At 39.7% G+C, this 72089-nt stretch overlaps 2 protein-coding genes across 2 annotated transcripts; both read right to left on the reverse strand.

The window, feature by feature from the left end:
• Positions 1-12856: 12856 nt before the first annotated feature.
• On the reverse strand, positions 12857-21240 carry LOC137498907 (uncharacterized). Its single transcript, XM_068226689.1, has 2 exons — positions 21156-21240; positions 12857-13535 (listed from the first exon to the last, which is right to left on the reverse strand). The coding sequence occupies exons 1-2, from the start codon at positions 21207-21209 to the stop codon at positions 12894-12896; spliced, it is 696 nt and encodes a 231-aa protein (XP_068082790.1). The 5' UTR covers positions 21210-21240; the 3' UTR covers positions 12857-12893.
• Positions 21241-38599: 17359 nt separating this feature from the next.
• LOC136866300 (uncharacterized) lies at positions 38600-56738 on the reverse strand. The gene is made up of 2 exons (XM_068226688.1): positions 56636-56738; positions 38600-39287 (listed from the first exon to the last, which is right to left on the reverse strand). The coding sequence occupies exons 1-2, from the start codon at positions 56687-56689 to the stop codon at positions 38646-38648; spliced, it is 696 nt and encodes a 231-aa protein (XP_068082789.1). The 5' UTR covers positions 56690-56738; the 3' UTR covers positions 38600-38645.
• Positions 56739-72089: the final 15351 nt, after the last annotated feature.

The raw sequence follows: 72089 nt of genomic DNA on the forward strand, positions 1-72089 counted from the left end.
CGTAAAAATTCAATGACACAGGTGCGTACGTAACCTGATCAAATTCACGGCAGCTGTGTTACTATTTAATGAACATATGTAAACTACTGTACTTTCTCATTGATCGGATCCACAGATAGCAATGGAACTTGTTCAGCGTATTGATTTTTATCGTCACGTGCACATCTTGGGTGCCCACCTGGTGGCCGTGATCATTAAGGCGTCAAGACTATATGGACACACACCGTGGTGATCCGGTTCGAGTCCCGTTGGTCGAAACAATTTCACCCTCAGTATGTTGGCTGGCAGAATAGGAGAGATGGACTAGATTGCGTGGCAAGAGCCTGGATTCTATTCCAGACCTCTCAGCAGGTTACATATGGAGGTAAGGACATAATGACGCTGTTGATGGTGATCCGCCCGTCGGATGGAGACGTTAAGCCTTAGGCAGACATTCTCTCAATTTCACTCTCTCCCTTCCAACTATCATTATATCACGTCCTTCATTTCATCTCATTAACTCCTCTGATGAGGTTGACGTCAGGAAGGGTAGCAGTTGTAAAATCTCGGCACGAAGGTTAATCTCACCTCATACACGACCCTATAGAGAAACAGTCAAGAGTTGGACATACACACTAGCAAACACCTATTACACAGGATGCCATAATGATGTATTCAAACAGGGTTCAATTAGTTATCTAGTTTATTCACAGCACTAAAAACCTGACGTACATCTACCGAAACAATTGCTGGCCAGGCAGAGGCCTACATATATCGGAGTGTCTCGTGCTCAGCATTACAAACTCCTCCTCTATCGTATCAGTGAGCTTTCCTGACTGCATACGCTAACAACGCCGGTTCAGTCTGCAATCCAGGACTAAAATGTATACATAGGCCGAGGTTCGAACACGGGGCTATCTGGTACAAGGTAGAAGACACGTTACCTCTTCGTAACTGGGGTAACATTATTTATATCTATATAAATAGAGTTTTAGGGGGCCCGCTGTCTGTAATTTCGTTTGTTTGGCTAATTTCTAACATATTTGTCCACTAGCAAATGCACCGGTGCTTCGCTACGGTACTCTACATTGTATACGGATATCGAAGTAAATTACTGCACAATAAGATTTTTAAATTGGATGTGTCTTGGCTTTATCCGAGAAACAGCATTGTGAAATCCACAGACGTTGTTTCCAATGTAAGTGTGATTTGCAGAATTGCGATGATAACGGCAAGTTCACTTGTCTACTGCAATTCACAAAGAAGTTGGTAATTTTCATTTAACGGCAGGCCACATTGCCTAGTGCGCGGCCACAATCGATTTGGGGAGGTTTCATTACAATGGCAGACCCCATTTCCTACTTTCAGATAGATTAGAGTTGAGGAACTTTTATTATATTTGCAAGGACCTTCCCTACTGCCAGTCAAAAGTGAGTTGCGTTCTTATCATTATAATTTTCTGATGCCAGTCAGCTTACTGCCAGTCACACCGAGTTGGTGAGTTTCCATTATAATAGAAGGCCACTATGCCTAACGTCAGTCACATTTTAGATGGGTAAATTTGTTTACAATGGAAGACACCCGTGCCTACTGACAAACAGGATCGGGTAAAAGAGTTTTGAAAAATATTGCACGCTCCCTTGTCTTCTGCTAGTCGAATCTAGAAGGGAATTATGCATTAAAATAGTGCAGAGGAGACGGAGGACCACCCCATTCTTACTGCCTGTCAAAGTCGATGTGGGGAGGACTGATTACAATAGCAGACGCCCTCCTTCTGACAGTCACTATCGATTTGCAAAGTATTTAATAACAATGGCAGACAAGCCCTTTCTAGATCGCTACAAATCGACGTCATTGAAAGAATATAGTCGTCATACGAAAGTATATGGATGTTTACATTCATTTACAGAATAACTCTTGCTAAACAGTACATAAAATTGAAACGAATTGTACGATAAGACGCACTTTCTGGCCACATTTAGCGATCTAAATGGATGGTCCTATGATATGTTCAAGTATCTCACCTATTTAAAGGTAAGGTTGTTTTAGAAAAGTTGAATAGGGTGAAATTGGTGTAAGCTTTTCACATATAGAATTATTTTCAGTTAAATGACAGCTTAAAACATACTAATACGGTTTCTGGGAGGGCCAATATTCGTGTATAAATTGATGATACTATATTCCCTATAAGTGTGTCACACAATGAAAAATACAAACAATCCAGAAATCCGGCCAAATCTAACGTATAAGGGAGAGAGATACGACAAAATGTCATAGGACCAAAGTTGTAGATCACTCCGAATTTAAGGGAGATTGTGCCATCCATTTTGTGATACGACTTACCGTTTAGCCAACAAATAGCTCGAAAGGAATGTCTGCACAGTCATTAAAATTGCCTCCATATTTTGATATCTTTGGGGTAAGAAGTTAAAAATTTGAACATCTTGGAATTTTTCCGTCGACTAGGGGCCGAAAGCTAACATTTTACCCAATTTCAATTTTCTACCTCGTCTGGCAGGTTGTGCCGCCATCTTGATTAGGGGGGACGGGGGATAAAAATGAAGAAATTCCTGAATATTTTTAAGCCCACGAAACCTATAGGTTGTCACTTTGGACAAATTATACAACTGCGTTCTTATGCTGAGCCCAAAATTTGAGGCCCCAGCGTGCCCCCTCAGGGAATTATGAGAATTTTCCATTTTCCTAGGGATCCTAGGGTCATCACCTTCTCCCGTACCAAGTTTCAAATTTCTGAGATTTCTGGAAGTGCCTCATTAATTCACGTTGTTTTTTTTTTTTTTCATTTTTAAATATTTATATATATATCGCTCCAGACCAAATTGCTTTTATATATAGATGACGGATAAGCATGAGCGCGTTGAAAAGTGCAGACCTCCACTTCGACATTGATAACTCCTAAAAGTTGCATGATATTAACAAACGGTTTGCGGTATCAGACGCCCCATTTATCGCTCTACATGTTTGTTTTTAAACCATTACCTCGTATCTCCTATATTTAGGGGGTATATTGAGTTCAAAAATTTGAATAAGGTGAAATTTGGGTACATTTGTAACGTTTTACATTACATTTTGCCTAATGTATAAGCTAGAATCATGAAATTTGTTCCACATATGGCCCTTGATCGTGTAAAGATGCGCACCCTACTTGATGATCCTATAATTCTTATAAGTGTGTCAAACGATGAAAAATACTTGTAAAAGTCATCAAATTTACGAACAACCCAGAAATACGGCCAAATCTAACGTACTGTATAAGGGAGAGAGATACGACAAAATGTCATAGGACCAAAGTTGTAGATCACTCCAAATTTAAGGGAGACTGTGCCATCCATTTTGTGATGCGACTTACCGTTTAGCCAACAAATAGCTCAAAAGGAATGTCTGCACAGTCATTAAAATTGCTTCCATATTTCGATACCTTTGGGTTAAAAAGTGAAAAATTTGATCATCTTGGAATTTTTTCGTCCATTAAGGACAAAAGCTATCATTTCACCAAATTTCAATTTTCTACCTCGTCTGGCAGGTTGTGCCGCCATCTTGATTTGGGGTACGGGGGATGAAAATGAGGAAATTCCTGAATATTTTTAAGCCCACGAAACCTATAGGTTGTCGCTTTGGACAAATTATACGACTGCGTTCTTATGCTGAGCCCACAGTTTGAGGATCCCTAGTGTGCCTCCTCCAGGGAATTATGAGAATTTTCGATTTTTCTAGGGATCCTGGGGTCATCAGCTTCTCCCGTACCAAGTTTCAAATTTCTGAGATTTCTAGAAGTGCCTCATTAATTCACTTTTTTTTTTGTTTTAAATATTTATATATTACATCACTCCAGACCGACTTGTTTTATATATATATTTAGGTCAACTCAAGATCGTATCAGTGGTTTTTAGCTTTCGTGTCTGTCTGTTTGTTTGTCTGTTCCACCACCATGACGAAACGGTTGGATAGATCTCAACCAAACTTCACATTTAGAGTATACTCCTCCAGAGCAAGGTTTAGATAGCCTCATTAATTCACGTTTTATTTAGTTTTAAATATTTATATATTACATCGCTCCAGACCGACTTGCTTTCATATATATATTTAGGTCAACTCAAGATCGTATAAGTGGTTTTTAGCTTTCGTGTCTGTCTGTCTGTTTGTTTGTCTGTTCCACCACCATGGCGAAACGGTTGGATAGATCTCGACCAAACTTCATATTTAGAGTATACTCCTCCAGAGCAAGGTTTAGATATACGCATGATTTAAAAATCACTGATTAGACTCGGTTTTTATAGGAAAATCAGAACAGTATTCTTCATTTGTCTCTTATACTATTGATTTTCTGTAAACTCCGCGCTTATATGTGAAACACTCCTTCATTTTAAACAACACTTGTTATGACGTAATTTCTCTTACTCTTCTTTTTTTTTTTTTTTTTTTTTTGCTATTGGCTTAACGTCGCACCGACACAGATATGTCTTATGGCGACGATGGGACAGGAAAGGGCTAGGACTGGGAAGGAAGCGGCCGTGGCCTTAATTAAGGTACAGCCCCAGCATTTGCCTGGTGTGAAAATGGGAAACCACGGAAAACCATATTCAGGGCTGCCGACAGTGGGGTTCGAACCTACTATCTCCCGAATACTGGATACCGGCCGCACTAAAGCGACTGCAGCTATCGAGCTCGGTCCTCTTACTCTTCAAATGACGGAGAAAATTACTATTTTCCGCGGGTTTCATGCTCTGCACTGACAATGAGTGACCGACAGACCGACAACGAACCTACTGGTTACCATGGCAACGACTGTGGCTGCTTACCAACAGGGAAGTAACGTAATGCCATTTTCGCAATCATTCCTGTAAACTCGTGGTTGTTCCTTAGGTAGTAGGCGAGAGACACATCAAGCTGCCAGTCTGCGGGATATTTGCTGAAGACCGCTGTAGGTTACAGACGTCCTCACATAGCACTAAGCGTGGCTGTTAATATTTCAACAGTGCCGTGGAGTGTAGCCCAATATTTCACACCGTAAGGTTTCTTTCTGGCATATGCTCTAATTTTTACCGTATTTCTCTTCTACATCTGTTTTCTGCTTTAATTTCTTGCCTCTGCTTTGCCTCATTAGTCTTAAGTAATAACACCATAAGAATTATCTTATATGTTTACCTAAGAATCCCTGCGGATAAATTTCTCCTCTGTTACCGCTTTCTTAAATCCGTAACTTATATCATCACAATTTAGTGAGTGATATTTCATCCTTCCAATACATCCACTTGGTATTTACGTATGTGTCCTATATAGCTGTTCTCAATTATTACCCTATTGTCAATTACTGTCTACATTCTTAACTGTATTATTTTCTTCGTATATATGAGAGTGCTAATACAATATCCTGAGCACTCTTTCCATTGAGAAAAAATTCCAAGCTGTTCAAATGTGTAACTTTTGGCCCCGAAAAATGTCGAAATATCGAGACAGTTACTAATGATGGTGCAGATCCTCGTTTCGGGGTAATTGGTGTTTGAACGGTAAGTCGTATCACAAAACAACTAGCACAATCGGTGGTGAATTCGGAGAGATGTACAACTTTGGTCCTGTGACTTTGTCGTATCCTGATCCCTTATTCGTTAGACTGAACTGCATTTTTCGATCTTACATTGATTTTGCAATTTTTTACGCGTACATGTTATAGCTTGACACACTTATAGGAAATATAGAATCATCAAATTTTACTATTCCAGCTGCTACATAAGAATCCGGAAAAAGAATATAATATGTGAAAGCTGTACCCTAATTTCACCGTATTCAGTGTTTCTAACTCAATCTAACCAATAAATATAGGACATACGAGAAAATGTCATGGGACCAACCATGTAGAGCACTCAAAGAGGCATCTGTTGGCGCAATCCCTTTGTCGGTATGACGTACCACTTAAAAGCACTAAATCTCGAAGTAAAGAACTGCACTTATAAACGTGTCCATGCTTATCTATCCATCTGTATAAATACAGTTGTAAGAGCCCCGCAGTTTGTAATTTCGTTTGTTTTACCAATTTTTGATATATATATCCGTTTTAGGTCAAATCAAGACCTTAATAGTGGATTTTAACTTTCGTGCCTGTACGTCTGTTTGTTTGTTTGTCCGTTCCACCATCACGGCGAAATGGCAGGAGAGATCTCGGCCGAAGTTCATATTTAGAGGATACTCATCCAGAGGAAGGTTTAGATATGCATATGATTTTAAAATCACAGAATAGACTGGGGTTTATACGAAAAGCTGAACAGTTTCCTTCAATTTTCTCTTATATTATTGATTTTCTATAAAATCCTTAGACTATATGTGAAACATCACTTCACATTAAACAGCTTTTCTTATGTACATAATTTCGCTTACTATTCAAATGACGGAGAAATTTGCTATTTTTTGCCTTGAATGACGGACGCCCTCACAGACCGACAACGTACACTGCCGGCCAAAACTTTCCCGACAAAATATATGTACCCGCACGAATATGTTTAATGATTGTTTAATGACAGAATATATAATTATAAAAGGAGGTGTCTGTCTGTCTGTCTGTCTGTCTGTCTGTCTGTCTGTCTGTCTGTCTGTCTGTCTGTCTGTCTGTCTGTCTGTCTGTCTGTCTGTCTGTGCACGATGCCCAGCAATGTCTACAGCACGCAGAGATCTGAATTTTTGAACACATGTAGACGGAAAGGGGTCCGAATGCACCTCGAAGCCGTAATTTTCATTTTCCCTTTCGTTGGTGAGTTATGAACGAAAAACCATCGGAAAACGTGCATTGGGATATGACAATCCAACGTGCTGTCACCAAGATTGAATGCAGAGTCACTGTCGCTAGGCAACGTACATAAGATAGGTAGAGAACACAATATTCAAGGAGCCATTTTACGTCTAGGACGTAGGAAGCCATTTTGGTCTTATATGGTGTGAGGGCATATGACGGTGTTGATGGTGATTCATCCGTCGGATCGGGACGTAAAGTCTTGAGCTATTCGAGAGGAGTGGGCTATGTGCCGGCGCCGGCTTTCATCCTCTTCATTCTTACTATCGTATAAAAACTCGCTACGAAGATTCATCTCACTTCACACCCGAACCCCGTAGAGAAAGGGGACAAGGGTTGGACACGCATACATTTACAGGAAACATATGGCACAAGATAGACGACACTAATAAAGAAGGAATAATACATGTATCAGTCAAGATGCAATTTTAAGACCGTGGAATAGGAAGCCATTTTAATGTTTGCCATAGGTGGGCGTAGGTTTTCACCTAAGACACATAGTTGTGTCTAAAAGCAATTCTTACACCAAGACATGAAGCTGTCAACGTCATCAACAAGCAACACTCAGAAGAATCGTCCGGTTTTCTCTAAACTGATAAGTCTATTGACACGACGTGTCATACAGATGAGGCTGTCAACTACACGACAGGGATTTTGCAAAATTTGGAGTCACCTGGAGTACCCTCGAACATCTTGGGGTGGACGATTGTGGCACCAATTATCCTTCCCTGGAATATGAATCCTTCCCTCTACAATGAATACGGCTCTGAAACTGATGACGAATATTATTGAAGCCACCATCATGATTGAGCATGTCGCGGGCGAAGTAGAATTCCTCGGACCGTAAGTCCAATGAGTAGGAAGCCATTTTCGGTGGTCCACGACACGAGGAGCCAGTCAAATCTACGACACACAGAGATCTGAAATTTTGACATAGGACAATCGCTTAAAGTTGTAGGACTCCATCTTCCAAAACGGTGCTTTTGCCATTGTCAGCTATTCGTGGATTGTTCAAGAGTTCGAAAGACAAACAGAATACAGTATACATCTTACCTCCAAATGTAAGGACATTAATATAGTATATTCCGAAGCTCTAAGGAAACAATATATTTTGTATTATATAACATGGTCTTTTACATGGTTTTAATATTATTTGTACCATCCATCAACCCAGTATCTTAAGCAATTAAAAAGTAACAAAATAAAAATAAAATAATGTATTTCATGGAATTTACGTCAAACATATGTGAGTTAATAAATATAATGTTTTAATTTGTTTTTAAATAAAGAGTTTAGAACATCTAACGGTTGAATTAATAAACGCGGGCAAAGCCGCAGTCACATGCTAGTGTATTACTGTAACCAAGTTTCGAAGGGTTTCACGCAACGGCGACGAGGTTATGTTCGACGTTCAGCATCGGATAAAAATGCACCCTACTGTATAACTCCTACAGTTAAATATGGAAGTGGGCTATGTGGTGGTTTGGGGTTGTTTCACATTCACTGGAGTTGGTAGACTGCACCGAATACAAGGAACGCTGGACAAAAACGGCTACCATTCCATCCTATCTCGTTATGCTCTTCCGCCTGGCCAGTAACGTGAATTTGTCCTGCAACGAATCAATGACCCCTAGACACACACCTCGCTATTCCATGAATTATCTGCCAAACAAACAAAACTCTGGGGAATTGTTTTTGTGGAATTCCCCCCCACCCTCAATCCCCGGACTTAAATCCAATTGAGCTGCTGTGGGAGGAGATGGGTCGGCAAGTCTGATAAAGAGTGTCCTTCTTCAGCGGAAAAGCTGTTGGACTTTTTGCAGAATGCCTGGAAAAGTATACCTGCATCAGTGTTAGAAGAACTTTTCTGATAATGCCGATGATAATATTAAAAGTGTACTTGCAGCAATGCGGGGATTCGTTGATGAGAAGAGAGTTTGATGTGTTCTGGTAGTCTGTGGCAGTATACGCGTACATATTGTCTATTTCTTGCTCAGATGCAATGTAAAAACGTAATTTTATTGTAAAATATTAGTTGTAGAATATATATTTGTCAATTCCTTGCATAGGTATGTTGGTTTCTTTTAATCTTTGCCCATTCTTCAATTCAATGCTTGTCCGGAAACTTTTGACCGGCAGTGTACCTACCGGTTACCATGGAAAGGTCTGTGGCTGTTTGCCAGCAGAGACGTAACGTTATGCCATTTTCATCGTCATTCCTGTAAACTCGTGGTTGTTCCTTAGGTAGAAGGCGAGAGAGACTTCAAGCTGCCATCCTGCGGGATATATGCAGAATACCGTAGGAGGTAACAATCGTCCTCAAATAACAACAGTACAGCGGAGTTTAGTCCATTATTTCATACCGTATGGTGTTTTCTGGCATATGCTATAATTGTTACATTATTTCTCTTCTACTTCTGTCTTCTTTAATTTCTTGACTCTGCCTTGCCTCTTTATGCTTAAGTAATAACACCATATGTCATCTTCTTACCTGTTTACCTAAGAATCCCTGCGGGTAAATTTCTCTTGTTACCGTATTCTTAAATCCGTATCATCAGAATTTAGTGAAGGTTATTTCATTCTTCCAATACATCCGCTTGATCTATATATATAAAATAACATATACTGACTGACTGACTGACTGACTGACTGACTGACTGACTGACTGACTGATTCATCATCCCCGAGCCAAAACTACTCGACATAAAGAAATGAAACTTTGGGGATACATTTGTAATAGAGTGCAGGTGCTCACTAAGGGACGATTTGTGGATATTCCGTCACTAACAGGGTGGAAAGTGGGGGGTGAATTGTTTTAATGAGTACATCTATAACTCAAAGACGTAAAAGTTTACAGACGTAAAAATTGGTATTTGGAACCTCCTTTAAAAATAAAGAAACACGTATTATTTTGTTTCCGCAAAACCCATTAAGGGGGCGGGGGTGAGAAAAGGTTAAAATATGGTTGAATACCTTTTATGAGGATACATATATCTCAAAAACAGAAGATGTTAAAGACATGGACATTGGTATTGGAATCTCGTTTAAAAATAAAGAAGCACTTTTTTTCGTTTTCGAAAAATCCAATTAATGTCGGGTGAACAGGAGTGACAAGGGGAGTGAATTTTTAAAAAGACTATAGATACAGTATATCTCAGAAACGTAATATGTTACAGGTGTGAAAATTGGATTCTCCTGTAAAGGTAAATATTCACAGATAATTTGTTTTCGGAAAATCCACTTCATGGACATTAAAATATGAGCGTATTTAAAGTATATCTCAAAAATGTAATCTGTTATAGGCGTGAAAATCTTTTAAAAATAAAGAAACCTGTACTTTTCCGAAAGGGCACTTTAAGGGTGGGGTAAACATGACTGAAAAGGGGGTTGAATTATTTTAATTAGGTTACTGATATCTCGAAAACTGAAGATGTTTCTGACGTGAAAATTGGTACTTGGAGTCTCCTTTAAAAATAAAGAAACGCGTATTCTTTTGTTTTCGGAAAATTCATTTAAGGAGGGGGTGAAAGAATTGAAAAACTAGTCGAATTATTTGTATGAAGATACTTATATCCATAAATGTAAATATGTTACAGGCATGAAAATTGGTATTTAGAATCTCCTTTAGAATTAAAGAAATGTGCATTTTTGGTGGAAAATCTTCTTGGGGGAAGGGGTTAAAATGGAGTTCAATTCTTTTTATGAGGATACATATGTTTCAAAAACTGTAGACGTTACAGTCGCGATAATTGGTATTTTGAAGCTCCTTTATAAATAAAGAAGTAGATATTTTTTGTTTTCGGAAAATTCATTTAAGGGGGAGGATGAAAGAAGGTGAAAAATTTGAATTCTTTTTACGGGGATACTTATATCTCAAACACTGAAGATGTTACGGACGTGAAAATTGGTTGTTTTGCGCTTGGCTGCCGGAAGACAAACAACGGTGGACATCCATCAGAGAATGCAGACTGTGTATGGGGTAGCATATATGTCCAAATCCACCATTGTAGAATGTTGCAAGTTTCGTGCAGGACGCATTTCGACATAAGACGCTGTTCGAGTTGGGATGCCAACCTCATCTACTACAGACAACGACAAGGGGACGGTGGACGAGTCCTACAGTCCTGATCTCTCCCCATGGGATCATCACGCCCTCTGTCCTCTCAAACGGACCTTGAAGGGTCGACGCTTCTTGTCGGACGAGGATGTGCAGCAGACGGTTTTGGACTTCACGCAGCAGGGCACGGTGTTCTACCTCACGGGAATCTTCAACCTGGTGAGTCGGTGCGGTGAGTGCCTCAGTGTTCACGGCGGTTTTGCCTTATTGGCATCCGATTCACTACTGTACGGCCGTCGAATGGTAAATTTTTGATCGCCCATTATATGTCGCGCATGTAGACTCAGTCCTGCTTTACGATAGGGTAAGTTTCCTGGCGCCAGACATATGTGGGGTGATATATTCACTATTGCGTGTATCTGTGGTTGTTGGTGGTGTTGGTACACAAACAAATACAAAGACACAGAGAGGCCAAGCTACAGGAATTAACTATACACGGCTAAAATCACTCGCCCGGGATGAAATCGAGTCCAGGAATTTCTGAACTGATGGTTAGTTCACAACACATTCATTCAAGATGCCGGTCAATTCCAATGGCGGTTCCTTGAATGGTTTAAAACTTATGTTCACCCGTAGCCATATTTCTTCTAGAATTGCGGGGTAACCAATTGTGATACTCGGCCGATTAATTTCAGTAGACAGATGCGAACGACTACAGATGTAAGGATTTCGCATCTGTGTACGTACGAATTACTTCTTTATACGTGCCGACCAACGAAACGGCGTAAATTTATCATGAAATTTCTCAGAAGAATTCTATCGTCATTCACTGTTTAAATGGTGTTGAGTCGTGGACATATGGTTAAAACTCCAGCGTCCTGAGTATACTCAGTCACAACTTGCGATACATTTATTGATTCTGTCTTAATAGTAATCATACATGTACCCGATTAGTGAAAATAGTGCTAGTGCTTCAAGTACTACCACCATCACCAGCACCACTACTAATACTATTAACAAAAAAAATTATCTTCTTTTTGAGCTTTTCCCAATTATTTGATTTCAGTACTATTACGTGACTTTGGCCCATTGTTATCACCCTTTCTGATGTCAGAACCACATTGTCAAGGGATGTATTCACTATTTTTTGTTTGTGTGGCTCTTTTTGTAGTGTAATTTCGTGTGTTCGTATATGAGGATGTGAACCATAGAAATTACATAGATGAGGCTAGAACGCCTGACTCGTTCGAGAATCGAAGCGAGGAATATCCGAACTGAAAGCCACTTCGCTGAACATTTAGCCAAGTAGATGGACAATAGGCCAACTACTACTGATGCTGCTGCTACTACTACTGCTCCAACTACTACTACTACTATTAATAATAATAATAATGGACTGGCGGTCTCCGTGGCTTGGCCTTCGGATCTCAAACCATGTGTTCGATTCCCGGCTGGGCCATGGAATTTTCATCGTGAACGGTTAATTCCTGGGTATTGGTAGTTTGTTCTGTCCTCAACGTCCCCGGAAATCCCACACCATACACAACACTATCCTTCACTGCAACTACACGCACATTCACACCACAACCGATGACGCCCACTCTCACTGGATGGTCCAACATTACAAGGGATGCATCCAGCATAAATAATCACACTAACTTATTATTGTCATTAATGAATTGAGAAGAAATTATACTCGTTACTCCTAGTACGTGAAAGAAGCCATCTTCGTCATTTCTTGTACGCATAATTTATAATTTGGATTGTTGAGACATGTAGTCCTCAGAGATTATTTGGAACTGGAGAAAATAGAGATAAGGGAGACTGAAACTATTCGACGATGTGAAGGATGACACGTTTTAAGCACTAATTATCATTATCTCAAAATTATGTCATTTAGAAAGTTGAGATTGCCTCGATTCGCTCCCATGACCGTCCCATGCATTTCAAACTTTGGGGGGTGATGTAGAGAAATAAAGGAATTTTTTTTTGCAAAGCAGTTAAAGGAAAATTCTTGTAATAGTTAGCTCACTTTATTAAAGTTGTATTTACATATTACTGTGAAGAGGCAGCACTGATCTTCTCCTGGATGCATTTGTACTCCTCTTGGTAAGCTGCCTCCACTGCAGCCTTGGTGATGGCCTCTTGCTCCTGAGAACAGGCGGTGAAATTCCTCCGAACAACAGCGAAATCTTTACCGAACTGCACGCCATCGGCAACTACTCTGGAGATTATTTCACTCGCTGGCTTTCCTGCTTTAAACCAAACATTGAATTGACAGACCATATCCAAAAAGCCACACTTAGAAGCGTTCTTTTCTATTTCTTTGCCGAATGTCGTCGCTTGCTGTATATCATTATTCAAGAGATCCATATCTGGCTGGATGGCCTCGCGGGCAGTTTCCCAACAGGCCTTAATTTTGCTGTCGCTGGCGTTCCTGGCAGTCTGAATTTCCTGTTGAGCAGCGTCGATACATACTGTGATGTTGGCTCCAAGCACTTCGGCCTCCTTGACACCCTGTTTGATAGCATCGCCGACGTCGTGAGCCACCTCGGCAATCTTCTCCTGGATCGTCGCCCGTATGTCTTCTGCTGCGTCGTGCATCTTGGCGAAGTCCTGCTTCATGGTGTTGACGGTTTCGTTGACGACGGAAGAAATCTTGTCCACCAAATCCGTAAACGCATTGGCCTCTGTGCCCTGAAACATTCAATATATTAATCTGAAATATATATCACAGCGAACGAAATGCAAATTGTACTCAATCTCTACTACACTCGCAGTATTTGACCAGTGATTTCCCTTCCTATACATGATGTGTAGGGCATCTGTCGTTAAGTGTGCTATAAAGTCTGCATTATGTTCAGTGATTTGCCCTCAGAAACGACTACGTTCGGTGGTAATCTTGACTGTGACGTTTACGTGATATTTTGCACTCACTGCATAAAATTAAGACCACTGAGACCTATTTAAAGGCGTTGTCAGTTCAGCCGGTAGGACGTGGGTTATATTGCCTGTCAGGACGTCACAGAATATAGAAATGAGGTTTCCACTTTTGGAGAGGCACCAGAGCCTGAGATTCACTCAGTCTACACCAAACGTTAATCCCTGGGAGCAGACATGGCCAGATAAAGGGAAAACTACTCCATCCCATTTCGTTTCAACGTTATGGAGAGTAGTTGCCTCCGCTCCTGAAATGGCCTTCATAGTAAATGGGAAAACCGGAGATTTAGCTTTACCTGAAGCTCCCTGCGTGGATCAGTCGTAGAGTCTCTAGTTCGCGGATTCAAATATGACAGAGTCGGATTTCTAAAGGGTAAAAATGAAATTCATTTTCCACTCCATTTCGTACGATATCGACATTTAATAGACAGAACGTTGACGAAACTGACATGCAGGCAGGCTAAGTGTAATCAAATTAACCGCACGCGATACAGTTCTAACGCAATGCAAGAAGGAAAGAATGCGTGGTAAGCTGTACTAGGTAGAGTCGCTAGAGCTGCAATTTCTATCGGGTATGGTAATTATTAAGAAAAAGTAAATACTTTAAAATGTTCACATAAATTTAATTATTCATTTAAAAAGTTTAAATTTGCATGAATTTTATTGAACAATGGCGAATGATATAAAAAAATACTTACTTACTTACTTACTTCCTCTTCATGGATTAGGCTAATAGCCTGTTCCGACCTCAGATTTCATTCCATCTCTTCATAGGACGACCAATATCTCTTCTTCCTGTAGGATGGTATTCCAGGGCAAGTTTTGGGATTCTGTCGTTATCCATCCTCAGAACGTGGTTTTTCCAATTTATCCTGTTTTGGAATATTCTTTCATTCATTGAGAATATATTTAATTTTTGTCTTATCTCTTCATTTCGTATTTTATCTTTTAGGGAGTATCCTTTCACTGATCTTAGGAATCTCATTTCAGATGATATTACAAGATGTCAGCAATGCAAGCTCAGGTTTGTAGCGCTCCTGAAGATGTCTCATTCTTTCTACAGATGTATTTTTGGTCTTACTCGATTCAATATTGTCTCCATACGTTTTCTACAGAATTTCACCCGATAATTAGTGATATATTTGGAAATTTTTGTAAAGAATGCCAAAATATCCATTTTCAGTCACAAAATCATATTTTAATTTTTCTTGTGGTTTTATGATCAATCTGATCGACATAAATAGGCATAAATCAACACATACACGCCAAGCTTAACAATGCGGTAACTGATTTACGACCACCAAAAACATTCCTTAAATGGACGGCCATCTTGTGATGACGTCATGCGCTTTGTATCAGCTGCCGTAGTCACATCTTGGGCACGCTTCCTTCTAAAAATGTATGAACCATTTCCGTATTCGTAATATGTTTTGCGTTTGAAAAATATCACACAAAGTTTTCGCTGGAGATTATCGACCTAAGTTTGATTGACTTTTCACGTCAAAAACGACTTTTGTTATATTCTTTGTAGATGATGCATCTAAATAATCGTAGCTCATTTCGTTTTTAAACAGTAATAAAAATTATTTTACTTGGGTAGCTTTATTAGACGAAAAAAAATGAGCTACTCCTTTCCACGTTCATTGTTCTACAAACCACCACTGAGCAAAGCTTTTTTTTTAAGTAGGAGTCCGGTGAAAACAAATTACTGTATATACATTTACGAACTATTATTATTATTATTATTATTATTATTATTATTATTATTATTATTATCATTATAAGAGTGAAAATTGAGATGTATTCCGTTTATGTGGAGGTGTTGTGATAGTGAACTACCGTATAATCACACCTGATAGCCGCTGTTATGTTGGTAGTTTTAGTTCGTGTACTGTGACTGAGGGATTAGGGTACTCCCTTGAGTTGAAATGCGGTACTATCTTAATATTTAATTGAAGAATGTTTCATGCCCTGTAAATAAATCACTCGGTACACCCAGATTATTAAAAACTTGTACGTAAGCCTGTCTTCGAGAGTAAAATTTAATGAAAATTAATTAGAAATTTGAAATTTGAAACGAACATGTTAATATATCGTATGGATAAAACTTACACAGGATCGACGGTCGTAATTACTATTTAAGAAGTAATTGAAATCTGAAATGGGCATTTTAATATATCTTATGATTCATTCCAGTCCTGAGCCGGTCGAATAACTGGAAACAGGCTGTGGATTTTCATTTTCAGTCGGTATTGTATTATTTCCTTATTAACCCTGTTGACTGTAGTTGTACAGGGTGGGGCAGAGTGGGCTCCCTGATTTGATGGGTTAACTGTACAAAAACCGTACAAGATTATTACAAAAGCTTTTTATTTCTGAAATCTACATACAATGCTATTTTGTTTTCATTTGGTTCTAAAAATTATATCGTCCAGGTGACGACCTTGACGAGCGACGCGCATATTCAGCCGTTCAATAAAGTTTTCAAAAACTCTGCGCAGCATATCTGGCGTTATTCCAGCGATGACATCAGCAATTGCTTCCTTAAGGGCTTCCACGGTCCTTGGTCGAACTTTATAAACCTCAGATTTGAGGTAACCCCAAAGAAAATAATCGCATGGGCTCAAATCGGGGATTGAGGGGGCCATGAAACATCCTCTCGTAATGAGATCACGCGGCCGGGAAACTGTTCTTGCAGAAGTTGGCGAGAGCGACGGGCGGTATGAGCCGTGGCACCATCCTGTTGAAACCAAAAGGCTTCCATTTCCATTTCCTCACCATACTCTTCCATTTTGGGGAAGAAAAAGTTCTCCAACATCTCACAATAGCGCACAGCGTTCACAGTAACGGTTGCATCTTCCGATTCAAAAACGTAGGGGCCAATAATGCCTATGGAGGACACAGCACACCACACAGTCACTTTTGGTGAATGAAGAGGTCTTTGGTGAAGACTGCGTGGGTATTCAGCTACCCAGTAACGAAAATTTTGCTACCAAACCGCCTACGAAATGCCCTCTGCGTCGCAACCACACTATCGTTATTTTTAAAAACGTTTCGACTACAAAACCACGATGCTCGCCAGTCCACGGCATAGTGACTACTAAAATGGCGTCTTTCCCCCCACCAAATACTACTACTCCCACTCCGCTTACTCACGTGCACGCTCTTCAGTGATTTATTGAAACTAGGGAGTCCACTCTGCCCCACCCTGTAGATGGGAGTTGTGCATTGATGTCTATAGATCTGCGTACTCTTTAGACAGCTGCATACAGCTGCCCACGTCCAAAACCGCTGAGAAGAGATTTATCCTAGCTTTATTCAAAAGTTTGATCTTTGACTAACTGGTTATGAAGGAGGAGGCTACATTTAGAGGAAATTGCCCCCGTTTAAGAACGAATAGTATATCGGGTTAAACAGGTGCAATATAAATTTTAAATTTACTGGAAAACAGCTGCTCTTTGACTCTACTATTGTTTGTTTCATTTTAGGTCGCAACAACACAGCGCTCTTACGGAGATATGACAGGGCTAGGATTAGGAAGGAAGCAACTGTCGCCTAAATTAATATACCTACCCTGCATTTACCTGCTTTGAAAATGGAGAACCATGGAAAATCATCTTCAGGGATGCCAACAGCGGGGGTTCGATCCCACCATCTCCCGAATGCAAGCTAACAACTGCATAACACCAACCGTGTAGCCAAGTCGCCCGGCACTGTTCTGTGACCGTGAAGAATTACTGGCAGACACATGTAGGCCACCACAGCTCAGTTGGTAGAATTGGTACTGGCAGACATTGTCGGAAGCATCATTCAAGCAGGATACTTATCTGCCGAAAGGTGATTTTTATTCATTTTATTTTGCTGTGGTGTATTTATCTGCTGCTGTAAATGCGTAAACCGAAACTCTGGTTGCTCTGTCCCACGTGCTAATTTTTCCTATCTCATGTACTCTGAATCTTCTGACGACATTCTTACATTAGACGTAATAGTTTCTACCAGATGCACAGGCAACCTAAACAAACAGCTATCTTCCATTAAATTAGAAGCTATAACAGTTGACACAGATGCTAGAACTATTGCCCTCTTACCTCTAATGACATGAATGAAATACCCAAATATGTTTTTCCACCTACTCCAGGCTCATCAACGAAGAAAGAGATGTATTCGTTATCTGTATCTATACTAATTATATTAGAGAAAAAATGTGTATGTATATTTGTTTGTAATGGATAAACTCAAAATTGACTGAACAGATTCATAAAATGCTTTCACATATAAAAATCTACATTACCAGTGAGTAACATGAGTTGTTTATTTTCAAATCAATTATGGATCCGTACGAAAATTGAAATAATGTAGCCCAAGGTATCAAAAAATTGTCTACAGAAGTCATTATAGGCCAATATAGACGAAATATGGAATTTGTCGCACAAGGACGAGACAAAGCTCATTTTAAGCCTCACGACGCGAAGAACAAAACTCGGTGAGATCCTACGGGCCGCGAAAATCATGTTTTAATGGCCTAATACCAACCGTTATGGAGATATTTTCATCACACTACCCCGCTCTAGGAATCGGATGAAGAAATGACCAGCCGTAACTACGGCAACGTCAGATCAAGAATTCTACAGTAGAATACAGGCCTGCGGTTCGAAGTAGCACGTGCGTAATGTAGGCTAGACCAAGGAGAGATATTGCTACACATATGAGTATGAAAAAAAAAAAAAAACATTGTGGGGACAAGCCACCCCTATGAGCGGAGGTGGAGAGGGGGTGGCATATAATAATAATCGAAAATTTTGTCGAATCCATAGGTTTTGGAGTCGCTGAGGTGAACAGTGACACTCCGCAAGTCGTTAAAATCCAAGTTCAGCCACATCAGCCAGTGAGGGGGTGGGGGGAGTGAGAAGGGGTGAAAAAAGTCAAAAATGGCCTAGATTATGGATTTATGTGTGTGTGCACCCCTCTGGGCGCGGGTGGAAAAAGGATGAAGTGTCAGTCAACTTCATAATAACGAAATCTACGAAAATTCGCTTCACAATGCCTAATAAAATGCCTAAAAGTAAGCAATCACTGGAGTGCCCGGACAGTCCCGGTAATAGGCTATAGCTAGTTTTATATATCACACAAAACGCATTCAACGGCTTCTTTCTGTTCCAGGTTCAATTATTAGGCCAATTCTTAACCTATATTTCTTTCTGCCTTGCAGTCGTAACTGAGATTTTGATTCAGACACATACTTTTTCTTTTTACTGTGCATATTCAAAGTGATTTCTACTTTCTTTAATGCGAATATTTCACAGTGATTACATCCAGAAGTTCTATCACGTTCTCGGAACTTGTCTCATAAACTAAATCCATTTAGCAGACATCCGAAAATACAATTAAAAGCGAACACTTCTCGAAAATTTTATGGCTGTTTGACCGAACTAACCCCTTTCAAAGTACTTTCCCAAACTGTACTGTCTTTAGTCAGTCATATAAATGAATATTATCCACAGTTTTTTCCTCTTTAATTCCAACTTTATCTTATATTATGAGCTTTCCTACTTTTAAAAGCTCCACTCAAACTTCGTCTATTAATGTCATTCCACACCATGTCCCCACTCACAGCACGAACTAGAAAATGTCCCATAAACATCAATCGCAAAGCTGGTTAATTGTACAGGTTAAAGAGGCCACCTCATGCGTAAAGACATAGTTATTAAATATGATTACTCTTTGGTTCTCAAACTATCAATTCAACTTATAGGGGTGTCCAAGATAAATGGGTATGACTTTTTCTTCTCATATCAGTACTGACAGCAGTGCTGTAGATACATTCTGAGATGATAAAATTACTCACTAAACGCAAGATACTATCTGGGTCTGACGGGAAGTCGCGGCAGCTTGTAAATGAAATGTCGTATGGCTTTTACTGCCGGGATATCCCATGACGGGTTCGGCTCGCCAGGTGCAGGTCTTTTTATTTGACACCCGTAGGTAGACAACACCTACACCCAGCTCCCGTGCCAGGGAAATGAACCAATGATGGTTAAAATTCCAGACCCTGCCGGGAATCGAACTCAGGACCCCTGTGGCCAAAGGCCAGCACGCTAACCATTTAGCCATGAAGCCGGATGTTATATACGTTTATTTGAAATTATTGTATTATAATAATCTTTATGTACTGAAAATCTATATTTGAAATAGTCCGGCTCTTTGGCTGAATGGTCAGCGCACTGATGTTCAGTTTAGAGGTCCCCGGGTTCGAATCCCGGCCGGATCGAGGATTTCAGCTGCGTGTGGTTAATTCCTCTGGGCCGATGACAGGATGTTTGTGGTCGTCTCAGTGCATTTCTCTTCATATGCATACAACATACCACACTACTAAGCACCGCACAAACACGTAATAGCGAGTACATCCTTTCACATAGGATGAGTCGACGGACATCCGGCCGTAAAACTTGGCCAATTACATATGAAGTGCTGTCCCAAATAAATTGTGATTAAGGTCAGGAAGAAAATAAAGTATATTGTTAATTAACTGTTTGACGTTCGTCTAAAGAATCGCACTGAGGAAGACCCTAAAGAATATGAAACATATAGCGTTATGAAATCATTTAAAAAAAACAACAAAGAATTGACAGGCGGATTAACTGTTTAACTTATTAGGAGTAAGTAGTCAATAAGGATTAATATAGGCCCTAATCTTTTCTTTCTTAAGTTCTTTTGATGATCCTGATGACGATAATGATTATGATGATATCGAGCGAGCTGACTGCACGGAACATATCGCAAATCTTGCATTCGGGAGAAGGTGGATTTTAAACACGCCGGCGGCAGCCTTAAAGATGGTTTTCCGTGGTTTCCAATGTTTTCACCAGGCATGTGTCGAGACTGAACCTTAATTATATTCACGATCGCTACCTTGAAGCCTCCGTGGCTCAGGCGGCAGTGGGCCGGCCTCTCACCGCTGGGTTCCGTGGTTCAAATCCCGGTCACTCCATGTGAGAATTGTGCGGACAAAGCAGAAGCGGGACAGGTTTTTCTTCGGACACTCCGGTTTTCCCTGTCATCTTTCATTCCAGCAACACACTCCAATCTCATTTCATTTAATTAATCATTCATTAATCATTGCCCCAGAGGAGTACGACAGGCCTCGGCAGCCGGCACAATTCCCATTCTGGCCGCTAGAAGGAGGCCTCATTCATTCCATTCCTGACCCGGTCAAATGAGTGGAAACAGGCTGTGGATTTTCATTTTCATCGCTACCTTGCCAGACCTACACCTGTCCCATTATCACCGAAAATTATATTATATATACATAGCAAAAATGACGATGATGATGATAATGATGATGATGGAAGTGGCAAGTAACCCTAATCCGTTACTCACCTGGAAGGCAGACAGAGCCACGAGGAGGAATACAGCGACGCTCTTCGAGACCATGTTTGAGTGATGTAGAAGGTGAAGGACTGAAGCTAAAGTTGCCTTTATATACTCCCAATTGTTGACATTCGTTTAAATCTAGCGTAAAAATTCAATGACACAGGTGCGTACGTAACCTGATCAAATTCACGGCAGCTGTGTTACTATTTAATGAACATATGTAAACTACTGTACTTTCTCATTGATCGGATCCACAGATAGCAATGGAACTTGTTCAGCGTATTGATTTTTATCGTCACTTGCACATCTTGGGTGCCCACCTGGTGGCCGTGATCATTAAGGCGTCAAGACTATACGGACACACACCGTGGTGATCCGGTTCGAGTCCCGTTGGTCGAAACAATTTCACCCTCAGTATGTTGGCTGGCAGAATAGGAGAGATGGACTAGATTGCGTGGCAAGAGCCTGGATTCTATTCCAGACCTCTCAGCAGGTTACATATGGAGGTAAGGACATAATGACGCTGTTGATGGTGATCCGCCCGTCGGATGGAGACGTTAAGCCTTAGGCAGACATTCTCTCAATTTCACTCTCTCCCTTCCAACTATCATTATATCACGTCCTTCATTTCATCTCATTAACTCCTCTGATGAGGTTGACGTCAGGAAGGGTAGCAGTTGTAAAATCTCGGCACGAAGGTTAATCTCACCTGATACACGACCCTATAGAGAAACAGTCAAGAGTTGGACATACACACTAGCAAACACCTATTACACAGGATGCCATACTGATGTATTCAAACAGGGTTCAATTAGTTATCTAGTTTATTCACAGCACTAAAAACCTGACGTACATCTACCGAAACAATTGCTGGCCAGGCAGAGGCCTACATATATCGGAGTGTCTCGTGCTCAGCATTACAAACTCCTCCTCTATCGTATCAGTGAGCTTTCCTGACTGCATACGCTAACAACGCCGGTTCAGTCTGCAATCCAGGACTAAAATGTATACATGGGCCGAGGTTCGAACACGGGGCTATCTGGTACAAGGTAGAAGACACGTTACCTCTTCGTAACTGGGGTATCATTATTTATATCTATATAAATAGAGTTTTAGGGGGCCCGCTGTCTGTAATTTCGTTTGTTTGGCTAATTTCTAACATATTTGTCCACTAGCAAATGCACCGGTGCTTCGCTACGGTACTCTACATTGTATACGGATATCGAAGTAAATTACTGCACAATAAGATTTTTAAATTGGATGTGTCTTGGCTTTATCCGAGAAACAGCATTGTGAAATCCACAGACGTTGTTTCCAATGTAAGTGTGATTTGCAGAATTGCGATGATAACGGCAAGTTCACTTGTCTACTGCAATTCACAAAGAAGTTGGTAATTTTCATTTAACGGCAGGCCACATTGCCTAGTGCGTGGCCACAATCGATTTGGGGAGGTTTCATTACAATGGCAGACCCCATTTCCTACTTTCAGATAGATTAGAGTTGAGGAACTTTTATTATATTTGCAAGGACCTTCCCTACTGCCAGTCAAAAGTGAGTTGCGTTCCTATCATTATAATTTTCTGATGCCAGTCAGCTTACTGCCAGTCACACCGAGTTGGTGAGTTTCCATTATAATAGAAGGCCACTATGCCTAACGTCAGTCACATATTAGATGGGTAAATTTGTTTACAATGGAAGACACCCGTGCCTACTGACAAACAGGATCGGGTAAAAGAGTTTTGAAAAATATTGCACGCTCCCTTGTCTTCTGCTAGTCGAATCTAGAAGGGAATTATGCATTAAAATAGTGCAGAGGAGACGGAGGACCACCCCATTCTTACTGCCTGTCAAAGTCGATGTGGGGAGGACTGATTACAATAGCAGACGCCCTCCTTCTGACAGTCACTATCGATTTGCAAAGTATTTAATAACAATGGCAGACAAACCCTTTCTAGATCGCTACAAATCGACGTCATTGAAAGAATATAGTCGTCATACGAAAGTATATGGATGTTTACATTCATTTACAGAATAACTCTTGCTAAACAGTACATAAAATTGAAACGAATTGTACGATAAGACGCACTTTCTGGCCACATTTAGCGATCTAAATGGATGGTCCTATGATATGTTCAAGTATCTCACCTATTTAAAGGTAAGGTTGTTTTAGAAAAGTTGAATAGGGTGAAACTGGTGTAAGCTTTTCACATATAGAATTATTTTGAGTTAAATGACAGCTTAAAACATACTAATACGGTTTCTGGGAGGGCCAATATTCGTGTATAAATTGATGATACTATATTCCCTATAAGTGTGCCACACAATGAAATATACAAACAATCCAGAAATCCGGCCAAATCTAACGTATAAGGGAGAGAGATACGACAAAATGTCATAGGACCAAAGTTGTACATCACTCCGAATTTAAGGGAGATTGTGCCATCCATTTTGTGATACGACTTACCGTTTAGCCAACAAATAGCTCGAAAGGAATGTCTGCACAGTCATTAAAATTGCCTCCATATTTCGATATCTTTGGGGTAAGAAGTTAAAAATTTGAACATCTTGGAATTTTTCCGTCGACTAGGGGCCAAAAGCTATCATTTTACCCAATTTCAATTTTCTACCTCGTCTGGCAGGTTGTGCCGCCATCTTGATTTGGGGGGACGGGGGATAAAAATGAAGAAATTCCTGAATATTTTTAAGCCCACGAAACCTATAGGTTGTCACTTTGGACAAATTATACAACTGCGTTCTTATGCTGAGCCCAAAATTTGAGGCCACAGCGTGCCCCCTCAGGGAATTATGAGAATTTTCCATTTTCCTAGGGATCCTAGAGTCATCACCTACTCCCGTACCAAGTTTCAAATTTCTGAGATTTCTGGAAGTGCCTCATTAATTCACGTTTTTTTTTTCATTTTTAAATATTTATATATATATCGCTCCCGACCAAATTGCTTTTATATATAGATGACGGATAAGCATGAGCGCGTTGAAAAGTGCAGACCTCCACTTCGACATTCATAACTCCTAAAAGTTGCATGATATTAACAAACGGTTTGCGGTATCAGACGCCCCATTTATCGCTCTACATGTTTGTTTTTAAACCATTACCTCGTATCTCCTATATTTAGGGGGTATATGGAGTTCATAAATTTGAATAAGGTGAAATTTGGGTACATTTGTAACGTTTTACATTACATTTTGCCTAATGTATAAGCTAGAATCATGAAATTTGTTCCACATATGGCCCTTGATCGTGTAAAGATGCGCACCATACTTGATGATCCTATAATTCTTATAAGTGTGTCAAACGATGAAAAATACTTGTAAAAATCATCAAATTTACGAACAACCCAGAAATACGGCCAAATCTAACGTACTGTATAAGGGAGAGAGATACGACAAAATGTCATAGGACCAAAGTTGTAGATCACTCCAAATTTAAGGGAGATTGTGCCATCCATTTTGTGATACGACTTACCGTTTAGCCAACAAATAGCTCGAAAGGAATGTCTGCACAGTCATTAAAATTGCCTCCATATTTCGATATCTTCGGGATAAGAAGTTAAAAATTTGAACATCTTGGAATTTTTCCGTCGACTAGGGGCCAAAAGCTATCATTTTACCCAATTTCAATTTTCTACCTCGTCTGGCAGGTTGTGCCGCCATCTTGATTTGGGGGGACGGGGGATAAAAATGAAGAAATTCCTGAATATTTTTAAGCCCACGAAACCTATAGGTTGTCACTTTGGACAAATTATACAACTGCGTTCTTATGCTGAGCCCAAAATTTGAGGCCCCAGCGTGCCCCCTCAGGGAATTATGAGAATTTTCCATTTTCCTAGGGATCCTAGGGTCATCACCTTCTCCCGTACCAAGTTTCAAATTTCTGAGATTTCTGGAAGTGCCTCATTAATTCACGTTTTTTTTTTCATTTTTAAATATTTATATATATATATCGCTCCAGACCAAATTGCTTTTATATATATAGATGACGGATAAGCATGAGCGCGTTGAAAAGTGCAGACCTCCACTTCGACATTCATAACTCCTAAAAGTTGCATGATATTAACAAACGGTTTGCGGTATCAGACGCCCCATTTATCGCTCTACATGTTTGTTTTTAAACCATTACCTCGTATCTCCTATATTTAGGGGGTATATTGAGTTCATAAAATTGAATAAGGTGAAATTTGGGTACATTTGTAACGTTTTACATTACATTTTGCCTAATGTATAAGCTAGAATCATGAAATTTGTTCCACATATGGCCCTTGATCGTGTAAAGATGCGCACCCTACTTGATGATCCTATAATTCTTATAAGTGTGTCAAACGATGAAAAATACTTGTAAAAATCATCAAATTTACGAACAACCCAGAAATACGGCCAAATCTAACGTACTGTATAAGGGAGAGAGATACGACAAAATGTCATAGGACCAAAGTTGTAGATCACTCCAAATTTAAGGGAGATTGTGCCATCCATTTTGTGATACGACTTACCGTTTAGCCAACAAATAGCTCGAAAGGAATGTCTGCACAGTCATTAAAATTGCCTCCATATTTCGATATCTTTGGGATAAGAAGTTAAAAATTTGAACATCTTGGAATTTTTCCGTCGACTAGGGGCCAAAAGCTATCATTTTACCCAATTTCAATTTTCTACCTCGTCCGGCAGGTTGTGCCGCCATCTTGATTTGGGGGGACGGGGGATAAAAATGAAGAAATTCCTGAATATTTTTAAGCCCACGAAACCTATAGGTTGTCACTTTGGACAAATTATACAACTGCGTTCTTATGCTGAGCCCAAAATTTGAGGCCACAGCGTGCCCCCTCAGGGAATTATGAGAATTTTCCATTTTCCTAGGGATCCTAGGGTCATCACCTTCTCCCGTACCAAGTTTCAAATTTCTGAGATTTCTGGAAGTGCCTCATTAATTCACGTTTTTTTTTTTCATTTTTAAATATTTATATATATATCGCTCCAGACCAAATTGCTTTTATATATAGATGACGGATAAGCATGAGCGCGTTGAAAAGTGCAGACCTCCACTTCGACATTCATAACTCCTAAAAGTTGCATGATATTAACAAACGGTTTGCGGTATCAGACGCCCCATTTATCGCTCTACATGTTTGTTTTAAAACCATTACCTCGTATCTCCTATATTTAGGGGGTATATTGAGTTCAAAAATTTGAATAAGGTGAAATTTGGGTACATTTGTAACGTTTTACATTACATTTTGCCTAATGTATAAGCTAGAATCATAAAATTTGTTCCACATATGGCCCTTGATCGTGTAAAGATGCGCACCCTACTTGATGATCCTATAATTCTTATAAGTGTGTCAAACGATGAAAAATACTTGTAAAAATCATCAAATTTACGAACAACCCAGAAATACAGCCAAATCTAACGTACTGTATAAGGGAGAGAGATACGACAAAATGTCATAGGACCAAAGTTGTAGATCACTCCAAATTTAAGGGAGATTGTGCCATCCATTTTGTGATACGACTTACCGTTTAGCCAACAAATAGCTCGAAAGGAATGTCTGCACAGTCATTAAAATTGCCTCCATATTTCGATATCTTTGGGGTAAGAAGTTAAAAATTTGAACATCTTGGAATTTTTCCGTCGACTAGGGGCCAAAAGCTATCATTTTACCCAATTTCAATTTTCTACCTCGTCTGGCAGGTTGTGCCGCCATCTTGATTTGGGGGGACGGGGGATAAAAATGAAGAAATTCCTGAATATTTTTAAGCCCACGAAACCTATAGGTTGTCACTTTGGACAAATTATACAACTGCGTTCTTATGCTGAGCCCAAAATTTGAGGCCACAGCGTGCCCCCTCAGGGAATTATGAGAATTTTCCATTTTCCTAGGGATCCTAGGGTCATCACCTACTCCCGTACCAAGTTTCAAATTTCTGAGATTTCTGGAAGTGCCTCATTAATTCACGTTTTTTTTTTTTTTCATTTTTAAATATTTATATATATATCGCTCCAGACCAAATTGCTTTTATATATAGATGACGGATAAGCATGAGCGCGTTGAAAAGTGCAGACCTCCACTTCGACATTCATAACTCCTAAAAGTTGCATGATATTAACAAACGGTTTGCGGTATCAGACGCCCCATTTATCGCTCTACATGTTTGTTTTTAAACCATTACCTCGTATCTCCTATATTTAGGGGGTATATTGAGTTCAAAAATTTGAATAAGGTGAAATTTGGGTACATTTGTAACGTTTTACATTACATTTTGCCTAATGTATAAGCTAGAATCATGAAATTTGTTCCACATATGGCCCTTGATCGTGTAAAGATGCGCACCCTACTTGATGATCCTATAATTCTTATAAGTGTGTCAAACGATGAAAAATACTTGTAAAAATCATCAAATTTACGAACAACCCAGAAATACGGCCAAATCTAACGTACTGTATAAGGGAGAGAGATACGACAAAATGTCATAGGACCAAAGTTGTAGATCACTCCAAATTTAAGGGAGATTGTGCCATCCATTTTGTGATACGACTTACCGTTTAGCCAACAAATAGCTCGAAAGGAATGTCTGCACAGTCATTAAAATTGCCTCCATATTTCGATATCTTTGGGGTAAGAAGTTAAAAATTTGAACATCTTGGAATTTTTCCGTCGACTAGGGGCCAAAAGCTATCATTTTACCCAATTTCAATTTTCTACCTCGTCTGGCAGGTTGTGCCGCCATCTTGATTTGGGGGGACGGGGGATAAAAATGAAGAAATTCCTGAATATTTTTAAGCCCACGAAACCTATAGGTTGTCACTTTGGACAAATTATACAACTGCGTTCTTATGCTGAGCCCAAAATTTGAGGCCCCAGCGTGCCCCCTCAGGGAATTATGAGAATTTTCCATTTTCCTAGGGATCCTAGGGTCATCACCTTCTCCCGTACCAAGTTTCAAATTTCTGAGATTTCTGGAAGTGCCTCATTAATTCACGTTTTTTTTTTTTTCATTTTTAAATATTTATATATATATCGCTCCAGACCAAATTGCTTTTATATATAGATGACGGATAAGCATGAGCGCGTTGAAAAGTGCAGACCTCCACTTCGACATTCATAACTCCTAAAAGTTGCATGATATTAACAAACGGTTTGCGGTATCAGACGCCCCATTTATCGCTCTACATGTTTGTTTTTAAACCATTACCTCGTATCTCCTATATTTAGGGGGTATATTGAGTTCAAAAATTTGAATAAGGTGAAATTTGGGTACATTTGTAACGTTTTACATTACATTTTGCCTAATGTATAAAATAGAATCATAAAATTTGTTCCACATATGGCCCTTGATCGTGTAAAGATGCGCACCCTACTTGATGATCCTATAATTCTTATAAGTGTGTCAAACGATGAAAAATACTTGTAAAAATCATCAAATTTACGAACAACCCAGAAATACGGCCAAATCTAACGTACTGTATAAGGGAGAGAGATACGACAAAATGTCATAGGACCAAAGTTGTAGATCACTCCAAATTTAAGGGAGACTGTGCCATCCATTTTGTGATGCGACTTACCGTTTAGCCAACAAATAGCTCAAAAGGAATGTCTGCACAGTCATTAAAATTGCTTCCATATTTCGATACCTTTGGGTTAAAAAGTGAAAAATTTGATCATCTTGGAATTTTTTCGTCCATTAAGGACAAAAGCTATCATTTCACCAAATTTCAATTTTCTACCTCGTCTGGCAGGTTGTGCCGCCATCTTGATTTGGGGGACGGGGGATGAAAATGAGGAAATTCCTGAATATTTTTAAGCCCACGAAACCTATAGGTTGTCGCTTTGGACAAATTATACGACTGCGTTCTTATGCTGAGCCCACACTTTGAGGGAAGTGGAGAGTGGCCGAGTGGTAATAGTACTTGTCTACGAATCGCGACGATGAGAGTTCGAGTCCCACAATAGCCACACTTTGAGGGCCCCTAGTGTGCCTCCTCCAGGGAATTATGAGAATTTTCGATTTTTCTAGGGATGCTGGGGTCATCAGCTTCTCCCGTACCAAGTTTCAAATTTCTGAGATTTCTAGAAGTGCCTCATTAATTCACTTTTTTTTTTGTTTTAAATATTTATATATTACATCGCTCCAGACCGACTTGTTTTATATATATATTTAGGTCAACTCAAGATCGTATCAGTGGTTTTTAGCTTTCGTGTCTGTCTGTTTGTTTGTCTGTTCCACCACCATGACGAAACGGTTGGATAGATCTCAACCAAACTTCACATTTAGAGTATACTCCTCCAGAGCAAGGTTTAGATAGCCTCATTAATTCACGTTTTATTTAGTTTTAAATATTTATATATTACATCGCTCCAGACCGACTTGCTTTCATATATATATTTAGGTCAACTCAAGATCGTATCAGTGGTTTTTAGCTTTCGTGTCTGTCTGTTTGTTTGTCTGTTCCACCACCATGACGAAACGGTTGGATAGATCTCAACCAAACTTCACATTTAGAGTATACTCCTCCAGAGCAAGGTTTAGATAGCCTCATTAATTCACGTTTTATTTAGTTTTAAATATTTATATATTACATCGCTCCAGACCGACTTGCTTTCATATATATATTTAGGTCAACTCAAGATCGTATAAGTGGTTTTTAGCTTTCGTGTCTGTCTGTTTGTTTGTCTGTTCCACCACCATGACGAAACGGTTGGATAGATCTCGACCAAACTTCATATTTAGAGTATACTCCTCCAGAGCAAGGTTTAGATATACGCATGATTTAAAAATCACTGATTAGACTCGGTTTTTATAGGAAAATCAGAACAGTATTCTTCATTTTTCTCTTATACTATTGATTTTCTGTAAACTCCGCGCTTATATGTGAAACACTCCTTCATTTTAAACAACACTTGTTATGACGTAATTTCTCTTACTCTTCTTTTTTTTTTTTTTTTTTGCTATTGGCTTAACGTCGCACCGACACAGATATGTCTTATGGCGACGATGGGACAGGAAAGGGCTAGGACTGGGAAGGAAGCGGCCGTGGCCTTAATTAAGGTACAGCCCCAGCATTTGCCTGGTGTGAAAATGGGAAACCACGGAAAACCATATTCAGGGCTGCCGACAGTGGAGTTCGAACCTACTATCTCCCGAATACTGGATACCGGCCGCACTAAAGCGACTGCAGCTATCGAGCTCGGCCCTCTTACTCTTCAAATGACGGAGAAAATTACTATTTTCCGCGGGTTTCATGCTCTGCACTGACAATGAGTGACCGACAGACCGACAACGAACCTACTGGTTACCATGGCAACGACTGTGGCTGCTTACCAACAGGGAAGTAACGTAATGCCATTTTCGCAATCATTCCTGTAAACTCGTGGTTGTTCCTTAGGTAGGAGGCGAGAGACACATCAAGCTGCCAGTATGCGGGATATTTGCTGAAGACCGCTGTAGGTTACAGACGTCCTCACATAGCACTAAGCGGGGCTGTTAATATTTCAACAGTACCGTGGAGTGTAGCCCAATATTTCACACCGTAGGTTTCTTTCTGGCATATGCTCTAATTTTTACCGTATTTCTCTTCTACATCTGTTTTCTGCTTTAATTTCTTGCCTCTGCCTTGCCTCATTAGTCTTAAGTAATAACACCATAAGAATTATCTTATCTGTTTACCTAAGAATCCCTGCGGATAAATTTCTCCTCTGTTACCGCTTTCTTAAATCCGTAACTTATATCATCACAATTTAGTGAGTGATATTTCATCCTTCCAATACATCCACTTGGTATTTACGTATGTGTCCTATATAGCTGTTCTCAGTTATTATTTTATTGTCAATTACTCTCTACATTTTCAACTGTATTATTTTCTTCGTATATATGAGAGTGCTAATACAATATCCTGAGCACTCTTTCCATTGAGGAAAAATTCCAAGCTGTTCAAATGTGTAACTTTTGGCCTCGAAAAATGTCGAAATATGGAGACAATTACTAATGACGGCGCAGATCCTCGTTTCGGGGTAATTGGTGTTTGAACGGTAAGTCGTATCACAAAACAGCTAGCACAATCGGTGGTGAATTCGGAGAGATGTACAACTTTGGTCCTATAACTTTGTCGTATCTTGATCCCTTATTCGTTAGATTGAACTGCATTTCTCGATCTTACATTGATTTTGCAATTTTTTACGCGTACATGTTATAGCTTGACACACTTACAGGAAATATAGAATCATCAAATTTTATGATTCCAGCTGCTACATAAGAATCCGGAAAAAGAATATAATATGTGAAAGCTGTACCCTAATTTCACCGTATTCAATGTTTCTAACTCAATCTAACCAATAAATATAGGACATACGAGAAAATCTCATGGGACCAACCATGTAGAGCACTCAAAGAGGCGTCTGTTGGCGCAATCCCTTTGTCGGTATGACGTACCACTTAAAAGCAGTAAATCTCGAAGTAAAGAACTGCACTTATAAACGTGTCCATGCTTATCTATCCATCTGTATAAATACAGCTGTAAGGGCCCCGCAGTTTGTAATTTCGTTTGTTTTACCAATTTTTGATATATGTATCTGTTTTAGGTCAAATCAAGACCTTAACAGTGGATTTTAACTTTCGTGCCTGTACGTCTGTTTGTTTGTTTGTTTGTCTGTTCCACCATCACGGCGAAATGGCAGGAGAGATCTCGACCGAAGTTCATATTTAGAGGATACTCACCCAGAGGAAGGTTTAGATATGCATATGATTTTAAAATCACAGAATAGACTGGGGTTTATACGAAAAGCTGAACAGGTTCCTTCAATTTTCTCTTATATTATTGATTTTCTATAAAATCCTTAGACTATATGTGAAAATCACTTCACATTAAACAACTTTTCTTATGTACATAATTTCGCTTACTGTTCAAATGACGGAGAAATTTGCTATTTTTTGCCTTGGATGACGGACGCCCTCACAGACCGACAACGTACACTGCCGGCCAAAACTTTCCCGACAAAATATATGTCCCCGCACGAATATGTTTAATGATTGTTTAATGACAGAATATATAATAATACTATAAAAGGAGGTGTCTGTCTGTCTGTCTGTCTGTCTGTCTGTCTGTCTGTCTGTCTGTCTGTCTATCTGTCTGTCTGTCTGTCTGTCTGTCTGTCTGTCTGTCTGTCTGTCTGTCTGTCTGTCTGTCTGTCTGTCTGTCTGTCTGTCTGTCTGTCTGTCTGTCTGTCTGTCTGTCTGTCTGTCTGTGCACGATGCCCAGCAATATCTACAGCACGCAGAGATCTGAATTTTTGAACATAGGTAGATGGAAAAGGGTCCGAATGCACCTCGAAGCCGTAATTTTCATTTTCCCTTTCGTTGGTGAGTTATGAACGAAAAACCATCGGAAAACGTGCATTGTGATATGACAATCCAACGTGCTGTCACCAAGATTGAATGCAGAGTCACTGTCACTAGGCAACGTACATAAGATAGGTAGAGAACACAATATTCAAGGAGCCATTTTACGTCTAGGACGTAGGAAGCCGTTTTGGTCTTATATGGTGTGAGGGCATATGACGGTGTTGATGGTGATTCATCCGTCGGATCGGGACGTAAAGTCTTGAGCTATTCGAGAGGAGTGGGCTATGTGCCGGCGCCGGCTTTCATTCTCTTCATTCTTACTATCGTATAAAAACTCGCTATGAAGATTCATCTCACTTCACACCCGAACCCCGTAGAGAAAGGGGACAAGGGTTGGACACGTATACATTTACAGGAAACATATATGGCACAAGATAGACGACACTAATAAAGAAGGAATAATACATGTATCAGTCAAGATGCAATTTTAAGTCCGTGGAATAGGAAGCCATTTTAATGTTTGTCATAGGTGGGCACAGGTTTTCACCTAAGACACATAGTTGTGTCTAAAAGCAATTCTTACACCAAGACATGAAGCTGTCAACGTCATCAACAAGCAACACTCAGAAGAATCGTCCGGTTTTCTCTGAAATGATAAGTCTATTGACACGACGTGTCATTCAGATGAGGCTGTCAACTACACGACAGAGATTTTGAATAATTTGGAGTCACCTGGAGTACCCTCGAACATCTTGGGGTGGACGATTGTTGCACCAATTATCCTTCTTTGGAATATGAATCCTTCCCTCTACAATGAACAACGCTCTGAAACTGATGACGAATATTATTGAAGCCACCATCATGATTGAGCATGCCGCGGGGCGAAGTAGAATTCCTCGGACCGTAAGTCCAATGAGTAGGAAGCCATTTTCGGTGGTCCACGACACGAGGAGCCAGTCAAATCTACGACACACAGAGATCTGAAATATTGACATAGGACAATCGCTTAAAGTTGTAGGACTCCATCTTCCAAAACGGTGCTTTTGCCATTGTCAGCTGTTCGTGGATTGTTCAAGAGTTCGAAAGGCAAACAGAATACAGTATACATCTTACCTCCAAATGGAAGGACATTCATATAGTATATTCCGAAGCTCTAAGGAAACAATATATTTTGTATTATATAACATGGTCTTTTACATGGTTTTAATATTATTTGTACCATCCATTAACCCAGTATCTTAAGCAATTAAAAAGTAACAAAATAAAAATAAAATAATGTATTTCATGGAATTTACGTCAAAAATATGTGAGTTAATAAATATAATGTTTTAATTTGCTTTTAAATAAAGAGTTTAGAACATCTAACGGTTGAATTAATAAACGCGGGCAAAGCCGCGGTCACATGCTAGTGTATTACTGTAACTAAGTTTCGAAGGGTTTCACGCAACGGCGACGAGGTTATGTTTGACGTTCAGCATCGGATGAAAATGCACCCTATATAACACTTACAGTTAAATATGGAGGTGGGCTATGTGATGGTTTGGGGTTGTTTCACATTCACTGGAGTTGGTAGACCGCACCGAATACAAGGAACGCTGGACAAAAACGGCTACCATTCCATCCTATCTCGTTATGCTCTTCCGCCTGGACAGTAACGTGAATTTGTCCTCCAACAAATCAATGACCCCTAGACACACACCTCGCTATTCCATGAATTATCTGCCAAACAAACAAAACTCTGGGGAATTGTTTTATTGGAATCCCCCCACCCTCAATCCCCGGACTTAAATCCAATTGAGCTGCTGTGGGAGGAGATGGGTCGGCAAGTCCGAAAAGAGTGTCCTTCTTCAGCGGAAAAGCTGTTGGACTTTCTGCAGAATGCCTGGCAAAGTATACCTGCATCAGTGTTAGAAGAACTTTTCTGAGAATGCCGAGGATAATATTAAAAGTGTACTTGCAGCAAAGCGGGGATTCGTTGATGAGAAGAGAGTTTGATGTGTTCTGGTAGTCTGTGGGAGTATACGCGTATATATTGTTTATTTCTTGCTCAGATGTAACGTAAAAACGTAGTTTTATTTTAAAATATTAGTTTTAGAATATATATTTGTCAATTCCTTGCATAGGTATGTTGTTTTCTTTTAATCTTCGTCCATTCTTTAACAGTTCAATGCTTGTCCGGAAACTTTTGACCGGCAATGTACCTACCGGTTACCATGGAAACGTCTGTGGCTGCTTGCCAGCAGAGAAGTAACGTTATGCCATTTTCATCGTCATTTCTGTAAACTCGTGGTTGTTCCTTGGGTAGAAGGCGAGAGAGACTTCAAGCTGCCATCCTGCGGGCTATATGCAGAATACCGTAGGAGGTAACAATCGTCCTCAAATAACAACAGTACAGCGGAGTTTAGTCCATTATTTCATACCGTATGGTGTTTTCTGGCATATGCTGTCTTCTTTAATTTCTTGATTCTGCCTTGCCTCTTTATGCTTAAGTAATAACACCATATATCATCTTCTTACCTGTTTACCTAAGAATCCCTGCGGATAAATTTCTCTTGTTACCGTATTCTTAAATCCGTAACTCATATCATCAGAATTTAGTGAAGGTTATTTCATTCTTCCAATACATCCGCTTGATCTATATATATAAAATAACATGTACTGACTGACTGACTGACTGACAGATTCATCATCCCCGAGCCAAAACTACTCGACATAAAGAAATGAAACTTTGGGGATACATTTGTAATAGAGTGCAGGTGCTCACTAAGGGAGGATTTGTGGATATTCCGTCACTAACGGGGTGGAAAGTGGGGGTGAATTGTTTTAATGAGTACATCTATAACTCAAAGACGTAAAAGTTTACAGACGTAATAATTGGTATTTGTAACCTCCTTTAAAAATAAAGAAACACGTATTATTTTGTTTCCGGAAAATCCCATTAAGGGGGTGGGGTGAGAAAAGGTTAAAATGTGGTTGAATATCTTTTATGAGGATACATATTATATCTCAAAAACAGAAGATGTTAAAGACATGGACATTGGTATTGGAATCTCGTTTAAAAATAAAGAAGCACGTACTTTTTCGTTTTCGAAAAATTCAATTAATGTCGGGTGAACAGGAGTGACAAGGGGAGTGAATTTTTAAAAAGACTATAGATACAGTATATCTCAGAAACGTAATATGTTACAGGCGTGAAAATTGGTATTTGGATTCTCCTGTAAAGGTAAATAATCACAGATAATTGGTTTTCGGAAAATCCACTTCATGGATATTGAAAAATGAGCGTATTTAAAGTATATCTCAAAAACGTAATCTGTTATAGGCGTGAAAGTCTTTTAAAAATAAATAAACCTGTACTTTTCCGAAAGGGCACTTAAAGGGAGGCGTAAACATGACTGAAAAGGGGGTTGAATTCTTTTAATTAGGATACTGATATCTCGAAAACTGAAGATGTTACAGACGTGAAAATTGATACTTGGAGTCTCCTTTAAAAATAAAGAAACGCGTATTATTTGTTTTCGTAAATTCATTTAAGGAGGGGGTGAAAGAATTGAAAAACTAGTTGAATTATTTGTATAAGGATACTTATATCTAAAAATGTAAATATGTTACAGGCATGAAAATTGATATTTTGAATCTCCTTTAGAATTAAAGAAATGTGCATTTTTGGTGGAAAATCACCTTGGGGGAAGGGGTTAAAAAGGAGTTCAATTCTTTTTATGAGGATAAATATGTTTCAAAAACTGTAGACGTTACAGTCGCGATAATTGGTATTTGGAAGCTCCTTTATAAATAAAGAAGTAGATATTTTTTGTTTTCGGAAAATTCATTTAAGGGGGAGGGTGAAAGAAGGTGAAAAAATTGAATTCTTTTTATGGGGATAGTTACATCTCAAACACTGAAGATCTTGCGGACATGAAAATTGGTTGTTCTGTTATTGGCTGCCGAAAGAGAAACAACGGTGGACATCCATCAGAGAATGCAGACTGTGTATGGGGTAGCATATCTGTCCAAATCCACCATTGTAGAATGTTGCAAGTTTCGTGCAGGACGCATTTCGACATAAGACGCTGGTCGAGCTGGGATGCCAACCTCATCTACTACGGACAACGACAAGCGGATGGTGGACGAGTCCTACAGTCCTGATCTCTCCCCATGGGATCATCACGCCCTCTGTCCTCTCAAACAGACCTTGAAGGGTCGACGCTTCTTGTCGGACGAGGATGTGCAGCAGACGGTTTTGGACTTCACGCAGCAGGGCACGGTGTTCTACCTCACGGGAATCTTCAACCTGGTGAGTCGGTGTGGTGAGTGCCTTAGTGCTCACGGCGGTTTTGCCTTATTGGCATCCAGATTCAGTACTGTACGGCCGTCGAACGGTAAATTTTTGATCGCCCATTGTATGTCGCGCATGTAGACTCAGTCCTGCTTTACGATAGGGTAAGTTTCCTGGCGCCAGACCTATGTGGGGTGATATATTCACTATTGCGTGTATATGTGGTTGTTGGTGGTGTTGGTACACAAACAAATACAAAGACACAGAGAGGCCAAGCTACAGGAATTAACTATACATGGCTAAAATCACTCGCCCGGGATGAAATCGAGTCCAGGAGTTTCTGAACTGATGGTTAGTTCACAACCCATTCATTCAAGATGCCGCACAATTCCAATGGCGTTCCTTGAATGGTTTAAAAATTATGTTCACCCGTAGCCATATTTCTTCTAGAACTGCGGGGTAACCAATTGTGATACTCGGCCGATTAATTTCAGTAGACAGATGCGAACGACTACAGATGTAAGGATTTCGCATCTGTGTACGTACGAATTACTTCTTTATACGTGCCGACCAACGAAACGGCGTAAATTTATCATGAAATTTCTCAGAAGAATTCTATCGTCATTCACTGTTTAAATGGTGTTGAGTCGTGGACATATGCTTAAAACTCCAGCGTCCTGAGTATACTCAGTCACAACCTGCGATACATTTATTGATTCTGTCTTAATAGTAGTCATACATGTAACCCGATTAATGAAAATAGTGCTCGTGCTTCAAATACTACCACCCTCACCAGCACCACTACTAATACTATTAACAAAAAATTTATTTTCTTTTTTGAGCTTTTCCCAATTATTTGATTTCAGTACTATTACGTGACTTTGGCCCATTGTTATCACCCTTTCTGACGTCAGAACCACATTGTCAAGGGATGTATTCACTATTTTTTGTTTGTGTGGCTCTTTTTGTAGTGTAATTTCGTGTGTTCATATATGAGGATGTGAACCATAGAAATTACATAGATGAGGCTAGAACGCCTGACTCGTTCGAGAATCGAAGCGAGGTATATCCGAACTGAAAGCCACTTCGCTGAACATTTAACCAAGTAGATGAACAATAGGCCAACTACTACTGATGCTGCTGCTACTACTACTGCTGCAACTACTACTATTACTACTACTACTACTACTAATAATAATAATAATGGACTGGCGGTCTCCGTGGCTTGGCCTTCGGATCTCAAACCATGTGTTCGATTCCCGGCTGGGCCATGGAATTTTGATCGTGAACGGTTAATTCCTGGGTATTGGTAGTTTGTTCTGTCCTCAACGTCCCCGGAACTCCCACACCACACACAACACTATCCTTCACTGCAACTACACGCACATTCACACCATAACCGAAGGCGCCCACTCTCACTGGAGGGTCCAACTTTACAAGGGATGCATCCAGCATAAATAACCACACGAACTTATTATTTTCATTAATGAATTGAGAAGAAATTATACTCGTTTCTCCTAGCACGTGAATGAAGCCATCTTCGTCATTTCTTGTACGCATAATTTATAATTTGGTTTGTTGAGATATGAACCCTCAGAGATTATTTGGAAATGGAGAAAATAGAGTTACAGAAGACTGATACTATTCAAAGATGTGAAGGATGACACGTCTTAAGCACTAATTATCATTATCTCAAAATTATGTCATTTAGAAAGTTGGGATTGCCTCGATTCGCTCCCATGGCCGTCCCATGCATTTTAAACTTTGGGAGGAGGGTGATGTAGGGGAATAAAGGATTTTTTTTTTGCAAAGCAGTTAAAGGAAATTATGGTAATAATTTTAGCTCAATTTATTAAAGTTTTATTTACATATTACTGTGAAGAGGCAGCACTGATCTTCTCCTGAATGCATTTGTACTCCTCTTGGTAAGCTGCCTCCACTGCAGCCTTGGTGATGGCCTCTTGCTCCTGAGAACAGGCGGTGAAATTCCTCCGAACAACAGCGAAATCTTTACCGAACTGCACGCCATCGGCAACTACTCTGGAGATTATTTCTCTCGCTGGCTTTCCTGCTTTAAACCAAACATTGAATTGACAGACCATATCCAAAAAGCCACACTTAGAAGCGTTCTTTTCTATTTCTTTGCCGAATGTCGTCGCTTGCTGTATATCATTATTCAAGAGATCCATATCTGGCTGGATGGCCTCGCGGGCAGTTTCCCAACAGGCCTTAATTTTGCTGTCGCTGGCGTTCCTGGCAGTCTGAATTTCCTGTTGAGCAGCGTCGATACATACTGTGATGTTGGCTCCAAGCACTTCGGCCTCCTTGACACCCTGTTTGATAGCATCGCCGACGTCGTGAGCCACCTCGGCAATCTTCTCCTGGATCGTCGCCCGTATGTCTTCTGCTGCGTCGTGCATCTTGGCGAAGTCCTGCTTCATGGTGTTGACGGTTTCGTTGACGACGGAAGAAATCTTGTCCACCAAATCCGTAAACGCATTTGCCTCTGTGCCCTGAAACACATACGATGAACATATTTGTACTGACTCATGAAATACCATTGAAGATCATACTGGTGATGTTCGCTAGGCCTTTTTCAACGTAATTTGAGTGTTTAATGAATAATTAGTATTTTTAATGACATTTTGTCTAAGTCGTCGGTATCGAAGATACGAGGAAAACTAGTCTGAATAAATCAATCTCGTGCAGCGATGAATCTAGTATCACGACAATTAAAATTAATTTCTAAGAGATGGTGTGTAATCTGCTTGCTTACACTTTGGAACACTCACTGAAACCTTAAGCTCGTTATTACGGTTGCGTACATATCAAAGAAATCTCATTCTTACTGCGGGTGTGAACTGTGTCTGGAAATATTTGCTGTTGAGGCATGTGTACTGCCAGAAGTATTTGTAATTAATGGTAAGTCCAATTTTGGAAAGAATTTCCCTGTAGTTTTAAAATAGTCCCTGTTCGAATATCGATGTACAAGAGAAAAGTGAATTTACACACATCAGTTTTACAGATTGGACATCGGCAGAAGCGATGCGAGCATTTTAAGCCTGTAATACCCAGATTAATGACATTTTCATGAAAACAGTTTTCTATACCAGTAACTTCCTCTCTTCTGTTCAATTAATATTTTTCAGTACTTTCAACATCTGAATTTTTGATGTAATATACAGCACACTAAATCCTAAGATCAGACGAATATTATTATTGAGATAATTAATACATTCATGAATTTCACCAAAATCTTAGTGTTTCGCGCAGGACTTTTTGTATTCTCGACCAAGAAATAGAAAACCAGCAAAAACACGCTAAGAGACGTTCTATTTGCTGTTTTAAGAGAGATAGGAAGGAGTACGTGATAGGCACATCCATTTTAGATACGGTGAATTAAGCCAGATGATCCCTGGCGAAATTTTAACGCGCAGTACACGAGAAAAACAAGATGATATTGAGCAAAAAAAAAAAAAAAAAAAAAAACAGATATGTGACTTCCCCCTTCAGCAAAATATACTATCCCAAAATTCAAAATTTCATCCAATGGGAAGATTACGCTGTTCATTTCTCTGATTCTTATTAGATAAGAGGCACTTGTTTATTCCTGACAACTGGTAATTTCGAATACAGTATCCCTAATTTATATCATTTAATACCAAAAGTACTCAATTCCGCCTTTGGAAGACAATAGCGATCACGTGGTATGGTTATTCGGCCTGCTTGGTGTTCTTACACCGGAAAGCATAATCTAGTAACGTTTTATATTTAATAAAATAATAGTCATCATGTGTATCCACGAAAAATTACTTATACGAGTGATTGTGTGGAGGTTTTTTTGAAGTATGGCATGTACATCGAAGAAGGGTGAACCAAAGATACTTTGATATTTTTACATCGCAGAGTGACACTTGCGAGTTACATATGATAGCTATCTGATATTAGGGAGCGTCACGTTCGAATCGACAAACCCAATTTGAGCGTGGTCACACCAGGTCTTCAACCATTTAGGTCGCGTCTTCATTTCTTGCCCAGTTTATATTAGAGACGATGCAAGTGATTGTTTTGTGAATAAGATAAATACTTACTTAAATAATTACTTGTCAGTAGCATTAGCTGAGAGTGAACTATTATTACTATTTGTAATTTAAAGAAGTGCAAGATATCGTTCGTGCTAGTTGTAAAAGCTTAGACAATGATGAGGCAGATACAATAGATAGACTGTGGATAGACAGCATCTTGTGAACTTAGCCGCACAAAGCAAATAGTAGATACCCGACTCTAGTAATTGCTAGAACTGAGATTTAGCTATGAACATTGTAATGAACATGGAATATTCAGGATAAAGCTTTGCCGAGTGAGAGACTTGTCAAAGAATTTCACCAGCGGGGCAGGAATGCGCTAAGAGGAACCGCAAAACAGCTGATAGTTAGGGGAGCTGTAACGCAGCGAACTAGTAAAAGGAATAATTTACGACGCAAGGGGTGAGAGAATACCGTTCGCTCAGGTACCCGGTAACAAACCACTCCTAGCTCTCCACACGTCACGTAAATTCGGGCAGGGATCCGATAATATCCAAACGTTGTTGTTAATATTCACAAATGTATGATTAATGTATCTTCAATGTGTGAGTATGCAAATTATTGCAGGTGTGGTGCATAAAACGTGAAGTATTCACCAGTGTTCAAAGTTTTTCAACCAATGGGATTAGCTGAGATTATGGAGTAAAATACCATCATCCATGGGGTGTTAAGGCGGTCACGAGAGGCGATGATTGTTCTTTCTAGGTGAGTGGAATGTTTGGACTTGCCTAATATGTAAATTGTACTTCATAAACATGCCCCCCATTAGCTGTCCGTCGTACATAAGCATTAGTGCTCTCGTGTGTAAAATATATAGGATTTTCGCTAATATGAAGTTCGTTATTTATCAGACTTGTATTCTGATTTATTTCGACCACTTAATGACAGAGCCGGATGGATAATTAACGATTATGACTAGTAATTAATTTATTTATTACAAGTGGACAGTTTTACAAGTTGAGTTTTTGTTTAATTCACGATTTCAAATCGTTGTGTTGGCAGAACAAAGTTGATTCATATTTTGGGAATAACAATAATATTAATAATTCACGGAATTTCCATCAAACGTTTAAAAACAACCTGAGGATCTATCAGGCTCCAAGTATTTGCTTCAGAGATGAAAATGGCAGAAGGGGCCTAACCAACACCGAGAACTGTTAAATAATAGCAAAACACATCGATCAACTTCTGAACTGTGAAGAACCGAACCACAAGTTAGAATTTCCAGAGATTCATGAACATTTAGAAACAGATCGATCACCTACTGTTGAAGAAATTGAGAAAGCAATTAAAACCCTCAAAAACAACGAAGCTGAACTTATAAAATGGTCTCAACCAAAAAAACATAGATGATCTTTAAATCGTATTTGAAGATATCTGGAAAACGGATAAGATCCCGGAAGAATGAAAAGTGGCTCTTATATATATTTTGCATATGAAAGGTAACAAGCAAGATGTCAACAACTACAGATCGCCATAAGACCTATATGTGTCGGCGCGACGTAAAACCACTAGCAAAAAAAAAAAAAAAAACCACAACTCCAGAGGTGCATCCCTGTTACCAGTGGCTCAGGCTCAATCAATCACTACTGATCTGCATTTAGGGCAGTCGCCCAGGTGGCAGATTCCCTATCTGTTGTTTTCCTAGCCTTTTCTTAAATGATTGCAAAGAAATTGGAAATTTATTGAACATCTCCCTTGGTAAGTTATTCCAATTCCTAACTCCCCTTCCTATAAACGAATATTTGTCGATATTTACCCTCTTGAATTCGAGCTTTATCTTCATATTGTGATCTTTCGTACTTTTAAAGACACCACTCAAACTTATTCGTCTACTAATGTCATTCCACGCCATCTCTCCACTGACAGCTCGGAACACACCACTTAGTTGAGCAACTCGTCTCCTTTCTCCCAAATGTCCCCAGCCCAAACTTTGAAACTTTTTTGTAACGCTACTCTTTTGTCGGAAATCACCCAGAACAAATCAAGCTGCTTTTCTTTGGATTTTTTCCTGTTCTTGAATCAAGTAATCCTGGTGAGGTTCCCATACACTGGAATCATACTCTAGTTGGGGTTTTAGCAGAGATCTATATGCCCTCTCCTTTACATCCTTACTACAACCCTAAATACCCTCATAACCATGTGCAGAGAACTGTACCCTTTATTTACTATCATATTTCTGTGATTATCCCAATGAAGATCTTTCCTTATATTAAGACGTAGGTACTTACAATGATCCACAAAAGGAACTTACACCCCATCAATGCAGTAATTAAAAGTGAGAGTTCTTTTCATATTTGTGAAACTCACAACCTGACTTTTAACTCCGTTTATCATCATACCATTGCCTACTGTCCACCTCACAACATTATCAAGGTCATTTTGCAGTTGCTCACAATCTTGTAACTTATTTATTACTCTGTACAGAATAACATCATCTGCAAAAAGCCTTATCTCTGATTCCACTTCTTTACACATATCATTGATATGTATAATAAAACGTAAAGATCCAATAATACTGCCTTGAGGAATTCCCATCTTAATTATTACAGGGGCAGATAAAGCTTCGCCTACTCTAATTCTCTGAGTTCTATTTTCTAGAAACATATCCACCGATTCATTCACTCTTTTGCTCTGTCACTCTTTTACTCAATCACTCAGAACAGATATTCAACATGAAGTCCATAATCTGTCACAGATTAATGAACTCCAAAGACATAGTAATAACATATATAGATTTTAAAAATGTTTTTATATCTGTTGATAAGGAAACTCTTGATAAAATAATCTGAGAGTTCGAAGTTAAAACCGAACTGGCAAACGTAATCCGTGAAACACTCACAGACACCATATCAAAGGTAAAGTTTATAGGTAAAATATCTAAACCATTCAGAATAAATACAGATGTAAGGCAAGGTGATGGTTTATCTCCACTCCTATTCAATTGCGTCCTGGAGAAGTTAGTACGAATTTGGAATGAAAACTGAAAGAATACAAGCTATCATCAACAACACTGTAAAGAAAGAACAGAGGTGTTGAAATAAACTGTCTAGCATTCGCAGATAATTTTGCCATACTTTCAGAAAACATGGAAAATGCAGCAATACAAGTCAATCTTCTGGAAGAAATAGCCAACAGAACAGTTTTAAGAATTCTGTATAAACAACCAAATTTATGACAAATATAAAAAATACTCCAGAATTTCTAGTAGCAGAAATTGGTCGAATAAAGAAGGTAAAGAAATTACAATATTTGGTAGAAACAATTCAAAAAAATGGTTTGGAAAAATCCGCTGTAGAAGAAAGTATACACAACATGGAAGAGGATACGGTATAACCAGGAATACCTACAACAAAAAGTGTTTATCTAAAAACCTCAAAATATACCACTACAACACAGTAGTCAAACCGGAATGCCTGTACGCGAGTGAATGTCTAGTACTTAAATACAAGCATAATGAATTAGAAGTACTGGAAAGAAAAATTGTACAGAAAATACTCGGCCCGCTAAGAACTACAGAAATCTGGAAATCAAGAAGTAATGATGATATATACCGGAACATAGAAAACATAAGAGATAAAATACGGAAGAGGCGATTGATATTTTTTGGACATTTATTCTGAATGGATGACAACAGGTTATCAAACAGACCTTCAACTATCTTCGGAACAAGAAGTCAACAACAACCTGGATTCATGAAGTCAAGACAGATTTGGAAAGAAATAACATAAGGAAGAAGAAGCAACACAGAGAGAGATTTTTATTTAAAATGGAGGGATTCCAAGGTCGAGAGGAAAAGGAAGGAAAGGACGAGAAGGAAAATTGGAGAAGGACGAAGGAAAAACAAGGATGAATAATTGAAATTGTCGCGTGGTTTCTAGAAGACCTCAGAGAAAGAATAATTGACAAGTGGGAAGTTACTCCAGAGAATGAAGTACCAAAAAGAGCAGGTGCCAAGTGGACGGAAGAAAGTAAGAGCATCTTTAGTCAACAGATAAAAGCATCCTGGATCCTCCGCAAACGAAATCATAAATAAAGTTTCGTGTGTTCCGAAAGGGACCATTCACGCATAATAATAATAATAAGAAGAAGAAGAAGAATACCGAACGAGTTGGCCATGCAGTTAGGGGCGTGCAGCTGTGAGCTTGCATTCGGGAGATAGTGGGTTTGAACCCCACTGTCGGCAGCCCTGAAGATTATCTTCCGTGGTTTCTCACTTTCACACCAGTCTGCACCCTAATTAAGGGCACAGCCACTTCCTTCCTAATCCTAGCCCTTTCCTATCCATCTTCGCCATAAGGCCTATCTGTGTCGGTACGACTTAAACAACCCTGTAAAATGGTAATAATCAGTGCCCCGTCGCTTAAAGAATGATCAGAAGTTGAAGTAATGATACGATGAAGCGATCTGAGACGGAGCGTCTCCAATTGATTGCCGCGCAGGGGAGACTAAAGAGAATTATGAATTGTGGCTTCAAATGAGAGCAATTTTTGTAATATTAGATGTCTCCCATGATTGATATATTTAGAGGGACAGAATAGAACGTGACGTTGTAGAGAAGCCCGTATCACAGAAAATTCTTTCGTCAGACTCAGTGTTTTAAATTGTACGGCATCTCATAAAATACTCATCCCGAAACCAAGAAAGTTTATTCAGCTCGATTAAAAGTAATGCATGCCTACAGTGACAGTGAGAATATTAGCCAGGTATTTAAAGTCCTATTTCAGGCAGGGACGATTTGAGCAAATGTTTAAGAGTGAATTTGTGCCAGATACGATTTTAAATGTTGGGTCAATCTTGAATAAATTAGTAAGGTGATTTATGATACTGAAGGCACAGAAAGGAAATTTATGACAACGTTTTGAGAATACAATATAAATGGCAGAATTTCTTGGAGTCAAATGTTAAATCAGTTTTCATTAATTTAATCTGTTTATTTTGGTAAAATAAACGACGAAAATAGACCAGCCTTTATGTACCTATTCTGACAGGGTGACGGTCTGCACCCTGGGAGAAGAAGACCTTTGTAAGTATTCGAACGAGTGCCGAGGCAAGATCTAAGAAGCCATACTGAACCCGATAGGGGCATGATCCAAGGACCTTAGGTTGATATCGATATCCGTAATTACGCACGCAATGCTATTAAAGGGAAAGAACGCTGAAAATGATTAATATTCATATCATTAATAGAGGTCATACCGGAACTAATTAATATTCATACCATTGAGATAGATAAATTGTGTATTTTAAAATTATTCGACGAGATTTCTTTGTCTGCGACTTATTGCGCAGTATTATCCTTTGTGTAGCGGGGGCCCCGCAGATGAAGCCAAGCCAACTTAGACCCGGGAGGGGTTACGAATGGGGATTCCCTGTGACATCACTCGAGAGAAGACATCCCTCCTCAAGGCTCACAGAATGAGGGGAAACTAACTTTTTCGAAACGGAATATAGGAGCCATCTTGGAATCGGACTGGCCAACTTAATTGCCTACGAGGTAGAAAATTAATAAAACTCGAATTAGGGGATCATCTCCCGATTTAAAAGGGATAAATGTTACTGGGACATTTATTTAGAGTGTTTAATGTCCTCTTCCGTGATAACTTTCAGCAGAAGAAAGAATACTGTGTTGTTTCTGCGTGGAAAAGTACTGGGGCCATCTGGTTAGTCTCATGACACGTCCTCGACGGAGGGACTTCACCCCGTGTGGTAGGGGAAGCAGAACATATTTTAATTAATTTAAAGAGATTCACCGAAGGATAATTGAGTGGTTATGTCTCAATCGCACCAACTAGATACTGGTCACCGACCACCCGTACTATTTTACCTCGAGTACGCCGGGAATAGGCGCTACACAAATTAGTGGAAGGGGTATCGCTCCCTAGTAAAAACTACTGCAGGAAGGGAGAAGAGTCAGTCGGGATTTGTGGCTTACGGGCGGCGAAGCTACGTGCCGTCGAGCTTCCAGCGATCTTTTGTTTGAGTGAATTTCAATTTAATTTACAAGTGAAATCGCGTACTGTGCGTAAATATTGCAGAGATTGGATAGACGTGATGCTATTGTCTAAACTTTAAAGATCAGGGACGTGTCGCGAACATTAAATATAATTTGTAATAATATTATTATTATTACTACGGCGCTACTGTGTCGAGTAGTAACAAAGGTACGAGGAATCCGATACTGAATCGCGGATTGCGGAGTGAGGTCCGATATCGGGGCTGGACGTTCACACTGAATGTAACTACACAAATCTTGGAATAAATAGTGACGTGTTGTGTGCCTCAGGAATACTGCCAGCGGTTTCGTCAACCTAGAACAATGGACTCCCGGTTGGAAAGAAGAATGGTGCCTCCAGTAACTGCTTTGGTGCCTATGGGTCAGCACTAAACCAGCAATGGACTCCCTGAGCTGACAACGGGTCATCGAGATGGAGATGAGTATAAATCATAATTAATATGACGTAATCAGATTGGGCGGGGAACAGTTATCATTACCTGACGCTATAATGTTAAAGATTGTAACTTCAGTAATGTAGATGTGCTACCATGATACACGTAGCTTCTATTTACTTTATTTAATTAGTAACACGTCTGAGCAATCAATTGTAAATAAAGGGGTAATACGATAAGTTTGCATGCAGTAGTAGATTGACTTAATCATTTTATTTGGGGAAACTTGTAATTATTGATGCGTCAGGAGACTAATTGTTAGTAATTCAGAGTAATTCAAGTTAGGTTGTAGTTAGTCCAGTGATGATAATGCATGGCTGGTAAATAGTGTAATTTTATTCCGTGAGCACCCAGAACTACGAGATATGACTTCGGAACTGACATCCCAGGCCTCCACTGACATATATTTAGATAGGAAGTGTACGATTTTAATTGGCAGGCTTATCACAATTTAAGTGCAAATTGAGGAATATTTAATTCATAATTGTATTACCGTGTGACGATTTATCAGAAATCACGATTTAGATATGGATTAATTACACCGTTATTACGAGGAAGTTAATTATGATCACGCAGTATGGTCTAATTTCCAGGTAAGTCGTGTAGGGAGATGGTGTAATGATGAACCCAATAATAATAATAATAATAATAATAATAATAATAATAATAATAATAATAATAATAATAATAATAAATTGTAGTTATGGTAATCATGCAAGTATTGGTATCATAGAAACCGGTGTCGCGTCGCGGGATCATGATATTGTAAACGAATGTGTGTGTTGAATTGAAGTGAAGTATTGAGAGCCGATGTAATTTTGTTTAATGAACAATGAAGTTCAGTTTATTAGTGAACGATCCCCGAGATGGGGTGTTTTGTTAAGAAAGGGCGTTATGCCTGTGAAGGCCGAGGCCACTGACCACCCGCCGTGCAAAGGGGCTGGGGCAGTTGACCTAGTGAGGAGAAGTGTTGGTTTTTTTTGTATGCTCGTTCGCTCGTGTAAGGGGGAGCCTTGAGTTGAAGAGAATGAGGGCGGAAGAATCGCCCAATAATGAAATATTCAACACGCCAGAATGATGTAGTCGCTAATAAATGACACGGCGATTGTTACCAGTACTTGTTAGCTTACTGTCATTACACACTTGAGTATAATCTAGCTTAGGGTTTTCAGAGTCCCACTTCCATCCCAAGGGGTGTCAGTTCAGTTCCCGACAGCGGCATTGGTACCCCAATGCTCAACCGAAGGCTGGATGTCTCACGTGTTTACTGTATATAATTTGTGTTCTTTAAGGGTTTATGTATCTTGTTGTGATTATATTGAGTTGCCGATGGTGTTGACCATCGGGGTGGTGAATTGTATACAAGTGAGGGTCGGTTCAAACCCGGGCGTTTGTTCCACATTTTTTTGAGTTCCTTCGTGGTATTTCGTTGGGGAATAGTTGTGTGTTTAGTATAGGGATTGCTCAGATTCGTTGCATGCATGTTAATCCTATTGATCAATGATGTCACATAGCCTCAGTGTCTATGATAAGTGTTTTCCCGTTCGAATCTCGTCATAATGGATCGCTCTGCGATAGATAATACTCGGATCCATCACATACGACTAAAAGTCGATAACAAACAACAACAATTGATAATAATCCATGTAATTCATTTGTATATAAATGCGTCATTACCATCATCATCATTAAGGCCTAATAAACCACTTGTATTAACCTAAACTTTAACCCGAATGTGTTCTCATTGTAATTAGGTATGATCCGTCTCCTACCCTGTATGCCTTTAAGCTTAGTCTTGTTAAGCGCCTATTTGTTTTATTCCAACCCGTTAACGCCCTGTAGATATCATGCCGGAGCCATTAGGCGTAGGGACGGGTGCATACTAAAAAAAATGGCGCTTCCAACGTGGTGCTAGATAAATAGGCGCGTATATTTATTCTACATGACTTTTACACGTTGTGCACCATACTAAAATGTCAGTCCAACGTGGTGCGAGATAAAAGGGCGTAAGTGAACTGTGGGGGCTCGATATGTCCGTAAATAAGGGCTACCCAGATTTAGGAAATTTAGCGCCATAGTAGACATGGTAGCCGAGCAACGTGTGGCCCGAAATTCCGTAAAGGGGTACCATAGCGCCATATAAAATGTCGGCCCAACGTCCGACGTGTTTTACTGTTAAATAGGGGCGCATATTTACTTTACCTGCCATATAGAATGACGCTCCAGGTGGGACATGTTTTACGGTTTAATGGACGTATTTTCATGTTTAATAGGCGCATAATTATCCCACCTATCGCAACAACAATGCCAAGATAGGGGCGTGTTGTGTTATGTATTAGGCAAGGCATACTTGTGCGGCTTCCAGGAGTGGGCACGATTATTTGGTAACCCAGGTCTGCTTCTGACATTTCCACGCGAGGCCCAGTTCATTATAGTTGAATAAGTGATACCTTGATGTCAATATTAAATCGTTTTTTGAATGAGAACACAGTCATGGTCCAATGATATGGGCAGAGCCATGACATTCGCGTAAGCAGGGGCGTATCCAAAATTCAAGGGGATTAGTTCGAATCCCGGGAAACTATAAAATGAATTTCCCATAAGTGAGGTTTGAAGTGAATAGTGGCTTTTTCTTAGTGCCTATTTATTCACGGATATCAGCCAGTGGTGCGTGTTTCTTCACCAAACAACCTGCTATTAGGAAATATATTTTACGTTAGTATAACCGTGGATGAGAAGAGGTAACCTCACGCCTACTTTTCTTTTTCGAGTGGCAGTAGGTTGATTTCATGGGTTCAGTTTGAGATTCTGATGACTTTGTGTGTTTGAAGGACCTCAATGCTGAGGGCATGGGTTGATTTACTGGCACTATACCACATGTGTTGGTATTTAAAATCGAGCCCAATTTTAGAATCACAGGTCAACCGGCAACTTTATTAACTGAATCTGAGGGCTAATATTATAATCATTTTCGGAAATTTCCCGTTGCCTTCTTATATAAATTTCATGAACCTTAATGATGTTAGGCGTTTAGGCAGCTTCAATGATAGCCGTTTTTGAGGCTTAATTTGCAATGATGATTAAAGTAAAATTTTCCTTTTGAAGCTGGAAGAACGTAAAGTTTGGATAGAGGAATCTTTTCCTTTAAAATAAATAATAATTGTATATTGTTGTGGTTTGTTGACGCCGACGTTAGCGAGGGGGGTCCTGTCATCTCAAAGGATAGCGACATGGATAGTGAAGCCATGCGGGCTTTGATGGAGGAGATTATGGTCAGCGTGAAGGACGATTTAAAGAGAAGTATTGAGGAAAACAGTGCGCAAATTAGGGAGATGAGGAAGGAAATCAAGGACGAATTAAAGGCGCATCGGGAGGAAATGAAGAACAGTCTAACGGGGGTGATGGACCGGCAGTTCGCAGATATGAGGGAAGCAAGTAGTGGGATAAGAAGGCTCACAGAGGAACTGAGACAGGACAGATTAAAAGGGTTCGGAGTTAAATCGAAAGTGCAAATGGATCAGAATTGTCCAGAGAGTAGTGAAGTGATGAACAGTACAAATGACTCTGAGGATAAGTTTACAAATCTTGAGGATAAGGCACAAGAAAAACGAACAGAGATAGAGGCAGTGAATGAAAGGAAAGTCGAGGGAATAGTTGAGCGGCTTGATCAGGTTGAGACCAGTATCACGCGAGACAATATCCACGTAAACGGCGAAATCAGGAGCGTCAAGGGAAAAATGGAGAATATGCAAGACGAGATGAAAGCCGAGGACGGAGCAGAAAGGAAGAGATCATCAGGTCGATACAAGAGACGACAACGCAACAAGCAGCGCCGAGTTAAGTATGGATGGCTTCCCAGTCAAAGAGGGACATGTTTAAGAAGAAGACGTCGGGATACCAGAGGTTCGAAGCTACAGCATGTGAACTGGAGAGACGAGATGAGAGATGAACGAGTTTTGAAACCCAAACGCTACGTAGAGCAATTGAAACGTAAGCGAGGAAGCAAGAAGGGCCAGCCCTTGGCAATATTACAAGTAACAAGAAGAAGTGGAAGTCTTGAGTTCGAAGCACGTGGGGACTCGAGGCGGAAGAACCTGAAGGTTACCGACGAGGGGATAGCAGACCCAGGAGGAAGAATGGAGGACCGAAGGCAGATGTAACTTATCGACGGTCATCTTATGTATGTAAATATTTGTAAATATTATCATCCAGGCGCAGCAGATGAATTACATTAATTACCCGAACGTGACAGCAAATCTGAAGTTGTACCATACGTCCGGAGGCAATGAAGAAGACGCGGACAACGCTGAAGAACTTGGGGCAACGGAAGAAGAAGACGATGAGGAAGATGGAGAAGAAGATCGACGTGACGTGTCGGATGAAGAGTCGGGACCAAATGAGGAAGCCGAAGAAGTCAATTATTTGGAGAATTTGTTTTCACAGAGAGATCTTGGGGATGAAGAATGTCCAGAATGTCAGTACCTGAAGAACTACAGAGAAGCATTGCGTCAGATAGCATATTATTTGGAAAGAGAGAACCAGGAACTTCGCCAGAAAGCAAAGGTTGGGAAACAGTTGTAGATCGATATTGCCAATTGAATATTTAGCGACGAAATGTGTCCAGTGCCTGTACCCATTTCTTCTCGGGGAGAGGGGAATATGAACCCGACAGGGGCATGATCCAAGGACCTTAGGTTGATATCGATATCCGTAATTACGCACGTAATGCTATTAAAGGGAAAGAACGCTGAAAATGATTAATATTCATATCATTAATAGAGGTCATACCGGAACTAATTAATATTCATACCATTGAGATAGATAAATTGTGTATTTTAAAATTATTCGACGAGATTTCTTTGTCTGCGACTTATTGCGCAGTATTATCCTTTGTGTAGCGGGGGCCCCGCAGATGAAGCCAAGCCAACTTAGACCCGGGAGGGGTTACGAATGGGGATTCCCTGTGACATCACTCGAGAGAAGACATCCCTCCTCAAGGCTCACAGAATGAGGGGAAACTAACTTTTTCGAAACGGAATATAGGAGCCATCTTGGAATCGGACTGGCCAACTTAATTACCTACGAGGTAGAAAATTAATAAAACTCGAATTAGGGGATCATCTCCCGATTTAAAAGGGATAAATGTTACTGGGACATTTATTTAGAGTGTTTAATGTCCTCTTCCGTGATAACTTTCAGCAGAAGAAAGAATACTGTGTTGTTTCTGCGTGGAAAAGTACTGGGGCCATCTGGTTAGTCTCATGACACGTCCTCGACGGAGGGACTTCACCCCGTGTGGTAGGGGAAGCAGAACATATTTTAATTAATTTAAAGAGATTCACCGAAGGATAATTGAGTGGTTATGTCTCAATCGCACCAGCTAGATACTGGTCACCGACCACCCGTACTATTTTACCTCGAGTACGCCGGGAATAGGCGCTACACAAATTAGTGGAAGGGGTATCGCTCCCTAGTAAAAACTACTGCAGTAAGGGAGAAGAGTCAGTCGGGATTTGTGGCTTACGGGCGGCGAAGCTACGTGCCGTCGAGCTTCCAGCGATCTTTTGTTTGAGTGAATTTCAATTTATTTTCAAGTGAAATCGCGTACTGTGCGTAAATATTGCAGAGATTGGATAGACGTGATGCTATTGTCTAAACTTTAAAGATCAGGGACGTGTCGCGAACATTAAATATAATTTGTAATAATATTATTATTATTACTACGGCGCTACTGTGTCGAGTAGTAACAAAGGTACGCGGAATCCGATACTGAATCGCGGATTGCGGAGTGAGGTCCGATATCGGGGCTGGACGTTCACACTGAATGTAACTACACAAATCTTGGAATAAATAGTGACGTGTTGTGTGCCTCAGGAATACTGCCAGCGGTTTCGTCAACCTAGAACAATGGACTCCCGGTTGGAAAGAAGAATGGTGCCTCCAGTAACTGCTTTGGTGCCTATGGGTCAGCACTAAACCAGCAATGGACTCCCTGAGCTGACAACGGGTCATCGAGATGGAGATGAGTATAAATCATAATTAATATGACGTAATCAGATTGGGCGGGGAACAGTTATCATTACCTGACGCTATAATGTTAAAGATTGTAACTTCAGTAATGTAGATGTGCTACCATGATGCACGTAGCTTCTATTTACTTTATTTAATTAGTAACACGTCTGAGCAATCAATTGTAAATAAAGGGGTAATACGATAAGTTTGCATGCAGTAGTAGATTGACTTAATCATTTTATTTGGGGAAACTTGTAATTATTGATGCGTCAGGAGACTAATTGTTAGTAATTCAGAGTAATTCAAGTTAGGTTGTAGTTAGTCCAGTGATGATAATGCATGGCTGGTAAATAGTGTAATTTTATTCCGTGAGCACCCAGAACTACGAGATATGACTTCGGAACTGTCATCCCAGGCCTCCACTGACATATATTTAGATAGGAAGTGTACGATTTCAATTGGCAGGCTTATCACAATTTAAGTGCAAATTGAGGAATATTTAATTCATAATTGTATTACCGTGTGACGATTTATCAGAAATCACGATTTAGATATGGATTAATTACACCGTTATTACGAGGAAGTTAATTATGATCACGCAGTATGGTCTAATTTCCAGGTAAGTCGTGTAGGGAGATGGTGTAATGATGAACCCAATAATAATAATAATAATAATAATAATAATAATAATAATAATAATAATAATAATAATAAATTGTAGTTATGGTAATCATGCAAGTATTGGTATCATAGAAACCGGTGTCGCGTCGCGGGATCATGATATTGTAAACGAATGTGTGTGTTGAATTGAAGTGAAGTATTGAGAGCCGATGTAATTTTGTTTAATGAACAATGAAGTTCAGTTTATTAGTGAACGATCCCCGAGATGGGGTGTTTTGTTAAGAAAGGGCGTTATGCCTGTGAAGGCCGAGGCCACTGACCACCCGCCGTGCAAAGGGGCTGGGGCAGTTGACCTAGTGAGGAGAAGTGTTGGTTTTTTTTTGTATGCTCGTTCGCTCGTGTAAGGGGGAGCCTTGAGTTGAAGAGAATGAGGGCGGAAGAATCGCCCAATAATGAAATATTCAACACGCCAGAATGATGTAGTCGCTAATAAATGACACGGCGATTGTTACCAGTACTTGTTAGCTTACTGTCATTACACACTTGAGTATAATCTAGCTTAGGGTTTTCAGAGTCCCACTTCCATCCCAAGGGGTGTCAGTTCAGTTCCCGACAGCGGCATTGGTACCCCAATGCTCAACCGAAGGCTGGATGTCTCACGTGTTTACTGTATATAATTTGTGTTCTTTAAGGGTTTATGTATCTTGTTGTGATTATATTGAGTTGCCGATGGTGTTGACCATCGGGGTGGTGAATTGTATACAAGTGAGGGTCGGTTCAAACCCGGGCGTTTGTTCCACATTTTTTTGAGTTCCTTCGTGGTATTTCGTTGGGGAATAGTTGTGTGTTTAGTATAGGGATTGCTCAGATTCGTTGCATGCATGTTAATCCTATTGATCAATGATGTCACATAGCCTCAGTGTCTATGATAAGTGTTTTCCCGTTCGAATCTCGTCATAATGGATCGCTCTGCGATAGATAATACTCGGATCCATCACATACGACTAAAAGTCGATAACAAACAACAACAATTGATAATAATCCATGTAATTCATTTGTATATAAATGCGTCATTACCATCATCATCATTAAGGCCTAATAAACCACTTGTATTAACCTAAACTTTAACCCGAATGTGTTCTCATTGTAATTAGGTATGATCCGTCTCCTACCCTGTATGCCTTTAAGCTTAGTCTTGTTAAGCGCCTATTTGTTTTATTCCAACCCGTTAACGCCCTGTAGATATCATGCCGGAGCCATTAGGCGTAGGGACGGGTGCAATACTTCTCATATAAAGACCTCGAAGTAAGTAAAAAGGTACACTGCTTACAAAGATGAGTAATATACAACAGAAGAATTGAATCAAAAATTACGTCCAGCACATTCATGTCTTCGGATACCCGTGCATTCCCTGGATTGTTTAAAAAATAGTTTGAACCTGTTCCTCTTCCTTTACAGAGCGGAGTGGCCACGCGTGTGTTTGGGCTACGACTACGGAGCCATGCTCTGCATTCAGGAGGCGAATTGGTTCGAAATCCACCGCCGCCTATCCTGAGAATAATTTTGTATGGTTTCCTATTTCACTTCTAGGCAATTGCCTGGACACTTGATTCACCAACATTAATTTCATCTTCGTTAGCTCCTCAGCTGATGTTGGCGTCAGGAAGAACATCCGGTCTTAAAAATATGCCATATAAATTCATCCCACTTCATCCCCGAAGACATATCAAGAAACAGAACTATGAGGTAGACAAACGACAATCTATATACTTCTTCTTCTTCTTCTCCCGCTGCTGCTGCTGCTGCCACTTTTCCTACACTCTGGTGGGGTCGTGGGTGCTGACTGTGTCACACATATAGGTTTGGTCGTTTTTTTATGTCAGGATGTCCTTTCTGATGCAAAGAGATATATTCTCTTTGGCATATTTCTGTAATGATTGGTAATGTGATGTGTTGAGTGTATATGAAGAGCTGTGTATTTGAACAAACACCCCTCCAAGTCCCCTAGTCAGAGGAATTAATCAGATGTGGCTAAAAGTCCCCGACCCAGCCGGTAATTGAAACCGATACCCTCTCAACCGAAAAGCTCGACGCTGATCATTCAGGGAAGCAGCTAGCCGATTAATGTACATATCTATATAAATACTATTATAATTTTGTCTTTACACTTCAAATTGTTGACCCTATTTATTTTGATTTTGGCACACAAAAAATCGATAATATGTTCACCTCAGATTTTTTAGTTTGTTTATTTGTTTGTCATCACGGAAAATGGTTCAACAGAATTTGTATCTCTAGGCTCTGTCTGTTTGTTTGTTTTGGAAACAATAATGGTGGAGTCATGTTGTTCGCTGACTGAAGAAGAAATATTATGAGTTATTACAAGTGCCGAGTCATATCGATGAAAGTGACAAGAGTATATTACAGAATGACTCTTTGTCAGCAAACAGTAGTGAAATTTCGGACAGTGACACTGGAAATCTAATGTTGTGTCTTTTTCAGAATATAGATATTATAACCAAATGTATTGCAAGATGTTCCTGCATACAAAACTGAGTTTCAAAAAATGTGAAAAATATTTCAGGAGAGCCGCCAATTCCAGATGTTCGAAAATTAGCCTCTAAATTACCGTGGTAGTTATTGAAATATCGCCTATTCGATGTTGATGATATGACAAGTATGCCGTAACTCACCTGAAAGGCAGACAGAGCCACGAGGAGGAATACAGCGATGCTCTTGGAGACCATGGTTGTGTGATGTGAGAAGATGATCGACTAACAGTGGTGATGACCTTTTATACTCCTTCATATTGACATTTGTTCAACTTGGCGTGGTAATGACGTAGGTGCGTAGGATAGGTGGAAACAATATCTGCAGCTGTTTTTCAGTTAACTGAGCATCTGGAAATACATAAATACTTTCCATCTCAGTGAATTCAGTCCTAATGTGCATGACGTAAACTCTCTTAGCAGATGCGTAGCACAGATCCCTGGAGAGATTTATGTATATTCGTCATCATGATCATCATCATCATCATCATCATCATCATCTGTTTACCCTCCAGGTTCGGTTTTTCCCTCGGACTTAGCGAGGGATCCCACCTCTACCGTCTCAAGGGCAGTGTCCTGGAGCTTCAGACTCTTGGTCGGGGGATACAACAGGGGAGAATGACCAGTACCTCGCCCAGGCGGCCTCACCTGCTATGCTGAACAGGGGCCTTGAGGAGGGATGGGAATATTGGAAGGGATAGGCAAGGAAGAGGGAAGGAAGCGGCCGTGGCCTTAAGTTAGGTACTATCCCGGCATTCGCCTGGAGGAGAAGTGGGAAACCACGGAAAACCACTTCCAGGATGGCTGAGGTGGGAATCGAACCCACCTCTACTCAGTTGACCTCCCGAGGCTGAGTGGACCCCGTTCCAACCCTCGTACCACTTTTCAAATTTCGTGGCAGAGCCGGGAATTGAACCCGGGCCTCCGGGAGTGGCAGCTAATCACGCTAACCACTACACCACAGAGACCATGTATATTCGTACTGATATTAAATTTGAAATCCTACGTTTCCACGAAGAAATTGAGAAATTTGTACGTGTGTGTGCTTGGTTTTGTTATTTCATGGATATATTTTACGATTGGCACAAGTGATTTTAATTATGATATCGAAGTTCTATTCTTAATGATTATCTAAGAATTTTACTAGAGAAATATAATGCAACTTATAACCACCTCTGTTAGCGAATAGAAAGATCGGCTTCCTAATCAGTTCACACGAACAATATTTATTAGCTGATGTTTGGATGTAAGCGGAGTTTGAGTTAAAATTCAAGATGAAAATTGTCAGCCATCAGATGGATATTCTCTTTCGGATGTTATTGAAAAAAGACAATCCAATAGGCCTACATGGTATTTCAGGTCGGGGAGTACAAATGGTGTCTAACAATCGCCAATGAAATGGAAATGGCGTATGGCTTTTAGTGCTGGGAGTGTCCGAGGACAAGTTCGGCTCACCAGGTGCAGGTCTTTTGATTCGACTCCCGTAGGCAACCTGCGCGTCATGATGAGGATGAAATGATGATGAAGACAACACATACACCCAGTCCCCGTGCCAGCGAAACTAATCAATGTTGGTTAAATTCCCGACCCTACCGGGAATCGAACCCGGGACCCATGTGACCAAAGGCCACCACGCTAACCATTTAGCCATGGAGCCGGACAACAATCGCTAATGATTTTTTTTTTCAATACAGAGTCCGCTGTGGTCTGACTAATGCTGTCCAGGATTTTGTTTACTTTTAGGAACTTCAGCGGTTCCTTAGCGCCAATCATAAGCCTATTTTGTAATCTCATACTTCTTTGCGAGATCCTCAATGCATGTTTCATATATGGCCATTTTCTCCTCATAAGTTAATCGAGGCTGTTGTTCATTTTCCTCAAATGTTATAGTGGTATCAATCACCACACCCGTACATTTCGCCCTGGTGATGATAGCAATATCAGCTTGTCTTGTGGATCCATTTGTGGGAAGACGTCCTGCTCCATAGATCTCCAAGTGTTGTTGTTTATGGGGTCTTCCAGCAATCAATGTACGAACTGTATTGTGCCGACTGATTATCATTAGCTCTCCCTTACGAAATAACCCTAATATACAGGGTTATTCACCTAACATATTACACAGAAATAACTTCTAAACCATTAAAGATATCGGCATTCTGTTTTCATATTCGTAAATGGTACCCTGGGCCTTGTAAAATAACGTGCTACTTAGTCTAATGGGGTGATTAATAACCGAGATATTGATACTAACTTCATATTTTTAAATAGAACGGCACAAATTCATACAGCTGGCCTAAAAGATCAACTACGTACAAGTTCAAATATGTAAGTATTTTCAAAATCGGACAATTACTTTTTGAGATATAAATAAGAACAGCATGCGCGGTTTTGCTGCCGCATTAGACGGCGTGAAGTCGGGCAAGGACATATTGAGGCGCAAGCTGCTTCCTGGCCTTGATTCCAGCCACAGAACGGATACCAGGCATGTAAAGTAAACATAATGTGATGTACCGTAACATACCCTGGGTGTGCAACGTTACTGTATGACTGGCGAACACACAACGGGGAAGGGAGATTAACCTCTTCAGTTCCAGGAGACAAACAATTGGAATCTGACAGTGATATTCACTAGAGTGGATAATAGGGAACCAGAGACGTTGAAAAAAATTCCAGAAGAAATATTCTACTGATAGGATGTCCAAAATTGATGGTGCACATATGTACACCTCAGGTTTTATTACATAAAAATCTGTAACAAAATTATACAGATACCGTACCTTATTATTATTGAAAAGTATGGTACATTTTCACCCAGATTAAATCATAAAATTACATAAATGCCTTAAACTAAAAATAGAAGGTATAAATCTGACATGAGAACTTTATGAAATAATAAGCAAGATGTTCCTCAACAACCATGACGTCAGTGTCCAAACCAAGCTATAACTCTAAAAATACCTGACAAAATGCCAGCATACTGTACATATTACATTATAATTACATGATCAATCATTACCTACATAGTATTTCATGAAACAGTCATTCTTGAGGACACACAAGTACATATTGCATTCTACACACGATTCTTGATTTGGACTTGCATTCTGGGAACCTACACTTGGATGGAAAGCTGTCATTTGAATACTTGGGAAAATGCCCGTACATATCAAATCTGATCTCCGGAATAGGCTGTGATATCACTTTACGGTATTCAGAGGCTGGTGCTTGTTCTTCCTGTTCCCTTTGTGCATAATCCTCAATGCCAACAGTGTGCAGTCCTCTCGATGAGTGTCTGACTGACTGTGAAATTTTTTCAGATCTAATCAGGGCATTAGATGCATGGAGACGGTATTGTAGGAGGCTCATTTGTTTTCTCTTAGGGATATTTGATTTCCAGCAGCCCCTTCTGTACATTAACCAGTTGACAAGGACCAGGTCTACAAAATGGTTGAAGACTCATACTGTCCATCTTTTTGTTCGTACAGTTCATCTATAGTATGCCAACACTCTGTCGCAGAGGTCAGTTCCCCCCATGTTTGGATTATAACTCCTTGTTACTGCTGGCTGTGGTACCTCAATTTTCTTTTTTTCCTGTTTGGACCAACGCATGCATGTGGCCACTGGCTCACTTCCAACACAAGTTGACAAAAATGTAACACATTTGTTGTCTTTCCATTTCATAACACAAACTTTTCCATCTTCCCTAACTTTCTCATCCCATCTTTCAGCTTACCAACCACAGGCCCAATTCTGTTTTTCAAGACAGTTCCTGTTTGATGAATGCCATTACTCATCAAGAACTAATCTCTAGCTGCCAAGACAAAATTTTTAAGTCCAAGTGGGTTAGGTTTTGAGGGAACGAACTGGCGAAAACTACACCTTCCTGAAAAGGGTATCATCTGTTCATCAATTGACAGGTGTGCAGGCCTTGGCAACGTCAGGCACTTATCCCTAACAATAATCATTGGCCTGATTTTCCATAGTTTATCAGACAGATCATGCTCAGCTAGATTGTGTGTGAAATAGAGGTAATTCCTGAGTTCGAAATACCTATCTCGAGGCATACATTCTTAAATTAAAGGCATTTTCAATTCCCTGCTCCAGTATAGTTTCCTCTGCCGGAGCTTCAGACTACCCATCAAAATCTGAATCCCTGTAAACTGTAGTAATTCTGCAGCTGTGGTCTGAACAGAGCGTAAGTCACGTTTCTGCACTGAATACAGGTTTGTTTGTTCAGCCAACAATTCCCAAAATGCAGTTGGCAGGTATTCATGAAAGGCCTCTCGTACTACTTTGGGACCATTTTCATGGACCTCCAGTTCCTCTTCAAATTCAGGCCCTTTTCTCTCCATTCTGCAAAGCATTCCAAATGAGTGTGAATTAATATCCATTTATGAAATGTAAATTAGGCCTTCACTCATTTTGTATTTACAAGTACATGCGCATGCTTTATGTACCGGTAATGGGAAGAGAAATTCCTTCCATATAGAAAATATAGAATCTTCTGAAACGGTATGTAATGAAGGTTCCTTCCACGGAGAGCTTGAACTGGGATGACATTACAGTTCATTTTCATTGCTTCTGTGAATTGTGTGCATGACATACCTCTCTTGTTACTGATCCAAGCGTTTCCTTTCTTCCAATGGGAAAAGAACATTACTCCTTTACCCACCTCTAAAATAATTTTCATGGAGTACTTTTTGGATGAGTTTGGAAAGGTGGATTTTCGAGATGTTCAACTTGTTCCTTGCTAAGCGGCAAGCGTTCAAGGCAATGGGCGATTTTCATTACGGAGCTCTCTAGTGGCTCCAATATAGGGGCTTCTCACACGTATCACCATTTTGCAAATACTGTATGTATAGACTATGCTTCATGAAAGCCTCCCAATGAGCTTTGAAAATTCTAACTCCTCTAAGACTGCATGGTGTGTAAATCATTGCATCTGGGGCGTCAGTATGTAATCCAAGAATTCCCTGAATGGAACTCCTCATAATTTGATCAATGTCATTGTCACCGTTTTTAAAGCTCCAAACACCATTTATGAAAGGAAGTACTCATGCTTGTAGAGAGGAAGTCCACGCAATCGGTTGCTTAATAATAATAATAATAATAATAATAATAATAATAATAATAATAATAATAATAATAATAATAATAATAATAATATGGCCTCAGCGTGCAAGTATTTTGATCTGATGCCACTTAGGCTGCCTTCGCTTCACTTTCGACTTCCGTTTCACTCTATTAAATTGCAGAGTAAAGCGGATCTCTCATGGACGATCTATGGTGTAGTTTAATAAAAGTTTTCAGGTAAACACCAAATGTATCACCCGAGATCTTTGACTTGCCGATATCATACGACATAGAGTCAAATTGACTTTTTCCACTCTTCAAAAATCCAACTAACTTTGCTGGTTTGAAACCTGCGATCCTGGTATTCGGAGGTCAACTCACTACCACTGGTGCACAGAGGGAACAGTCCGGCTCCATAGCTAAACTGTTAGCGTGCTGGTCTTTGGTCACAGCGGTCCTGGTTTCGATTGCCGGCATGGGTCGGGAATTTTAACCACCGGTTAGTTCCGCTGGCACAGGAGCTGGGTGTATGTGTCGTCTTCACCATCATTTCATGCTCATCATGACGCGCAGGCCGCCTACGGGCGTCAAATCAAAAGACCTGCATCTGGCGAGCCGAACTTGTCCTTGGGCACTCCCGGCACTAAAAGCCATACGGTACGCCATTTCATCTCATTTCAGAAAGGGAGCTTTCTAGTGCTGTTTTGTCATATATCTTTCTTAATCGCTTCGTTGTGTACAAAATACTCCTATTGCATTAAAACTTGAAAGCAGTGAAACTTCCAGAGCATTAAAAATTACCATGGAGTCTTATGATCAAGTGAATGATAATTTTTGACTGAGAGTTCCAGAACACTTCATGTTTCCAGCACTTCAACTTCAAACTGCACATCTGTCCCACAAGCAGTGACACCTGAAGAAATTTTACCATTTCCAAAGGCACAGCCTACGATAAGGAGAAATGCAGGGAAAAGATGACAGAAATGTTTAACCCTGACTTACACTCCTGTTAAAATGCAGCTGGAAGCTGAGTAAAATGAGCGACTAGAGAAGAGATAGAAGAAAAAAAGATGGCCAAGACTTCAGCTGTCAGGAAACTGAAATTTTGTCATTTGACAAAAGAAAAGGAACTTCAGAAGCCCAACCTGAATCAAGTCAGGAAGTGATTCAAGCAGCTTTGAACTTGAAAATGAGAGTGACAATGATATGTTTAGTCAAACTGCTGAAATTGGGGACTGTGTTCTTGTGTTGTTCAAGGAAAAGAGATTTATTTGTAGATTTGTTGGAAATATTATTGGATTACAATCCCAAGAAACATAGACTATGAAATTTGTTGGGCATATTTCTGAGCAAAAATTCAAATGGCCTGACAAGGACAATATATCTGAAATTGATCATGATCAGGTAGATATGATATTATCAAAGCCAAACTTTGTTGAGAGAAATGAAACTATCTTATGATTTTATTTTAATGAGGGGCTAGCTGTTGAATGAGCAAATCAATAATAATTAATAGTACTGGACATTTTGGTTATGTAAGGCAAATTCTGTTTATATGGTAACATTTTATTGTCATTTCATTATAATTCTGCATTTTTATTTCATCTCAAACTAATATTTCTTCATAATGGTTTCACCAGTAATTTGTTTTATCTTTATAGATTATTTTATTCATGTTCGTCTCCTATATATGACTGTATCACTTTTCCCCATTATGTGTATCAAATCCCCCTTGCATGGGGAGCATTGATACAGGTTTCATTGTAGTTAAAAGTGTATTATAAATAAGATTTAGACAGTAATTCCATTATATAACTAGGCACAATGGTAAAAGATAACCATACAAAAGGCAGTAAAATAAAAATGGCTGTTTTTACACAAATAATATATTTTTAATATGTGATTGAAAAAAGTGTATCATCTGTCCCCAGTCTCCCCTATTATGTGAATTTAAGTAACACTGCTTACATCTATATATTTATTCTGCATTTGACATCAAGCTGCTTGCTTCCAATTGTGGACATATACATTTACTATTTGTACCAGATTATTCTCTGCATATGAAATTTCTAGGTACTTAATTTTCAGCTTTGGATCTAGTGTAACAGATTTCTTAAGAGACTCAAAATTTACATAATGTGCCAACCTTTATGAATTACTTTTGATATTGTGCTTAAAGTCTGAGTGTGTATATTGTGATTGTTGAACCAAGTTTATTCAGTGCAATCTTTGTATTGAAAAACAATTGTGTGCTCAATTTTATTCTGCTTCTTCAACACCTGGATCTCTACTGAGCCATGTGCTAGGATACTTCCAGTTACTCAATGTTCAGATTCAAATCCATTGTACCTGTCGTTTTAAATGAGGTAATGGACCACCCTCCATTTGTTAGTTTTTTTTATTTTCTTTACGTTGCATCAACACAGATAGATATTATGGCGATGATCGAATAGGAAAGGATTAGAAGTGGGAAGGAAGCGGCCGTGGCCTTAATTAAGGCACAGCCCCAGCATTTGCCCGGTGTGAAAATGGGGAACCACTGAAAACCACGAGTACTCTGAGGATTTAAGCTGTGAGGATCAAAGGTAATATGATATCATGAAGAGGGTACGAGTTATCAGGGGCAAAGGGAATCTGGAGATGTGCTTATCAGCAAGAAAGCGTTGCTCGCTGGCACATGAACATGTAGGTTCAAAAGAAACAATCTGCTGACAATGCTGTGGGAGCTCTGGAGGCAGACAAAACTAAGTGGGACAAGTGGGACAAGTGGGACCCAACGAGAAAAGGTGCTACCGGTATTTAAGTTTATCTCGCTTCATTACACTATATGAAAACACTGCCCAGGTGGCGGGAATAACGTAACCCATAATGTTGGCTCTGGGGGATAGCCAAGGAATCCATTGGAGTACTTCTGGAAAGTGACTGCGTAGATCTGAAATTACTTTCCCTTCAAGGCCTTTTAGATGATATAGCGTTGGGTTTGTTTAACCACACATTCACCCGTGGCTTACTTAGTGAATCAGAGAAGAAGAAATATAGTGCTTAGGTTTTGATCGCCACTGACTTCCATCTTCAATGCAGTTTAATGTCTGCTGTATTTGGTGCTCGAGTGAATTTGATATTAATGAACACTTAATGGACTAAGAATGTGTATTCAGTGTAAACACCACTTGATCATCATTGAATTAAGCAGTTTGAACAGGAATTAGGGAAGCATCATTTCTGGACTACTTATATATCCTGTAGCTTTATCTGCCAATGAACGTGTTCAACAACTGTGCAAATTCATTAATACTACTCGGTAAGAGATAATGTTTTTGCCTTGACCTGGTTTATGGATTAATGTGATCATACCTATAGAGTTATGTGCAATGGTTTTTGTTTGTCTGTGTGGGATTACGTAACTGTCATACACTACTAAAATTCCAAAGCCTGGTAGACATGTTTCTGATTTGTGTGGAGACATTCACTTCTCCTAATAGTCAGTCTATCTATCGCCATTTAAGGTGCTAAAATTATTCTTTTTGACCTATGCAGATAAACTGTGAAAATTGTGCTTTGTGATAATCAAGTGCAAGTAACAGTTTGTATTTGAATCATTTATAGTAAGAGGTGACTTGTAACTTCATTGTTACCGGGCGAGTTGGCCATGCGGTTAGGAGCACATGGCTGTGAACTTGCATCCGGAAGATAGTGGGTTCGAATCCCACTGTTGGCAGCCCTGAAGATGGTTTTCCATGATTTCCCATTTTCACACCAGACATATGCTGGGGCTGTACCTTAATTTTTTTTTTTTTTTTGCTAGTTCCTTTACGTCGCACCGACACAGACAGGTCTTATGGCGACGAGGGCTAGGAGTGGGAAGGAAGCGGCTGTGGCCTTAATTAAGGTACAGCCCCAGAATTTGCCTGGTGTGAAAATGGGAAACCATGGAAAACCATTTTCAGGGGTGCTGACAGTGGGGTTCGAACCTACTATCTCCCAAATACTGGATACTGGGCGCACTTAAGTGACCGCAGCTATCGAGCTCGGTGTGTATCTTAATTAAGGCCACGGCCGCTTCCTTCCAACTCCTATGCCTTTCCTATCCCATCGTCACCATAAGACCTATCTGTGTCGGTGCAAAATAAAGCCACTAGCAAATAAAACTTCATTGTTAAATCTAGCTTACAGTTGTCAAGGACTTCATGTAAGTCCTTAGGAATTAGTATGGTTTTATGTTCTGTACTGTGAATTGATGTAACATTATTTACATCGACACATTGATCCCGACTTTTGTATCATGATGGTTGGCTCTGTTTTTGAACCTGTGGAATTTTCATTGATGTTTAATTACCCACAAAACTCTTCATTAATTCCACTCATGCACACTCCAGGAATATACAGTAGATTTACTAGTTGCTTCAGATTATCCATGTCCTAGGATACTTCCATTTACTCAATGTTCAGATTCAAATCCACTGTACCTGTTGTTTTAAATGACATGACAGACCACCCGTTTTTTTATTTGCTTTACGTTGCTTCGACACAGATAGGTCTTATGGCGATGATGGGATAGGAAAGACCTAGGAGTGGTAACGAAGTGGTCGTGGCCTTAATTGAGGTACAGCCCCAGCATTTGCCTGGTGTGAAAATGGAAACCACGGAAAACCATCTTCAGGGCTGCCGACCATGGGGTTCAAACCCACTATCCCAGATGCAAGCTTACAGCTGCGCACATGTAACCGCATGGCCAACTCACCCGGTCATTTATTAGTTTTAATGTTCCGCTTAAAATGTGAATGCTTTGTAATCTGCGGAGTTTTACTAATGCAGTGTTTACTTCAATTTGGTAGTGTTCGTTATTATGGCTGAACTACGTTTATTCAGTATAATTCGGTTTTAAAAGCAAATGTGTGTGCACGTTTGTGTTGTTCCTCTATCACCTGATGCTTGATTGAGAACATTGCTTTATAGAAGCTGCCAGTCACCACCCCTGAGAATGTAGGATGCAAAGATTACAGGTACTTTGATGTTATGGGCAAAAGTACAAGCCTCAGATGTGAAGAGATTCAGGATGTTGTCCATCAACAAGGAAGCAATGAGCAATGACACAGAGGAATGATCCACTGGCCATCATGGTGTGTGCAGTCATGTTTATCAAGATTCATGGCTGGAGGTGGACCCAACAAAGTGCGGTGAGTGGGATCTGACAGTAAAGAGTCTCAACGAATTTGCCTCGCTTCGCACTAAAGGATTTTACCACGAGATATAAATTTCATACTTCCATATTTACACCTAATCACTATAACAACAATTTATTATTAAAGCTATCCTCCTAATCAATACACAATACAAATTTTAAATTTAAAATTCACCATTATAGATCAACAACTTACTGGCAGTGAAAATATACTCAACCATCTTAATGGGATTGATCCATATATAAAATTCACTAAACATTCTGGAAAGGAGGGCTCACTAAATAATAATAATAATAAAGTATCTTTTAAGATTTTTAGGAGGCCTACACAAACCAGCGACACCATTAAGCAAAGTTCATTGCATTCAGGAGCCCATAGAAAAGTGGCATATAATAGCATACTACACAGGGCTTTCAAGATACCTGTATCCTGCAAGGATTTTAAAGACTCTACAGTAATGGCTAACAGTAACGCTTATAAGAAACAATTTATCAACAAAATATTTAATAAAATTAGAAACAAACCTAACACATTTTTAATGAAGGATTCAACTGCAAAAATGATTCATGCCTCCTTCAGAATTAGTACCAGTAGTAATAATATTTATCACATCACTGATATTTTTAAAAGGCAAGGCATTAGTACAGCTAACAGGACTAGAAATACCAACTCAAATATACTGTTTAATTCACAGGTCATTAATAGTAATAATAAGTATCTCAACTCAGGGGTATATAAAATTAATTGTTGATCCTGCAAGGCATCTTACGTGGGACAAACTGGGAGGAATTTTGCAACAAGATATCAAGAACATTTAAATGTCATCAGATATAACCGCTTCTCAACCATGAGCATGCACAGAAAAGAATCTGATCACAGTTACACATCAGTCAAACAATATTTAAAGATTGTTAATCTTGCATAAAAGGCCTTTCTTAACATCTTAGAAAATATACATATTCAGATAGACCAATATATTAACCCAAAATATAATTTAAATGAAATTAACAAAAAATTGAATTCTTTATTTGAACATTTTGTTCCATTTCTTTGTAGATTTACTCCAATAGCACATGGTCCCACCCTCAGCCTCTCTCTCTCCCTCCCTCAAAGCTACAAACCTGCAACATCATAACAAGCCCACGACAGAACTGTCTTACCATTCTTGTCCTCATGTGCGTAACCCCATACATGACTGTGACTGTTGAAATCACCTATAACAATGGAGGCTTTACTTTTATCAAAATTGTGGGGTGGAATGAAGGAAAATTCTGCTGCAGGTGGTTTATAAACTGAGGTGATTACACAGTTACTTAGTTCAACGGTGATAATTTCAATATTGTTTTCATCTGACTGGCAAGCACTTCTGACTTCTAAGTTCGGCTTCACAAAAACGGCACTTCCATACAGAGTGTGTGGTCTTTCAGCGATCAGTTTCATGCCAGGAACAAATGGGCGTTTCTGCTTCATATCTCTGTGTGTTTCCTGAACACATAGAACATCACACTGCTTGTCGCGACAAAGTTCATACAAAAGTTGTTCTTTACAAGATGTTATGCCTTCAATGTTAACAGAAATGACTGTTAAGGTTGGTTCTGAAAAGAACCGTTTGTTGGATCTCATATTAAATAACTCTGTTACTTCTGGTGTGAGAGAATCAGCCGTCTAGGAAGAGTCCTAGTCCGTTGCCCAGGAGACACCCGGATGTATAACAATATCGCATGCAAATACATCCATGATAGCAAACTCTCTCCTTCTTTTAACAGTGGAAGATGGGGACGAGGCTATAATCCAGACCTCCTTTTTGTTAGTGAAAGCATTATGCATACATGCACCAAAGCAGTATGTCCACCAATTCCAAACACACAACATAGGCCCATCATGTGCCAAATTTTGCCACCAATAAGACCTCAAGAAGTCCGTTTTAGGCGAAGATACAACTTTAAGAAGGCTGACTGGGCAAGATTTTCCAGCATATTGGATGAGAAGATTCTGAGCATCGCTCCTGTTCCTGAAGAGTACAACAAGTTTGTTGACATCGTCCAATTTTCTTCAAGGGCATCAATTCCAAGAGGTTGCAGAACCAGTTTTATCAAAGGCATTAAACCTGAAACGGCCACTTTGCTAGAAGAATATTACAAGAAATATGAACTTGATCCTTTTAGCGAAGAAACATCAATCCTTGCACAAAGCGTTCTTTCCTCAGTATCACTGGCTAAAAGGGATGAGTGGATAAAATTAATGACAGATTGTGACATGAGCAGGAGCAGTCAGAAGGCCTGGAGACTTTTACGTCGTCTCAATAATGACAATACCCAAGCCAGCACATATGCTAATATAAAGGCAGATCAAATTGCCCATCAGTTGCTAGTAAATGGAAAATCAACCCGATCTAGAAAGCTAGATAAGAAACCAATAACACGGAAGCCAAACCAAGAGAGCAACATACTATCTCCACCATTTACTGAAGCTGAACTGGAATCAGCACTGAGGAAGTGCAAATTGGGAAAAGCAGCTGGACTAGACGACATTCGAGTAGAGCAGATCAAAAAGTTTGGTCCTGTTACGAGGCGATGGCTACTGGAATTAATGAATATCTGTGTCCAAGAATGCAAGATTCCCAAAATCTGGCGGAAGGCTAGAGTCATTGCTATCCCTAAACCAGGCAAAGATCGGCTGGATCCCAAAAGCTATAGGCCTATTTCCTTGCTCTGTCACCTGTACAAGGTCCTGGAGAGGCTCATTCTTGAGCGACTGATAGGAAAGGTGGAGTTGTCTCTTATTCCACAGCAAGCTGGATTCCAAGAAGGAAAAAGTTGCACATCACAGGTATTAAACTTGACACAGCATATTGAGGATGGCTTTGAGAATCGGCTCATTACAGGCGCTGTATTCATTGATCTTTCTGCAGCTTATGACACAGTCAACCATCGGCTTCTTCTAACAAAATTGTATGACATCACCAAAGACTTCCATCTAATGTGCAACATTAAAAATATTCTCCAAAACCGAAGATTCTTTGTGGAATTTCAGGGAAAAAGAAGCAGATGGAGAACACAGAAGAATGGGTTACCGCAAGGCAGTGTGCTTGCACCACTGTTATTCAACATCTATACTAACGATCAGCCTCTACCTGAAGGTACCCAGAGTTTTATCTATGCTGATGATTGTGCAGTCACTGCTCAGGCCAACTGTTTTGAAAAGGTAGAACAGACTTTATCCAAAGCTCTGAAAGAATTTACGAACTACTACAATGAAAATGACTTGAAGCCAAATCCTGCCAAAACTCATAGCTGTGTATTTCATCTCAATAACAAAAAAGCAGCTAAAACCTTACAAATCACCTGGGAAGGAATCCCTCTTCAACACTGTTCGACTCCAAAATATCTGGGAGTGATTCTGGACCGTACGCTTACATATAAGAAACATTGCCTAAACGTGAAACAAAAAGTGTCTGCCAGAAACAACATAGTGCAGAAACTTCGAGGCACCACCTGGGGAGCTCACCCTTGCACTGTGAGAACAAGCGTGCTAGCACTGTGCTACTCCACTGCTGAGTATGCATGCTCCGTGTGGCATAAGTCCAGCCATTCCAAAAACATAGATGTAGCACTAAATGACACCTGCCGTATTATCACAGGTTGTTTAAGACCTACTCCCATAGATAAACTCCACTGTCTCGCTGGTATAGCACCACCCGAAATCCGACGTGAGATTGCTGCTAGGCATGAGAAAAGCAAGGCTATGACTATGGAAGCCCATCCTTTGTATGCCTGTCAACCAGCACATCCTAGGTTGAAATCAAGAAAGAGCTTCTTGACAACCACTGAAGCTCTTAAAGGAACACCACAACAAGCAAGAATCTCAATGTGGCGGGAAAAATGTCAACATTTGAGAGAATGGATGATTCCAAAGGAAGAACTTCCTCCTGGACATTCTGAACAGTGGACAACATGGAAGGCTCTCAATCGATTACGCTCCAGCACCACGAGATGCAAGACCAACCTACAGAAATGGGGCCTTCCTGTGGAGACAGTTTACTGCAAGTGTGGTACTAAGCAGACTAACGAGCATCTTCTACTGTGTCCATCTTCTCCAGCCACTTGTACCATTAAAGATCTAATGAGGGCAACTCCAAATGCGCTTGTCATGGCCAATTTTTGGTCAACCAATGTTTAAAATTTCCTTGTTTAATTTTTGTCTCTCTTACTTTGTACTTCTGACACGATAAATAAATAAATATCATAACAAGCCTTATTAGTATGCACTAGACAACACATTTGAAACATCATTCTACTGGACAATGGGAGGTTAATCATATTTTACTACTTATAAACATAGAAAATAGACACTTATCACATTCCCCTTTAAATCAAAATTAATTTGAGCCTTTTTTGTTTACCGGCATTCTTATCACCAAGATATTTTGTTCTCACTGTTGGTGGCTCTAATTATGAAACATTGAATTTTCATCAAATACTGCCCAATTCTGTTAACTGACTTCTAACTATTTAAACATCAAGAGAAAACATCTGAACAAATGGTCATTAGTGTATATGGATGATTTTACAGCAAATTAATTATGTACTGTACATGAACTCATTGAGAACATTTTAACAGACCCATCATATCTTGTTTTAATTTAAGTGTTATAATCATTACACATGCCAATTTTAACATTTTGCTGAAAAAGACCCAATCAGGATTGAAACATGGTTAGATATGACAAAGTTCAATTTTAAATTTTAAATTGGCATTATGCTATTGTGTATTGATTAGGAGAATAGCTTTAACAGTAAACTGCTGTCATAATCTAATTACCAAAAATTGATACCTGCCTGGCCATCAGATGATATAGATGTTGATTCCCATAGGGAACCTGAAATATTTGTCCCAAATGAGTAAATTTATAATACCAATATAAATGGTCCATTATTGGACATGCATTGGCACTGCCAATGTCTCTAATTAGGCTATGCAGTGGCCTCCAGGGTTGCACTAGCCATGCATCTTGGTGGGTGTACTGTTTACCAGCTGATGAGCCAAACTTAGCACACTGGGGCAAAATGCTGGCAACCAGGAATGAGTTAGCTGGAAAATTTATAATGTCCAATAACGGACTATTTATATTGGTATTATAAATTTACTCATTCGGGACAAATATTTCAGGTTCCCTATGGGAATCAACATCTATATCATCTATATCTTTGATTGCAGATTTTATTTCTTCTTCTGTGAATTCTCAATCATCCAGTGTTTCCATTGGTACTTCTATTTCTTCCCTTATTTGTCTTTGCTGCTCATTATCTTCCATTTCATTGTCTTTAGGGATGAGGTAGTTT

This window comes from Anabrus simplex, chromosome 3 (assembly GCF_040414725.1).
Source record: "Anabrus simplex isolate iqAnaSimp1 chromosome 3, ASM4041472v1, whole genome shotgun sequence".
Taxonomy (NCBI): Eukaryota; Metazoa; Arthropoda; class Insecta; order Orthoptera; family Tettigoniidae; genus Anabrus; species Anabrus simplex.

Bases quoted from the DNA above. Each gene is read 5' to 3' on its own strand.
- LOC137498907 (XM_068226689.1), bottom strand. From the start codon at position 21,209: ATGGTCTCGAAGAGCGTCGCTGTATTCCTCCTCGTGGCTCTGTCTGCC. The intron at 13,536-21,155 runs GTGAGTAACGGA...TGAATGTTTCAG, and splicing joins TGGCTCTGTCTGCCTTCCAG to GGCACAGAGGCCAATGCGTT.
- LOC136866300 (XM_068226688.1), bottom strand. From the start codon at position 56,689: ATGGTCTCCAAGAGCATCGCTGTATTCCTCCTCGTGGCTCTGTCTGCC. The intron at 39,288-56,635 runs GTGAGTTACGGC...TATGTGTTTCAG, and splicing joins TGGCTCTGTCTGCCTTTCAG to GGCACAGAGGCAAATGCGTT.